The sequence below is a fragment of the Haliotis rufescens genome, unplaced genomic scaffold (assembly GCF_023055435.1).
Source record: "Haliotis rufescens isolate VD_foot unplaced genomic scaffold, xgHalRufe1.0.p SCAF_12, whole genome shotgun sequence".
In the NCBI taxonomy this organism is placed as follows: domain Eukaryota; kingdom Metazoa; phylum Mollusca; class Gastropoda; order Lepetellida; family Haliotidae; genus Haliotis; species Haliotis rufescens.
In genome coordinates, this window is record NW_025963802.1 from 5,256,683 (window position 1) to 5,310,633 (window position 53,951).

Sequence of the window (53,951 nt, forward strand, 5' to 3'; positions counted from 1 at the left end):
AATCAGTCAACATTTTATTGCATTGATTAGTTATGCATTGATACATATGTACGAACCGCATTCAGGTTTGACGTTTCTGTGCAACATTCCTGTATCTGATTTTGAAATAGCGTGAAATATATGTATGTGTCACCACTGACTGCATGTGGTTGACGGTGTATCAAGTTTCGCTGTTAAAATATCATTTGAATGATAATAGAGATATTTCACAGGTGCCTCCTGAGACACATCACCATCATTCATCATCACACGGCTGTTCTCAGACGTCGGTTTCGCGAGGACAGAATCCATGGCGAAGGTGTCTCTCGGACCCACTGACTATATCGTCGTATGTGGACTCTTATCTCTGTCTGTGGGGATAGGACTATATTACGCCATCAGGGGGAGGAGGAGGAACACCAGAGAGGAGTACCTGATGGGAGGACGGCGTCTCCACGTCATCCCGGTGACGTTGTCTCTGTATGTGACGTACATATCATCGACGGCCTTTATAGGGATGCCTGCAGAAACCTTCACTACTGGTTTTACATTTGCCCTGTTCGCTCTTGGCAGTATTGTTGCGATGTCCATCTCCATCTTCACAGTAGTACCGATGATGCATGCACTGCAGGTGACAAGTGTTTATGAGGTATGTCATGGATTTCATGGAAACAATGCGGTAAGCCACGATGGGCGATAGTGTTATCTATTGTTTCTTGTTTAAAGTTTAACTGCGTACTCAAAAATATGCCAGATGTATGCCAGCGGTCTGTAAAAAATCGAGTCTGGACCAGACAATCCAGTTATTGACATCGTGAACAACGATCTACGCAATTGGGATACAACGACCCGCATCAACTTAGTCGGCGAGCCTGACCACCCAATCCCGTTAGTCGCATTCTGACATTGGTTGCTGAAGACAAATTCTAATCCGGATCTATGTTACATCTCATGCACTTTCAATAATCTATACATGTTTTCACGAACACCTGGTGTCATAACTATTTTATAGTGATGCATTAACACGTGCTCATGATATAGTCGGAATCGAACAATCGACAATTAAGACTTCTTGTGAATATGGAACGTGATTTGTCGCAGTTAGTTCCTAAAGTGCACGTAAATAAAGCTGAGGAAATGCGTCTTCCATGTAAAGGGTATATTTGTCTCAGCCAGTTTTATAAGCAAGAGCCCTGTAAGATTGAGTGAGTGAGTGAGTATGGTTTTACGCCGCTTTTAGCAATATTCCAGCAATATCACGGCGGGGGACACCAGAAATGGGCTTCACAAAATGTACCCATATGGGAATACGAACCCGGGTCTTTGGCGCGACGAGCGAACGCTTTAACCACAAGGCTACCAAACCGCCCCAAGCCCTGTAAGATGTACGCTGTGGACATTGTACAATCATAGGTAACATTAATTTCATATTCAGACGTTGCTCAACGACTTTGCCAAAGGATTTTTTTTTCATACGTCTTGCCTGGGAGACAACCTATAACTTAAGAAATTAATAACTAATTGAAAATGAATGTCAGGTATATGAATTTGAGACAGAAAACTCAATTTGTAACTTATACTATTTGTCCTTTCAGTATTTCCATCTGCGATTCGGGTCGGTGGCATTCAGACGTTGTATCAGTGTTGTGGGAATGTTGCAGAACGTAAGTTACCGTGTGCGACGTAATAAGCGCCCGGGGCGTTCTCAAAATTAGAAATACGGGGCTATCATTAGAATATAATTTTGGTGAGTTGAAAGATCGTAAATTTCGTTGTTTATGCTGACAGCCTGAAATGATACAAAAGAAAATGATGTGCGTATCATACACGACAGATTCTTTTCCAGAATTTAATTGCCCATAATTAAGGATGCATATAACACACGAGTGCGTATCATACACGAATAAATAAGTCTTGTATACATTGATCAATCGGAAGGAGTGTTAATTGGGATTGTTCACCAGCTAATATATTAGTAAATATCTCAGTGGGCGCTTATTACGTCGAATACGGTATTGTTGTATTTATATAATTACGAACGAGGGAGGGATGGCTGAAGAGTTCTGAGTCTTACTGCGAAAGATGTATGTTAACTCTTAACTATTTACAATACTGTCAATGCTTATAGGCAGCATTTGAACCAAACAAACAATTGGGTAGCATATTTCTGCAGGCATCGAAGTGACTAGGTCTTCTCTGTTGATGAAAATAGACAAAACTGGCTACAGTGCTGTCATCAGTTATGATAATGGCGCTAAACTTAGAATACCGACACTTTCGTCGATGGCTAGGTAGTACAGACCTTTGGGATTAACTGAATTTAGATGCTGAGGTAGAGACAATCAACTCTAGTTGAATGTTATTCAATTTGGTGACACTGTGTTTAGAAATAAGAACAGCGTAACACTTCCAATGCAATGTATACGTTTTTGAAACCGCGACGTCATCACAGCGAAGCACTGAGCGGTGTGCAAAGCCAGCTGACGGCCAGGCGCCATGAGGGAGAAGCCAGGGTGTTGGTGATGCCTACTATTTGTACCAGAAAGTATACAAAAGCTATATCGACTGCCTCTTCCCAACTGTCACTTTGAATAAATTTCACACAGCTTTGGTAACATTCCAGCAGTATCACCGCGAGGTCACCGGGACTTGTCTTCACACATTATCCCTATATGGAGAATCGAACCCGGACCTTCGTCATGACGAGCAGTTTTCACCACTCCCTACCCCACCGGCACGATACGGTCAACCTTTACGCGAACATCCGTTATCCTCACTAATCGATAGTGATTAATAAACACATGGTAATGATATGGATGGAATCTTTCAATGAAATCCGCTTTCAGTAGATATTTGTGATAATCATGGACATGTGTTTTGTCGCTTTTATTTACCAAGTCGACCCCCAGACATATCACTATCTTGGTAGCATTACAAAAAAGAAACTGTGTGGGCCAAGACATTAAAACTGTCCCCAACTATGCGTCAGACGGGACTGCTGCAACATATGATTTAGATTTAGTCCTCGAGTGGTCCTTCGGGATATCTACCAATGTGCAACATGAAGGCAACCTCAAATTAAAAAAATGAAGATTCTTTTTCATCATTTCGTCATGTGGCACACACAGTTGCAAAACTGCGAACGAGACCTCCATCCATGTTGATTCATCACTGAATCATCAATTAATGGACCGCCTCCGTGGTCTAGTGGCAGAGCGTCCGCCTGCAGAGCGGAAGGTCCGGGATTCGATTCCCGGCCGCGTCATACGAAAAGACGTTAAAAGATGGTACTTTTTGTTACCCTGTCTGGCGCTCGGCATTTAGAGGCTGAAACAAGTACTGGTCGGCTCGGAGTCAGTAGGGGTATTCATGTTAAACTGCGGCTTGGTATCACAGTGAACTAGCACTTTAAATCGGCATCAGTACAAGCAGCCACACACACACACACACGTGCATGCACGTCGCTACATAAGTGCAATAATCTTGGACGCAACGTTAAACCCAATTTCACCTTACCTATAACAATTTACACTCTAACGACATGTATTAAAGGGTGCCTGCTCTATTATATATATCGGATACATATTCAAAGGAAAACCATTCTAAATTGAAAAAAGTAACTGCTTTGCCAAAGACAGGTAATAGCCATAGCATATGTTTCGACAGAAATAAAAGTACAAGGTAGATTTCAACTCACCTGCGATTAGTATACTGTCGAGTTGGGGTTGTTTTCGCGAGTGAAGAATATTGATGAAATTCATATTGTTTCGATTACTTCAATGTTGTTCTTTTCCAGATCTTTTTCATCGCTGTGGTTTTATTATCACCAGCAGTAGCGATAGAAACAGGTAAATATAACCATTCACGTTGTATTCCTTAAGAGAAAAGTTAATATAGTCTACCCATATTCATCTCCATGTATTTAGTGGGCACATGTTGCCTAATCGAATGAGTAGAGTTTAGTCCCTTGTAAGAAACCTATAATTGGAGTTCGAATCCCAGATTCGCTGTGATTATGCTTCTAGGTTTGTCAGCATCATCCCAGTGCTAGTTGTTTTCCCACGCCAAGCAGGCAAGTCGTGATGTAACACAATACTGATCCAAGTGACGTTTAACAAACACACCGTCTGTAGTTTAAGAATACACTGTGATTTCCATCTGGCTTGCAACAAATTCTGACGTTTGTGTCCTCACAGTTGCTGGTCTCCCATTGTGGGTGTCGGTGCTGCTTGTAGGAGCTATTGCAACACTCTACACGGCCATTGTGAGTTGATCATACATTGTCATTGATCATTTAAGATTGTTCATTCTGTTATCTTTCATAATACATCAAGACGAGAAAATGAAATACCGTCTTTTGAACTTCCCTATGCCATATTTTCAATCACTTTTGTGTCACAGGGTGGAATACGAGGGGTGGTTGTGGTGGATATGTTTCAGGCCCTTGTCATGGCTGCTGGAGTTTATGCAACTGTCTCTAAGGTAATAAATTTCACTACATTAAATGTACATGTATGTAATCATATTTTTTACGACCAAAAGGGGCACACAAAACGCAACTATTTACATAAGTATTTGATCAATACAGTGTTTATCTAAATGCAACCATACATGTTAAAATATAATCTGTGCTCCACGACTTTGTTCCCACCTCTTGTGTATCCAGATCCAGATATAGTACTAAGTATCAATGTCAGATTAACCTGTGCTGGAAAGAACAAGAGCAAAGCATATCGGCGTTAGCGAATGAGTTCATTGTTGTTGCTGAAAGGACTTCATTGTGACCTGAAACACATGGTTTAGATTGCAGTCCTCGAGTGGTCCTTCGGGATATCTACCAATGTGCAACATGAAGGCAACCTCTAAATAAAAAAATAAAGATTCGTTTTCTAACGTCAATGCATTATTTCGTCATGTGGCACTCACGGTTGCAAAACTGTGAAAGAGACCTTCATCCATGTCCATGAAAGGGTTACTACAGTTACCTCATTAAGAGACTCAGATCATGTTACTGGTTATGCCATTCCAGAATTGTTTGATGATTTCAAGGATTCATTAATATACTTTTCATCAGGAATTTACCTTTCGGGCTCTTTAGAATATGTTTCAGCAGGCATTCGAGACTGATTATTCACTGGCGTTGACGTTTTGGATAAATGTGTTTGTTTCAGGGAGTGTATGACATCGGTGGGATTGGACTAACCTGGGATCTGGCAGTCCAGGGAGGGCGAGTCCCGCCTGTAGAGTAAGATTTCTATATCACATGGACATTCCTCAAAGGAGTTTTGAATCGAACATTGGCTTACAAATCCTATTCGAGTTCATCTGTAAATTGTCTTTTATTCTGCAAGGAAGCAAAGCAAATACCATGAAGGCATTTATGGACATATGTTCTACGTTTTATATCCTTTATTCCTTAAGGTTCAGTGTAGATCCACGTGTACGCCACTCGTTCTGGGCTCTGGTGGTGGGAGGCGGCAGCATGTACATGGGGTATGTCTTCGACCAGTCAGCTATACAGAGAATATGTGCTCTTCCTACTGTCAGGCAGGCCAAACTGTAAGTTATAAACACATTTACTGGATCCGTCATTAGTTTGTGTGATAGTGTTGTTGGTGAATGTATCGGCACATTATCAGTCATGACCATTGTTGACATTCGACAAGTGCACATGGGTAGTTGCAGGGTTTTCTCCAAAGGCAATTCAATTTCAACAAATATGGTGAGCATTTACCAGGTCTGTTCTCATGATATTAAATGACCATTAAAATCTTTACAGATGTCAAAGATAGCTGAAAAAAATTAAATTGGAAAGCTTCACATCACACTAATGCTATATACATGTATCTCCAGTCGGGGTTATTAAGCAGCCCCTTTGATGTGTTTGCTAAAATTTGAACACGGCCGCCGCCACCACAATTACAATTTTCTCAACCACAGGCTCATGACATGTGTTAGAGATTGCATATCTGATATACACCCAACGTACCCCTGAGCTATTTATCGGACATACTATTGGATGACCTCGAAGGGCAAAGTCACGCGGTATGAACAAGGCGTCAAACATGTACAGATAACCTGAGCAATTATGCTTAGAATTTGATGACACTCTGTACTTAGAACACAATTGATATATAAAGTGAATAACTTAAACCCTACAAGTGTATGCTTCTCCATTTACATATGTCCTTGTTTATTGTGATCCCATTGCTAATGCTTACTTGCGACTGCCTTCGTGGCTAAGTGGTAGAGCACCTGCCCGGAGAGCGAAAGGTCGCGTCATACCAAAAGACGTTAAAAGATGGTATCCTTCTTTGCGCTCGGCATTAAGGGTATAAACAAGGACTGGTCGGCTCGAAGTCAGTATACTGTGTCTGAGTGGGGTATTCATGTCCGACCGCCCCTGATGCCTTTAAAGCAGAAGTAAATATAACTTGTGTTTAGGGTACTTACCTTGAGGGCGCATGACAACATACGGGATACACAAGTATAAATATAGATGTTAAAGTGGTCAGCTGTCACCTGATTTGGTAAAATCAAAATGGTTCCTGATGTTTCTGGTGAGAAGGTTAAACACCTTTTTGGTTGAGGTATTGGGTGGACAGAAGGATGTGACAGTGTGGATAGTTGCTCTTTCTACCACTCACTTGGTGTTCCTGCTCCAGTTAATTACTTACAGAGAGTCGTGATTTGGGTGTGATATTGCCCTCTATGCCAATTGCTGCATATAATCAATCACTCACTGTTACAGCACCTACGCCCTCACCACAGTCGTGACAAGCATATCCTTTGTGACCTTAAGTTTCCTTGGACTCGTGGCCTACAGCTACTACACAGTTCGAGGATGTGACCCGTTCAAGGCTGGATACCTCAAGAACAGAAATCAGGTAACACATATATATTAGATAATGCCATTGGTTTGAATAAGATTTGTGAAATGTCTTTATATCACTCACGTCAGTTTATGTGGTTACTCTTGGAAGCACCTTCACATATATTTGTTGATCTAAGCATTAGCCATGATACCAGCGTGTCTGCAACTTCTTGCTGCTGCGCCTTCAGCTTTACCCGCTATGCCAACATGCCTACAGTATTACTGTATATGCCTTCATGTCTACCGATTTACCCTCAATGCCAACATGCCTACAGCATTACTGTATATGTCTTCATGTCTACCGATTTACCCGCTACGCCAACATGCCTACAGTATTACTGTATATGTATTCATGTCTATCGATTTACCCGCTATGCCAACATGCCTACAGCATTACTGTATATATCTTCATGTCTACCGATTTACCCTCAATGCCAACATGCCTACAGCATTACTGTATGTGTCTTCATGTCTACCGATTTACCCTAAATGACAATATGCCTACAGCATTACCGTATGTGTCTTCATGTCTACCGATTTACCCTCTATGCCAACATGTCGGTATTAAAGTTTTTGTAAATATTGGAAAGAAGATATTAGAAAGCATCATTAAGAAGAAAAAATCAATTAAATAATTAAAACAAATCTTAATGTGATCAACCATTTCATTGTTTAGTACAACGTAACCATTCTTTTCAATATCGATTGTATACATTCTTAAAAAAAGAACATTTATGTAAAGGTGCCTGTCTCAAGTGTTCAACTGATCCTTACTTTCGCAGCTCGTCCCCTATTTCGTGATGGAAATATTCCATGGTTTCCCAGGCATGTCTGGTCTTTTCTTAGCAACAATATTCAGTGCAGCACTCAGGTGAATATAATGCTTATTTTGTTCTTTCAGTGAAATTTAATTTCAATCAGTTCTCGTGTCTGGCATGGCCAGGGGAGGTATTTAGATTATTAAAAGATGAAGAGTGGAGGATAAGAGGATGGAGTTAGTGGGTTAGAGAGTTCAACAATTTGTTTTATTCCAGTTGCGAATCTGACATTCAGTAGTGTCATACTATTACCAACAATGCATATCTAAATTCGCCGTTCCATTAATCATCATTTACACGTATGCAATAGATGAGTCATTTGCATTTACTTTTAAATACCACTTTCACTTGTACCCAATCCTTCCCAGGTAATGTAAATAACATATGTTTAAATGAAAACGTATGTATTTCTAAGTTCTGTGTCTTCCGTCATAAACGGCCTCGCCGCCAACACCATCGAGGATCTACTACGACCAGCGTTTGACCGGTACAACACAACCGAGAAAGGAAAAATCTTCATCGCCAAAATATCAGGTATATAAAAGCGACAAAACCCTTTCCATCTTCATAAGAAATATGTACCGAAAGCATAATCAATTATACGATTCCGACAATATCATGAGCATGTGTATATCACTGTCACATACTAGTACTTATGAACCAGTTGTTCGCGACCCTACCCCACCGGTGGCACCCATCACAAACACATGCAAAGGCAAATCAAATGTTCCCTGATCAAACACGAGAACATATGGAACAAGTCAAAACAGAGAATTGCATCGGACACCATTCATTGATGCATCACATTTGGAAATGTCTTTCAAATGTCTACCATAAAGCTGTTTGAAAACTTTACTAAGGCATACATTGAATGTTGTAACCTTGATAACCATGTTACTTAAAGTGGAAAAAGCAAATTGTATAGACATGATATCATGTGGCACTGTTTCCACAACATTGCATAATCAACTAAAAACTACACCTACAACTACAACTACAACCTATTGCCATAACAATAGAGCAATAAACATTAAGATAAGCCTGTATATTACGTTCATATGGTAAACCACCATTTCAGTGTTCTTCTTTGGAGGACTTTGCGTGAGCTTGTCTTTTGTTGCGCGGACTCTGCCAGGAACTGTGGTCCAGGTCAGTGCCATGTCTCTTATATTGACACAATTCCTGCAATAAAGGCTAATGTCAGGTTATTGGTAATCGTGTTTCTTATGCAACATGAACAGCAACATAACTTAACGTTTATGGTTTTAGAGTGATATTTTGAAAATGCCTTTTAAGTTCGTTTTGAAATTTTAAACTGCAACGTACTTAGACAAACAGGTCGATGTTCGCTTAGTTAATGCTGCACTTTGCAGGCCGCAATCGGATTTGTTGGAGCTTGTGCAGGTCCTGTCTTCGGGATTTTCCTCTTAGGAGCTTCAACTCCGTGGGGAAACATAGCGGTAAGTACTGGAGGGACAGCATACTTTTGTGAGGACTGAAGGGAGAATATACTATACGGAGTACTGAAAGGGTAATATACTATTGGGTGTACTAAAAGGATACCATACCATAGTCTCCTATTTAAAACAGATTTCTATAACTTGCCCATAATATATACCAGACCTTGGGAAAACAATCTATAACTGAGGAGTGATAAGTTCTTTGGGGAACTTTGAATCATCCTATCATAAAAAGATCAGGGGATCTTGCAGGCTAGGGTAACACCCATTAACATTGTTCAGAGTCGAATATTGGTGCACAACTCTAGCAACTTGTGGTCTGGCGTTATAGGAGGTCCTCGATTAAAGCATTCAATCATTTCGACATTTTATCATTTCAGAAACCTAATCAGGGCATTCAAAAGCGTTGTTTATCTCTGCTTCTCCGGAAAGTGCAGGAGTGGCAATTGTTAGGGATTGAATATCTGGCCTTATTTTAGGGAACATTCAATGCAATTACTGCTGACGTTCTGTGGTATAGAAAATTAAGTGATACTTGAATCAGACACCTCTGTGGCTTTATATATACGTTCAAACAGTATTTAGCATATTATATTGTCCCGTGAGTATACCCATAGCAAACTGACAAACAATTCATATCCATGTGCATATTGCATTGTCAGCTGTTATGTCTGATGTGTTACATGTGCCCGTCCAAAAGGGGGCTGCGTCTGGCTTGGTGGTGTCTCTGGTGCTGAACGCGTGGATCACTCTCGGCGGCATCATGTACGGACGTAGACCTGTACCACTACCACCAGCACCAGGTAACTTCTGTCACGTTCAGGAAGTGGCCAACATAACAGGCCTGTACCTCCCTGACCCCTTCAACAACAGTACAGGCTACATTGATTTCAGCACAAGGTAAGACGTCCATCTAACAACATCCCTTAATGATAAGACACTCTTTGAGAAATCACTTAACTGTGCTTTTAGTGAAATGATGTTGAGTTTATTTTAGACAAAGGGACGAAATGTTTAATTCCATTTGTCGATGCTTTTATGTCATATCAAATCTTAATTCAATCAATTTCCTTTATCCTCAACATTTGCTATTAATATCAATATATTCTCCAGATATCTTTATCCATGAACATATCTAATTAGTACCAACATATATTTGTATTGACATACTCTTTATGCAGGAACACAATATCATACTAGTATCAATATATTCTCTAAAATCCGCATCCATAAACAATGTATGATATCAGTATTAACATTGTCTCTGGATATATATATATATATCTTTATCCATGAACATAGTATCATATTGGTATATATACTGCATCGTGAGGGGACACGGACGGTCAGGTAAACTAAGGCACTGCAATTAGCTGTGCAGAACTGCGTGCCTTGGGCTCGCCAGAAACCTATGATTGTGGGTTCGAATCCCGGTTTTCCCCGATTATGATTCTAGGTTTGTCAGCACCATACTCATGCACCAAAGTGGTAAACGTCTGAGGCTTGCATCACATCTGGCCTTCCTCCACATTTAGCTGACACTGGACTACAGTTCAAAGGGGCTTCAAACTCATTCACAATCACACTATCGTGATCTTTATTATTAATAATGAATATAATATCATATTAGTATAAACTAGAAGGAACATTCGTGATTATCCAACTGTGTTGTATATAGAGGGATCACTGTGATAGAGGGTAACACGCTTATATGCAACAATGGCGACTGACAAATAGTTTATGCTGTAGTTCACCTATCCCTGTGGCCGGTATTGACTCAGGAGGTAACCCCCTCTACAACATCTCATACATGAACTATGCCCTGACGGGATGGCTGATCGCGTTCTTGGTTGGGTTGGCTGTCAGTCTGGCGACCAGTGAGTTCTTTTCATTAGCATAAATCATATTCAAGTTCTATGTAACTATTCAAAATATGTAACCCACCGGGAAAAAAAGGACCTTATCGGTGCTGGGATACAATTGTGCTATGACGTCAACTGTACGGACTGTACAAACATATTTTACTTTTCTCTCGTTAGTTCGCAATGTAATGAAAACATTATTTCAAAACCTTTCAGCATACATGTCTACTTTCAATTAATCAAACATAATATCTAAAACCTGCAATTATAACATAAACAGTTATAAGTCGGAATATGGGTCCAAACGTCTGATGCCATGTATCTCTGCAATAAATATGAATTGAAGCTTTTGAATAGTATATTTGTGTTCCTAAGATACTGTAGTTTTAAAATATAATAAGAAGTAAAATGTTATTTTAGACTTATCTGATGTTCGGTCACATATGATCAATTAATGGCTATGCTCTGGTCGGATGACTGATTGTGTTCTGTGAGGGGATGATGGTCTGCCCACTGAGTACTCAGTCCTCAGTTCATAAATACACTTTCCGAGTCGATTTCTGTGCTTGTCTGTCTGTTTGTTTGTTTGTTTGTTTGTTTGTTGTTTAACGCTGCACTCAGCAATATTCAAGCTTTATGAAGGCTGTCTGTAAATGATCGAGTCTGGACCACACAATCCAGTGATTGATATCCTGAGCATCGATCCACGCGACTGGGATATGATGACATGCATCAAAAAAGTCTGACCACCAGATCCCGCTAGTCGCCTTTTACGGCAAGCATGGGTTGCTGAAGACCTATTCTAACCGGGATTTTGACGGGTGTGATTTCATTTCATGGACATATGTCATAAAACATCATAACACGGACATGATCCTGGTACCGTTGTACAAAACAACCTTAGCACTACGTCTGTCGTTAGTATAATATGTTAAGGTATGGGAGGTACGATCACCTCAGTTCTAAGATAGCTTTGGACAAGGACACCAGGCTCGATTTCTGTGCATTGACTTTTGCCATAAAACATCATGAAACTGACAATATCCGGGTACAACACCAAAGCCAATTATTTGCATTCATTAAATTTAAGATTTAGATAAACATGTTTTCGCTTTCTTCATCACAGGGATGGGTACTTATCGATTACAGAAAACACAAGATAACCGCACAGCTGTATTTCGCGTAACTATCCTTTTCAAAATTCTGACTGGGAGAATTCTTTAACTCAATAATATATTCCTAAGCGAATATATTTCACGCATGAAACAATAATATATTATGTATCTAGCAACATTTGACCATCTGTATCTGATTTCTTAATGTTTATGGTATCATTTCTTATATCTTATCTGATTCTGGTTGTAATTCATTTACAATCAATTTATTCACCAGTTTCTGGTCAAGTAATTTATAGTTGAGAACATGTAGAATAATATGTATTCTATGTACAATAAATAATGTATTTACTTAAACGATGAAAAACGTGTGAATACTAATGGGTGCACATTACTGTGCCTGGGTTCTTTTTAAAACTATAGAAATTCGAACAAAATAGATATTTCTGTCCGCAAACGACGTTGTCATGTATTATTTATATCAGAGTATAATTATAGTTTAATCTAATCGTCATTTCAAGTCACTCTTTCTTTCAAGGATCTACTTATAACAATGTACGACCGCCTCCGTGGTCTAGTGGTAGAGCGTCCGCCCGGAGAGCGGAAGGTCCGGGGTTCGATCCCCGGCCGCGTCACACCAAAAGACGTTAAAAGATGGTACTTGTTGTTACCCTGTCTGGTGCTCGGCATTAAGGGGCTAAAGCAAGGACAGGTCGGCTCGGAGTCAGTGTACTGTGTCTGAGTGGTGTATTAATGTTAAACTGCGGCATGGTATCTCAGTGGGCTAGCACTATAAATCGGCATCAGTCCGGACTAGTACGTCAAATGCGTCAAATGAAACTCATCTGATTATGTTGTCAGAACACTGGCATGAGCCAACGAGGGATGAGAGGCTCCTTCTGCCCTTTGTGAGGCGATTCTGGAGACTGAACCAGGCAGATGAACTACAGCAGGTGAGGAATCGTAACAGTGACATACACAACGTTCGTAGCGCTTGTGATGATGTAAATAAACCCACTTAGCCTTACTATGATGCGTATGTAGAATCCATGCGTGGAATTAAGCCTTGTGTTTGAACTTCATGATGTGGTATTGGAGGAGAGTCAAGAAGGTCTTACTACTTTCATGAACTATCAACAGCATGCGGAAAATAACAGAAAAAAACCCTCAAACATTGCATCTGTGCCGATAGATTTCATAGCAAAATGCTTCAACATGTAAATGTTCGATTAATCATCTGTCTAAATACATATATGACGCTATTAAACTTAAATGTCGCTCCATACGTAAAGTTTATTAGGTTATATGTATATTATCTAAAAAAGGCAAATATCATGTCTTTGTATGTCTATGGGCCTGTGGCCTTAGAACTTTTGAATAAAATCATCATTATTCTGTCAATATGTACTACGCCACCCTCGGCCCCTGTTCTGGATGAGAAAATGTGTTGACAATATATCATCAATGTGTAGTTTAAAAGTATTACTATTCATTTGACATCAGGCATATGTACATGGAGAAGCAGTGTGAAACATGAACATATGGCACAAAACGGAAGCGATGCAGTCCGAAGACCCAGTCAGTTGTTAGGGAAATATGTGAGCTTGTCCAGTCAAACAATAAGTCTATTCATTCGTCAAGGATGAGGGTACTATAAATAATATACACACCATTTCTATTTCATTATATTATTGTCTTGCCTTCAGCATGTGTGCAGACAACATACTGAAATATTTAAGACACATCCATTGTTTCAGGCGGTGAAACTGAGGCATTCTGGGGAGCATTCTGTGGAAGGACCACAAACTCAAAAGCGGTTGATCAGTTTTGGAAATCAAACTTCTGATATGATATGATCTGCATTCATAAAAATATGACTTTACTGTCAGGAATTGTAGGCGTTTATATTACCATCCTCCCTCACTATACTATGTTCGAAGTGTAATTCAAATTGATAATACGGTTTCATACAAAAAGATGAATATATACGTTTAACATCTTTGATGATTCGCTTAGAGGATGCTTATTTTGAGCAATGAAAATTATGGAATGTGTGTGTCACAAAGAGTTTTATTGACGGAGTTGGAACTTCGTGGTTGCTTCATAACACTTCACTGGGTGTCCTTCACGCAAGGATCCCAAGGTGCATACGATATCCATTAGAGTATATTATGTTATGTAAGAGTAAATATAACTAAAAGAGACCAAACCCTTTCAGTTATCATTGGACACCTCTGCTTACGGCAGACTCTATTGTACGATTCCGACTACATCATAACCTCGTGTTTATGGATCATTATCAACTGGTGTATGTACCAGGATACATACAAATATAACCTCTAAGGCATTACGGTGTTATTTCCGTGTTTGGTTTGAATTATTTTTTGTCATCCTTATCAATGACACCCTGGCCACTCGTACTCTTCCGTAAAGCTAGTCACGGAAAGAGGCGAGTTGTTACGAAGTGCAAGTAGTGAAAACGTGAGACTGTGAACGGAACAAACCTATTGAATGTCTTAAATTTATCACTAGAGCTTACTGTTTGGTACCTGTTCTTATTCACTTCACCCTCACTTTCTATTGGCCTTGACCGAAGATTAACATTATTTCAATTTCCTGCGGCTGTTAGTACTAAAAGATCTTTACAAAATGTAATGCATTGTACATCTAATAAGTTCAAAAATAACATAATAATGGGCTGAATGATTTGGCACTTCGCATGGTTGACACTCAAATCTGTACCGTCCAGCAGTACAGAACCATCAACAAAATCAACACTGACATTGAGATTATGTCCCACATCCTTGGCTCGTTTACGAAAACTGAAGTCTTGACATGCTTCACAAGAGAATCATGAGACAAATAAATGTGTGCAAAAGTGCACAAAACAGTTCTATCATGAAGAGCTCCAACGTTATTCAAACCATGTCCTCTCATAATGATTGGTAAATATAAGCGATTGAGGGAATAGCGAGGGTGGTGGGATCTATTGTCTGACATGATTCTTCGCGTGAGGTGTCAATATCCTGCATTTCTTGTTTTGTCCAATCAGCAACACCAAACGAATATGAAATGACGGGTACAGCATAAGTTATTGTGGCTTTAACTTTATTGCGAGCGTACAGCTCTGAACTTCAGATTTGTACTCTGTCCGAAGTTCTACTTCTTCTTCTTCTTCTTCTTCTAGATTTTTAAATGTTTTGCCGTTTTCCCTTTACATTCACGTTGCAGGCCACGCTCAGGGTTTGGTGTTTACCATACCCTTTCTGTTTCATTTCTAAAACGATATCTCAGTCCTTGCACGGACGTCACAATATATCTAATACACAGTGTGCTTTCCTTAAATATTCATATCAGAAAACATTTCCATAATCATAAGCATTTCCATTTTCATAAGCAATGTTCAAAAGGAATGAAATGTGTTTGTCGCTTTCATTAATAAACCGTTAAATACATGACAAATAATTGCACTGAATAACTTACACGAAAACAATGCAAACAGTTGGTTAACGTTACGTGACGATTCTTTCAACCAAACGGGTGACAACGTTTGTTATATATCATTAAGCTACAAAGATGAAAAAGATACTTTTCACAGCCATTTCAGCGGTGTTAATGAGCGAACTATATGGGTGGCTCTTTCAACAAGAACACAAACCTTGGACGATTCGAGTATTTTTGTTCTTGCTTTATGCTACCAACTGAGCATAATCAGTGATCACCGTGTCACTTCTTAACCCTCATGGTGCCTGGACGTCAGTCAGCCTGCATACCGCTCAGTGCCGCACTGTGATGACGTCGCGGTTTCAAAAACAGATACATTGTATCAAAAGTGTTACAAGGTTCTTATTTCTTCACACAGTGTAACCAAATTGTATAACATGCAACTGGAGTTGATTGTCGTTCCATCAGTATCTAAACTCACCAAATCCAAAAGATCTATGCAATGCCTAGCCATCGATAAGAGTGCTGGTATTGTAAGTTTCCTACTTTTCTGCATTGATCCTAATATGGAAGCACCCGAATATGGCAAGTAAAGTCAAGTAAGCGCCCTTGCGTGAAATCCAAATGTCCATTAATTCATATCATTGGCAAGTACATATCCTAACGGTGACAGACACATGACATTTATGTCGAAGTACACATTAATTGAGAATTTTCCGTGGGTTATATTTGCCGATAAAAAATCCCGACGAAATTGTCCGTGTTTTGGACGTCAAAACAAAATTGACGGAAGTGGTCGTGATTGGTTCATACGCAGACTGTTTCAAATATTATTACAGCATTGCTACGTTGTGCAATCACACATACCGCTTATTCATACTTCGGGTGTTATGATGTGTTGTTAATGGTTTAAACCTAACTGATAAAAAACTTGAAACGAGATGTAATTGGACAATTTTAACACTTCAAGAAGCGTTGAGTGTATATTTAATACGGATATAACGAACTGTTGTTTTTTTTTGTCCAGGCAATTTGCTGTATATATACTTATAACGAACAACGGTTATAACGAACTAAAATAATGGTCCCTTTGAGTTCGTTATAACTGTAGTTTACTGTACAAGGAACACAGGTGAAAGAAGGCAATATTTTTGTTTTTACGGCACAATTAGGAGTACTGTCTGGATTAAGTAAGAGAGACAATTACAAATATATGAATTACTTCGAAAGAAGTGTTCAATGTGTATTCAGCGATAGAAATTGGCACTAGTCCTGTAGTCCTTGCCAAACTGCTCAATAGTTAAGATATCATATGGACTAGTAGAAATTTGCCATTTTTAATGGATTTGCCATATGTTATCATCAAAGGACTAGTAGACTAAAACTGTTAGTTTCTACCGCTGCTATATACAGTTCGTGTTCTCAAAACTCAATTTGCTTCACTATGACCACTAGAAAACATACATCCTTGTCTCAGCTTGTATTTCGCACTTGGCTTCCCACCTTAGACCTTGAATATACTTGTATGGCCACTTGATGAAATGCGACTTTTTCTTCATATTGTTTTATAAATACGACGTTAGAAGTGTATCTACACCGAGGTATGCGCATGTACATTCAAGGACATATGTGATAGTTTATTTCTAGTACAGATTCCCATTCTACAAAGGGAAAAGTTTGAAATAGATAATGATTGTAGGTAAATGAAAGTAATGCAATTATTTGTCATGAAAGGAAAAATATATTCTTGGTATCGAACTTCGAAAATAAAACTAGCAAAATTTTTAATATAAATGGTTTTCAGTTATAATGTCTTTCCTTTTTTCTTTTGGCCGAGCTTAACTGCAGCTACAATTTAAAATTGTGAAAAGAGAACCACAAGAATGCATTCATTTTGCTCTTAGACAAGATGTTTTTTTACAAATTCTATTTCTTACTAAGGATACAAAACAAAGTAATCATTACTATTACGTATGTCACTGATCGAAGTGTTTGATAATTTAGATAATGCACAGTGAAAACCCCATAATAAAATCTTTTAAAACATCAAAAATATAAAAAATCACATTTACACTGAAAACTTTTTGTCTTTCAGAAATCGATTATCTATATGTATTGTGTGTGGATCTAATTACTGTTATAAATTGAACACTGCGAGATTCTAACATATATGGCTTAAATATTAGAAAGGTTGTATATTGCAACATACCAAAATCAGAAACGTGCGCCAAAATTCTGACAGTGTTAGTCAAGTGATAAAGCCCTCATTCACTCGTCAGTCGCCGTGGAAATCTTCCCAAACGTGATTTTTCTTGTTCAGTCAAAGAGACTATTATTATTTGGAAACTGAAAACACGTGTATCGATCAGACAACCACAACATTAGATCAGCTGTTTGACATGATTTTCAAATTGGATGTTTGATTTTATAATAGTTACGTGTATATGGCAAAGGTGCATGATAACAAAATCACCGTCATTCGCATGAAATTAAACATGGCAGAAAAAGGTCGAGAAGAGCGGTAACCACTTTACTAATCTCACTATATATCGCAATCCGTAGCACTATATAAAATATGAGTTACATGATGTTAATGCTAAGATGATTAGGGTGATGATGGTTATAATTTTGATTGTGCGCACTCAGTGTTTGACATCTTAATTCACAGTTGAAAAGGGACATTTTCGCGGGATCATATATGGTCCCGTGACAGTAAGAGGGTGTGAAAAGCGAGGGACAATATGTGGTCCCGCGGCACCAAGAGGGTTAAATACACAATTGGTGGAATTCTGGAATTAAGTGGAAATACTGAAGGCGCATATCTTAATCCACTTTCTGATATAGGTACACTCACGCATGGAAATTCTTTCATAAATATGTAGTTAAACGTTTTTCAAAATAATAATTACTTAAACTATACGTTTACACAGCCATGTTGACACGTTATTTCCTTATATTCATGTATGCCTCTATAGTACAGTGGGTTTGCCCGAAGTTTATTAAGAGCGCTTAGAAACAGTTATCTACTCTGTTTATTTAAATGAAATAGTATTGCATTATCATGATGTGAAAGGCATATGCGCGATTACATACCGGGGCATATCTCATTACCCACTGGATACGTTCTGTTTAAAGACTATAAAATCTACAAACATTGTTTTTTCCAAAGCCTCGTCAAGCCAGATATAAACAACAAACACACAACGTGGCTTCCCCGCACTCGCCGAGGTATTTACTCTGCTTTGAAATCTTCTTTACAAATCCAATCGCGTAACTAGCCTTGATCCATATAATTTCAGAACCACGCCAGTCCCCGACACTGAATAACTAAGTATATCTTACTGTAAGGTACATGTATGTACCAGGGACCATCCATGCTTTGTGGTTCAATAGAAAATAAGCATAGTGAGTGAGTGAGTATGGCTCTACGCCGCTGTTAGCAATATTCAAGCAATATCACGGTTGAGGACACCAGAAATGGGCTTCACACATTGTACCAATGTCGGGAAACGAACCCGGGTCTTCGGCGTGACGAGCGAACGCTTTAACCCACTAGGCTACCCGACCGCCCCGAAAATGAGCATTACCATAATGCACAGGACATACACATAAAACAGACTGCAATGTAACGGCGACACAACAGGAGAGATTAACCACCCGGGCTTTACCCATATACCCCTTCCGGTAGCGCCCTCTTCCTTGAATAACCTCCCATTATATCTGGCTTTACCTTCAAGAGAAATCAGTTTCCTTCTAATTCACCCTGTTCAACCGAATGAAATATCATTGGTCACGCGTGGGAATTGTCATCACACGGGACTCAAGCAAGCCCTCACTTGATATGTCATAGATAATAAATGACGCAAACTGCACATCAAATTCGGATCTCACGGTGTAAATGTTATTAGTATTGCATTGATAGTTCTGATTACATAACCAGACGTTTGTAAATGATATAGAATTTTAGTCCCATTGATCAAACATTGATAGTTTACTATAAGACGAAGAATTGCATTAGATCGCGAAATACGATTCACGAAAATACTGCCAAAATGAGTTTATGGTTACGAAAGAGATAACAGCATAACACGACAAAGCATACATCGATGCAGAGTATAAGGGATTCAGTTCAAAATGTTTCGACCAGAATATCGCCAATATATATTGAAATTACGAATACGTACTAGAAATAGTAGTTAGGCGATGGTACGGTACGGTCTGCGCCCAACACATCAAATGGATATAGTCAGGCAAAAAAGTGTAAAGATTTACCACTCTAGATGAACGACTCTTCATCACTCTAGTTATCTTTGTTCGGTGCTTCATTCTGTTTATGTCCTTACAAGTTATGGATAAACAGGGTCCTTATAAGCTATTTTATATTTTCTGTGGGTCTAGTACACTGTACAAGGATGGCCATTGCCCCTGTTTTTTTCAGGTGATCAATTGACTAGCCTTTGCATGTGTTTTGCGACGGGTGTCAAAGGTGGGGCAGAATATGCTCGCAGTGATCCAACTTGTCTTTGTAGTTCAATTACTGACTCATTGAGAAAGTTTCTAAATTCTAAATGTAAAATATATTTACTTTTTTTTCCATGCTCGATGTACTTTGCTTTTGATGAGCAGTCCTTGAGTCGAATTTTACCTCATTAATATTTTAATATTTATGAGAATTTTTTGTTTGTTTCAATGCTGTCTTCTAAATGACGTTAATGTAGTGCCTTGTCAAAGAATGGTATGATTAGAATTTGAGAAATCTGTTTAATTGAGAAAACGTGTGCTGACATTGTTGTGTGTTTTCTTTGACCATAAAACAATAATTATAAGGAAGTTACCATGTGCTCATCTGCATATATGTTGTTATCAGCAAAGGTATAACCTTGCTAAATGGAAAAAAAGATAGCATTGCTCAAAGAACGCGCGCATGCGTAATGGTCGAAGTGGCCCCTTTATACCTAAGACCTGCAGGTTTGCATCAAACGTAATCAACTCCATAATAATGAACCATTGTATCCGCAGTTGTGGTATTTTACAATCTGAACACACCCCCCCCCCCCCCCCCCCCCCACCACCTCCACCCACCACCACCCCTGATAAAACGATGTGTGTTCGAGTTTTGTTCATTACATAATTCAATTGTCAATCTAATGGATGCATTTAATAGGAGTATCCAATTGAAAGGACAAACATTTTGCTTGCGGTAAGAACCTTTATTTTGTCTATGGAAGAGCAGCTTTCTATACGACAAAATTATTTAAAAAAAATTCATATAGACAAGGAAGCCGCAGACAAAATACATCTTTTAACTTAAAGGTACCACTCGGTCGTAATACCCTCATGACATTTAAAAAGCATAATTGTAATTATTTGAGTGGTTATACATTCTCTTTCTTGACATACAAACACAAAAACAATGTTTTCTAGTCGCATCACCGTCCATATATTATATTGTTTATCTTCAAATGTTGAGTCCCATGAACTTGCCTCTACAACTTGGTCAGAGTATATGTGGGACAGAAAGAAACAGATCGCGACTGCTGTTATGCTGTGGGGAATGATGAGAGGTGCCCGATGAAGCGAACGTAAAATATTGCTATTCCTTTGTGTTCAATTGCGTCTCTGCGTAATTTTTTCTGCATACAAGTGTGTCCGACTCTGTGGTACGTTCATGGTACCTCTAAACAATTTCAATTTTAAAGGCTTTAATGGATAGCTTTTATAATTACGACAGTCCATACGTAAAACTTAAGTCTTTTATCTCTCATAGAGGACACACACAAAAATCATGCACATATTTTACGTACTCTTTATTCTTGCTTATACCTCCTGAACGGTGATCCACCATGTGGTCCCTTTACCGGTTTGTTATGGTATGTTACCCCATATGTTATCATTATATTGACGAAGGACATTGTATGTGTGGAGCACAGGCGGGCAAAAAAGAAAAGGCGAACAAGCCTTCACGTTTGCGAATTTGCTGTTTCAAACCTTCTCGCCCTTCAAAGGGAGGCCCGGAGAATGAATATTCACGAATTTCGCTCAAACGTCCTGTGCATGATTGTACATGTTAGCAGAAAGGGAATTTCTCGACTGTAATTACTTTAAATTTGTGTTCGCCGACATTCAGTAGTGGTGAAAGTAGTTCGCTTTGGGGGGCGTGGCTTAATTTATTTGTTACATTCATCGGGAAATGAATGCAATAACACATTCACCTAATCAGAATTCAGGAATTACAATGAACACAACTGATTTTAGTGTAATAGTCATAGCCACTTGAAACCATATCCCGAAATATCGCGATAATTGATAAATGTGCATGTGTGCTGCTACTTGTAAAGTGAAAACAAGCCGACAAGGAGTGTTTCTTAAAGTAATAACAACATAACAAAGTGCGTTTTTCAAGAATATCCATTTTACTTGAGATAAACTACATCATTGAGACTTGATCATGTGTTTACAATCAAGTTACGATTCGGCTGTCAGGTGACTGCAAGCGGTTATATTTAGCAGTGAACCTGGTCAGTAGCGTTTAAAATACTACATCTGGACATTGTTTTCTTTCAGTTCGTGATGGTAATGTACATACACCGCACCCGCTGCTACATATAGCATAAATATAGCAACCTGACTTCTAAAGCACGTAAATTGACAAGTCTGGTAATATAAGTCAGGAAATGTAACGAAAGATTTAGCTTCCTGGAACGCCTAAGAAATACCACCAATTTGACATCAAAGGTGCTTCCAAAGCTCTCCTCAAATGAATGACGTTAACTTAATTTAATGTGATGCCATTCATAAAGGATTCTAGATCCATGCATCAAGGATGACATTCGTGGTACAGGTTTATAGCTGTTTCGCTTAAAGACATGGCGTTACAGTTCGCTAGTTGGCCACGCCGTACCATATTTAACATACTCACGTGCTATCCTGTCGTTATGGCGCAGTCCACTACAGTGGTTGTGGTACATGTGCAATATAAAGCAAGGATTTGTAACTCGATATTTCAAAATTTCCCTGTAGACGGTGATTACTATATTTTCGATACCATAATCATCAAATTTAACTGAAAGATACTCTTTGATCTTAGGAGGCAATTCTTTTCTATCGGGAATGAATATATAAGAATCATGAGCCATATAAATATGATATGTCTTGGGGTCACATGTGTACCCAGTAACCAGGCACCGTCTCTCCCTCCGACTCTGTCTGGATGGGACGTAGAACGCACGATTTGCCTTCATGTGATCATAGTCCAACTTCTCGAACCCGTCTGCTGGATATATGTCGCCGTTTGTGATCATCACAAGTTTGTCTGTATAATTTTTATGCGCGATATCAAATAAACTTAGGTAGGAGTAAGCGTTCGGTACTTTGTCGAAATTCAACTTTGGTTGTTTACCTAAGACTGAATTGATGTATTTTGGCATACCGTCTTGATCGTAAAATAAGTGCACTTCGTTGACACACTGATGTTGGAGGGTATAGTTCAAACTTTCCGTAAAGTCTTTCATTCGATCTGCAATCTTCAGTGGTTGGTTTAAGTTTGACTTTTTATACTTGGGGTCTGTCATCAGAGGGAATGATGTGAAAACTATCAGGTGACTTTTGTTAAACGTAGTAGTGCCTGTTAGTCGGGATTCGGTAGTGAGTTTTTCAGTGTCTTTTAATGCCAAAGAGTTGAAGGTCAAGGCATATTTAACAACATACACGGCGCATGCTATAGTCAACAATACTTGTGTATTTCGGAAGTACTTTCGCGATACCATGTTGTATAAACGGAACCCTGTCTACAGGCGAGGTTTGGAGGTAAATTAGTCTACAGATGTCTTTGTGCTTGAAGAACAGAGTTACAAAACTGTAAAGTTAGGGTGTATGTTTGATGCAAGTCTGTCACCACTTCCAATTTAAACTAGAAGACGCACACAACCTCTCTTGGGCATGCCCAGCGCTTTAGCTGTTGGAAGTGTCACCAACAACGTCCTGTATAAACAGCGAGTAATGAACGTCAGTTGTGACGGTCAAATGCCTCCAACAAGCAAGGATGTTGACTGTTCCACTGAGACAGCACTGATGCAGACTTTTGCTTTCACACAGCACGGATGCAGGTCGTTGCGTTCAGACAACACGATGGAGATCGTTGCACTCAGACTGATTCCCTCATTTATAGTAATGTTTCCTTTCTGAAACGCAAAAAGAAAGCCCAATAATATTGGCCACCATACGCGGATCTATAGCCATGCAAGTTAGAAGAATGCATTGATACAACATCATTGATTAGAAATGTATCATCGGCAACGATCTACATTAGCTATGGGGCGAGGATGGCCCATTCGTCTCGCTGTACAGAATTGCATCCCATGGTGTCTCTTAGAACCTATCTGATCGTGGGTTCGAATCCCGATTCGCCCCAATTATGTTTCCAGGTTTGGCAATATCATACTCGTTCTCATTGGCTTCACTACAGGCTTTCCTACCATATTAAGCTGGCACGCTGTGATACAACTGGAATACTGTTCAAAGATGCGTTAAACCCAACTCATTCACTCAATACATTCACTACAATGCATAGTTCACTGCTGAAAGGATCACTCTAAGTCAGGTCATAGGTGGCTGATCACAATGAGAGTAAGAGTTTCACTGGTCAGGATTCAACTGGAAAATGCTTCACTGTAATGTTCCTCTTCTTCCTAATTGTATGTTAAAACGACAAGACCTAACCATAATCATAAGAAATCGAGTCCAATGTTCAAATCCGACTGTGCGTTTTTTATTATAGGACCTTTTTATAATCGAGAAATTAGTTGAGACAAGTGGAATTCATATTATGTGGATTCCACTTCTTGCTGATTTGTGTCGGAACGTCTGCCCCGATCGGCTTCAGGGACATCGATATTCTGATATTGTTCTACAATGGTGAAATAGGCAACCCTCCTTCCCTTGAAATACTCACCTGAACTAAACATAAAAGAGACTAGTGACACTGCCTCGCCTGTGTCAGATTTATACAATGCATACGGATTGAGAGTGACAGAAAACCCTCCACAAGACTGTCTGACAAGGGGGTTGGGGGATTTCAATTTCCCAATGTTCTCTGTTATGTCGGGCAATATTCTATTGAGGTGCAATCGAAAGGTGCTCTTTCTGGAGAGATTTCAAAGACCATTATACGACTCCTGCCCTTTATAACATTTTTGTGTATTGTACAAGTATACACATATATCCCTCAGGTAATAGTTGGCGAAGGTAATGAAAGTTCTCCAAAAACATCTCTAGATGAAATCTCCCACTGGACTGTTAACAGTGGACCCTTGATCATGGATGTCAGGGCTGTGTGAATTATGTGCATAAGATGATGATGATGATTAAGTAAGAACAGAGTTCCATTTGTTCGATCACTTTACTTGAGAGAACCAGCATGAAATGACAATAACAAAATAATAATTGAACAGGTTGAAAGACGGGCGTGTTTATAATATTATCTGGTTCCGGATCTGATTGCGCATGAGCACCGGTACAAGGGACCGCCTTTTATAGTGGAGCGCCGTATAGTACAATGTTCTCTAATGATGATGATGATGTTGGAGATTTAACGAGCGCTTCCGGTGTTGCATAAGGAGGATCCCATCTTGCATGTTGGAATGCTAACAGTAGTGTCACCCTGGGTCCAAATGCCTTGGCTTTGCTAAATACGCCAGTGCTTCCTGCAGGACGTTGCCACTGGACATTGTTTTCATAATCTTGTTGACTGTGTCTTGATTTGGAAAATCCGTGTCTTAGATGTAACTCTGATAACGTGCGACCTAGCACTAGATGCCAAGGTTCACGTAGGCCTCATATGATATTTGGTCATGAAACACCAGCTACTACAATAGCTAAATACACATGTATATGTTTTACGATGTCACCACTGTCATGAGTACTGGAGCATGATGATGATGTTGACTGGTCCAACATGAGTTAGTACTTGGTATTGGGTCAAAGGCTGTGACACTAGGTGTAAGATTACTTCTTTGTCCCAGGCGTAAGCGGAAGCCGCTTCACCTGAAGCACTACATGTAGAAACAGGTGATCTCCCGCTGTAAATACCTCTCTGGGTATTAACGTAAGAACAGCTGGTTATACATGTATAGAAGATAGTGTTAAACATAAATGTACAAAAAGCACAAATGAAACACCCTAAGCCAATACTAGTATAATGAAGCCAGTGAAGATGCAATCGATGCCTGCACTGTGCTTAAGTAATCTGCTGATATGTGAAAGGTTGCCAATGTAGGGTAGGGTGATTGTGATTGGGGTTGATTCTGGCCTGGCTGGTTTGGGTTTGGGCCTGAGTTAGGTGGAGATGGTTCTCTGGAGAATCTGCATCGAAACGTCGGAAAAAACAGAAGTTGTTATCCACAAAGTTGTACGTTTTCTTACTTATTCACAAACTTCAAGAATACCTATCAAACAGTCAAATAGAAAAGCTCTTTTTTCTTTGTTATTTGTTGGTTTCACACTGAATTCTTTACGTGTAGAATCCTGGGTTAACTTATTGTTTCAATTTGGAAATCGACGCGTAACTAAAATGTTCATTGCCGTCTGTCGTGGAGATAACTGATATTCAATCACCCGTATTACGTGTATAATTTGTCACTTACCACGCCCGTCTGTTTAATAAAAACGGCAGTTAATATCGGAATTTCAACTCCAGAGAGATTAAACAAATCAGTTGAGGTAATACTATGATAAATTATACATTGACTTTTTTAATGGACAGATGTGTGGTCCATCTAGAACAAGCTTTTCGATGTGACTATTTGATAGATTTTCTTGAAATTTGTGAATAAATAAGACGATTCGATGTAGACTCTCAAGAGGACCTTCTCCACCACACTCCAGCCCCAACCCAAACCAACCAGATCAGAAAACGCCCCCATCACAAGAACTCTACCCTACATTGGTTACCTTTCCTCAAATCAGCAGAGTACTTAAGCACCATGCAGGCATCGATATCATCTTCACAGGGCCCCCATCCATAAGAACCATCCTTTAAAGCTGTGGCCGCACATTCATATTCCCACGCCGAAGCCCCGGGTTCACCCGTCGTGGTGCAAGTCAAAATAGCGAATTGTATCGGACATATTTTTGGACACCAATGCAATAAAGTTGGAAATGTCATCCTTATGTCTTAAAAAACAACAACATTTGAAAGCTTTTTGCTGTCTTATTGTCAAAAGCTATATATAATTAGTCAGTTGGGGAATGAAGACTTCTAGCTCTGAACAACATATATATTGCCTCCTACTCTGACTCCTTAAATTGCTTGGATATATTTCGAATTTCTTCTATATCTGATTCCTAAGAGATGTAAAATTATCACATATATCAGGTACATTTCCATTAATGCGAAACGAATATCTTCTTTTACCAGCGACAAGCAACCCACTCAATATGTGTATGTTTCAATTTGTAAAAGAAAGAAGACACAACTTCAAATATGACTACATTATGTTACACCTGCATATCTTAACGATCTCACTCGAAGTCAAGTATCTGATAATAGAAAGTATAACTTTATGATAAGATAAGAAATAATCAAATATAGAACCCAGCCCTATGCCAAATCATTTCTTCTGGATACGATTAACCTGTGGAACAATCTACCCGGCGAAGTAACAAATTCTTGCTCAATAAAAGAATGTAAATCCTTAATTAATCGATCTGATATGATTAGAAATAATTTAGACTTAAAATATAGTTCAAGATTCTGCCAAATTGTCCACTGCTGCCTCAGACTCGGCTGCAGCGATGTAAACGCTGATTAGTTTATGTGTAATGTATCAGATATACCAGACTGCACTCGCGGGTATCATTTTGAAGGTGTAATCTAGCTTTTCTTTACCTTCCAAATATACGAGATTATCGGAAACACTATCTATTTCTACACGCATGGGCATGACCTAAAACAATATTACATCTCAATAGTTCAATCAGTAGTTCTTCAAAGACGGACACCCTTCATGGCCTTTATTGTCAAAAGCGAAAGATTCCAGTTACATTAATTGTATACATTATAGAATGGAAAGCTGCATTAATTTTTTCACAGACTGGCTTCAATACACTAGTAGTGGCTTCATGTATTCCAGAAAACAGTAATATATAGCCATTACATGCATAACATCATACATAATTTAAAACGCAAGCAGGCGGACTTGGAGCACACAGACCAGTTATTGATCAGATTTCAGATCAGATTTAAGCTTTGAAGTGTTATATCATGCAAACGTGTCGCGGGTAATTTACACTTGAGTGAAACTACCGAGCAACGTGTGGTGCTGACCAACAAAGGATCCTTGATTCAAACTGAACCTGGCACGGCTGAGGTACGAAACTCACAGCTACAGTATTTGTGGATGTGATTAAGCGAACGTATTGTCATGTTTTTTTTTCCAAATAGAACATATATGCAATTTCATCGATGTTTCGTTTGTTTTAGCTTGAATGTTCTCTATCGCCAGTCATCAATACATCAACTATATATCTATGTGGCAGTTGAGAAGAGGTCTTGTAAATTATGTCTGGCTTCATAAAGTTAAATCCATAAGTCAAGTGTTTTACATAAAAGAACCAGGCTGCGCGTGATCATGTCGGGATCAGGATAAATAGTGATTGACGCATGAACAACGAACAATCCATGGATACTTTTGAGCATTATGAGCGAATCAGCCAAGTCACAGAGCCTGAATACGGCTCTCACGACAATCACGATGTTCCTTGAGACCTGTTACCCTGGAATCCTAACAGGGGAGCTACACCAGTATGATTTATTATCTTAAACATTTGGAGATATAACAGTAAATTGAGGGTTTTAATCTGCGAAGCAAATCAGAATAAAAGTATAAGAAATTTATCAGAATGTCTAATGCTGATGCGACGTCAAATTTTAACTCATTCATCCATTAATGATCAAAGTAACGTCCAGCGAATTTCGGTAAATGTCTCCTTGATCTATACTCAACAACGAAAGTTCCTGGGACACAAATATTTCGGTGTATTTTTCAAACAAGTAAAGTTTGGTTTTCAATATTGTAGTACATGTATGAAATCAAGTCACAAAAACGCAACTGCTACACTACTTTGCTAGATGAGTACAAGTGCATTAGAATTAAGTATAATGCTACCCGTAGACAAAAGAGAGATGAAGTTTTAAACAAAAACATCAGTGTATAGAACATAGCATATATGATTCTAAACGATTCTGGTCTGTCTTCACAAATTTGAATGAAAGGCATGTATCTAGAAATAATCCTACCACCAATGACTGGCACCAACACTTTTTTTTATTATCCTCCAACATTGAAGACCAGTCTGACGAAGAGCCTACAGTACCAGATGGATTCGTTCGATATGAAACAAACCTAAATGTTACCGTGGCTATTCTTGATTCTCCAATAACGAGAGATGAGATTTGAGACAGCACATATAATCTTAAATGTAACAAGGCAGCTGGTATAGATGATACTATTCCCGAATTCTTTAAATTATTCATCAGATTTACGACTTCGATACTTTTCTAAATTCATGGTCGATTGGTATTATCGTCCCTATCCATGAACAAGGTGATATTAATAACGTAAATAATAACGTAAACCTTTTAATCTATTATCAACAAGGGATTGGTGTTCTATGGTAATACTATGGATTGAGAGTAGGTCATACATCTATTGATGATATGTTCATACTACTAAAAATCGTACAAAAATATGAAAGTACAAAAAGTGGAATGATCTTTGCTCCATTTGTTGACTTCGCAAAGACATTTGGCTCTGTACAACGAAATAAGTTCTGTTTTCCCATGGTCTTAGTTGTAAAATGAGCAAACGTCTATGTAATATTTATGAAAGTGTAATACAAGTTTGTGTCAGAATAACCGGAAATTTAATAACGAATGTAATAGACAAAGCTGCATACTAAGTCTTGTCCTCATGTGTTATTGATGAATTAGAAACACATATTCAAGAAAAGTGTACAAAGGGTATTCAACTACATCCGGACATAATGCAATTGTTATTACTACTTATTTGAGGACGATATGATATTATTCTCAAGTACTATTGGCGGTTTACAGTCACAAATTATAATCGAATTAGAACAAAGCTGTAATGAATGAAAATTAATTGTGAACAAAGATAAAACGAAGGTCTTTGTTTTACAAATGGTTGGAAACTTGCTCAAAAGGAAAAAATGTTCTACAAACTGGAACGGCTAGAAACTACCTCTCAATACAAGTACTAGGTGTATATTTTACAAATCATCTTACTTGGTCTATGCAAGCAAAGCAAGTATCGATGCAAGCGATGAAAAAGTACATTTATATGCCTGCAAGACATTCCTGGGTGTTAAGGTTAATACACCAGATGTTAATGTTTGTGGTGATTTTGGTTATTGTGACAGATATAGTTCCAACTGAAACCTATTTCTTATACAGTAGCGTGAGTACTTATAGGCAAAACAATTGCCTACACAAATTGTTTCTACATGCCTTCGCGGCAATCCATCAGAGTAACTGCCCTTTATCAAAGGAAAACTACTCTAACCCTTGTCTTTGAGACGTGACGTTTGTTAAGTGTGTGCCTGTCCTGTCATAACGTTACGAAGTGCAGTCAGATGTCCACACAGCAACACAGATTGACTGTTCGGCCATATTTAGGGCACATTCCGTTGCGTTAATTTGAGGAAAAAGATCCAAGAGGTCTACAAGCATATGGAAACTGATCCCGGGAAGCTAGCGTCCTCGCTAAAAATTCTTTCGCAATTTATATCTCCAAAGTTACCAAACTTGTAAAATGCCTGAGCTACGTCACAGTTAAACACTAATTTTCAGTATCTTAGGCTTGTTTTGATAATGAAAACAATTATCCCAGTACTTTCTCAGAATTATCGATGATTAATTCTGACTCGATCGCCGAATGGGCGACACCATGTTCGTTTGTAAGCACTAAAAGTAGTCCCTACTTGACCTTTTGATATTTGCATTTTTATCCCCATTATAACGCCAACGGATATCATTTTATCCGTTGGCTTTATCCTGCCGATACACCTACTCTTTGATGGAAATGTTAAAGACTTGCTAATTTCCGTTGGTTATGGCTACGCATTGAGTGAAAAAAATATACAATGTCATTCGTATTTCATTAGAGAATTGACACAAAAACTAAAGATATATATTTACAAAATTGGTCTCAATCTGTATCTGAATCAAACAAAAGCATTTAATACAAAATGGTAAAAAATGATTTATATCCAGAACAATATTCATCTTGTTTAAATGTTAAAATATTCCAGGCTTCCTTAGCAAGATTTAGATGTTGTTCACATGGGCGCTACATGGGTATTAAAAGAGAAGAACGCATTTGTCAATCGTACGCCCTGAATGACATTGAAGATGAACATTACTTTCTTTTAATATGTTCTAAGTATATACCTGCACATGCTATGTCAATGCCAATTTCTATAAATTCACATCTCTGCTAAACAACCCGAAGTTCTTACTTTTACAAAATTTGCCTATGTACATTTATCATGCAATGGGACTAAGGCAAAATATTTTGTTATAGACTCTACTGCTCTGAATGTACTAATTATAAATGTACTTCCTGCGGCCTCTTCAGTAAGGAAATATAGAAATCGATTCGAAGTATGATATTGGTTAATGTTGCATGGACGAAATGGTAGACCATCATTTAGTATTTTAAAAATATGATTTAACTTTTTATATCTTTTTAGGGAAGGATGGGACTTTATATTATCCGTCTAAACGTGTGTAAGATACCGCAATGAAGATAAAATTGTAAACAATGAAGAATAGGGTCAGACCTTACCTTAGCAAGATGGCTCTTGCCTTGTCGTCCTGTGATTGATTGTGTTCGTTTTGCCTACACCTGTCATCTGGATGACACTTATCGTGACGAAGAAGATATACTCAGCGTCATTATTGAAGGGTCACCTAGTTTTGATTCGATCTTCAGTCAATGACAATTTTCTTTCGATGGTTTATAGTTTCGTTTAACATATTACAATGTGTCAACTTGATGCGGAAGGAAAGCCCAATGTTGCAGGTCTTTGACCTATAGGCGTTTGCTGAGATCATGGAACACACACTGCAAACACGAAAACGTCGTTTTTTTCCGTATATGGTCATTGGACGGAAAAACGACTAAAAATTCATTAAAATTGATTAATTGGTCAGCGTCTAGAAAGTGTACAGAAAAGGGTCGAGTTTTTCAAGCGTAAAATGGACGGAAAAACGATGCTATTTGCTCCGCCTTGTACAACTGTTAACGGCCAATCAGATGGCTCTGGTCCCCCGACGCACGTGATGTCCAAGGCTTCCTTTCGGAAGCTTTAGGTTTTGTATTTCTGGCATGCCTTGCTCTAGTATCTGTCGCGCGCAGTGCAGCGAGATTTGCTGATAAGCTAGTTTTAGGATATGTTACATGTTAATGGAATTCAGACACGCGCCAAGAAGTCAAACCAAACAATGTTACTAAGTTTATTGTGGTAACGGCTATGTACAGTTACCCCTATCGGATAATGGGTTGTGTTTCATTTGGTTATAACAATAACTAATTTTTTAATGTGAAGTTTACAAGATATACGACTTGAACGCGAGGTCGGTCACATGACGTTCTTCACGTGACTGTATTCTTGAAAAGGCGTAAACACTGACTACTTCCACATTCCTGGGGAAAACCCTTGGAATTCCCTGGTACGAATTCATACAGAAGCGTGGTTGCAAGCCCATTTAAGGATACCCTCGCTGCAACCCATCCCAGAGAGAAAAAACACGAAAAAAAATCCAAACTGTCGCAGTGACAATTTACACAAATCTATGAATTTACCTTAGTATCTATTTGACACATCTTCACAATCACCTTTCAATGATCGGCCAATTGATCAGTGATGCCAAAGGCTTGAAATAGCCACAGGTTAATTAACAACTTCGAAAATATCTCCCGTCACTTTTATCGTGTCGGCCATTTTGACGTATTATACTTGATGTAAATGTATTACGACGCTCTGTCATTGTAATTGACTTACTGAGGTAATTCTGCAAAAGATCTTCTCATCTAATGAGGATATTGTTTGGAATATATTTCTTGTAAACATACTAAAACATATGTTCCTCGCTTTGGGGGGAACTATTTTATTCCGGGGTGGCCCATTAAATCTAGTAGTAAGTCAAGGCAACATGCGTGATCTGTTATTTTATGTGTTTAAATTACGATTTGGGGCGTTAATAAAATACACTGACGCAAGTATATTCTATTCAAATCAGTTGGATAATTGAATATGCTTTCTTTTACATATTACATAACATCACTGCACAAAATATGAACAGTTGCAGTAACACACTACGGTAATCGCATTAAACATCATTTTCAACTGTACAGTATTTCAGTATTTCAGTTATATCATGGTGTATCAGACTGATTTGGGATAAAAATCCGAAGTGGTTCAGGTCATCCAATGGGTGTTCGGGAAAAGGTGAGCGTATCCTGCCACACAAGTGGCACCCGTCACAAAACATGCACGGACAAGTCAATTGTTCACCTGAACAAAGCACGGAAACACACAATGATGCCCGTCCTCAGTTTTACCGAGCATGTAAATTATTTTGTCCGTCAAAAACATGGACGAGTATAAACAATATGTTCATTCACGTAATACATGTCATACATTTGACAAAATGTATTGACTCGGAGCATTATTGTTAATCACAGCGTATGCAGTTGAACTCATCACCCATCCCATTATTGATAACCCTTCTTGAAGATCTATGAATTCAAATCAGAAGCTGCAACACTCTATCTTTTAACTGGCATGTCAGACTTCTATTTCATTACTCAGTTTTATTTGCACGGATGACTATGGAAGGGACATTGTCTAGTTGTCGCATTGTCGCATTGACGCCTTACAAAAACAAGCAAAACGTGTCAAAATTAACAAAAGCGCGACAATTGGCCATTTGTCGCGTTGTCGCGTGTTCGCATTGTCGCTCTTTGATAATCCTTTTCTTTATTTTACAAAAGGGCGACGATGCCGTAACGCGACATTTTCAAGGTCAAAATATGTCTCGTTGTCGCATTGTCGCCCCATCACAAATGTGTATAAAAGGCGTAAAGTTCAGTTATTGTTACAGTTAGGAAGTTCAACCTGATAAATGTACGTCTTGAAATGAAAACACAAGTCCGTCCGCGAGTCCATAACGTTTTATTGTGAGCTCTTCTCTAAAAGTGCTTAGTGTTCAACTCCCAGTTCCAAACACATAGTTCCTCCTCAATAATCCACATACCTCCAGTGCAGTGGTCTTCCGGAAGATCTTACTCTGACCGTATTAGACAACTGACGAGTGCACGCCTGACCTGTGACCTCGTCGCAACCCTCGTGATGTGTTTGCCGAAGGGAGAGGTGTAGGAAATGTGTGCTCCAGCCCAGCGCAGAGCTCGCGACACACTGTATACTGAGGTATACAGTATATTGCAGTTGATATACTGTATACTGCATGTGATACTTATTTGCGGACATGTTACAACTTTCAAGATTCAAGATTCAATTTGCATATATTTCATATACAACAGACCGCCGTCATATATCGCTGGAATACTGCTGAGAGCAGCGTTAAAACAAATTGTTTTCATAATGGAGCGCTGCAGTCATTTAAAATAGAACCGTATACATATGTACATGTAGTACCAACTCACTCTATTTGTTTCGAATATTCAGCAGAAAATATATTATTAACCAGGTCTTTGGGAAAAGATATCAGATTTTTATAAGCAGCCACATTGGGATGCGAGGACCCCTGGCTGATTAGGTTCTTGTTTACTTAAGAGCAGAGTTGGCCATGTTAGATGATATAACCAAAATCCAGCCGCTCCGGCGGGGGGCAAGCTGGTCTTGTTAGTGTATGGTATGAGCTGTGACGTTGACCCAAGAGAATAATGTAAAACATGAGACCAACTCAAGTCTATAATGATTGGGAAAGTCTAGATTTCCACAGCTCTAGCCTGAAATTAAGAATTGTTCTATGCTCCATTTTAATTGTATTATTTCATTTTGTAGACATGGATGGACCAACCAGGAAAGAAATTGATGGAATATTAATATCACATGTTACCACTGATCCAGTTAAATTCATCACACAATAATACATTAGGATTTGACATTACGGCATTTGATTATTAGGGCATGATCATGTACATGTTCACTGTAGTAATGTACACACCAGTCAACTTGATTATAATTTTTATCAAAGTGTAGCGCGGCATCAACGATTACTTTATGATATCCTCACTTGTCATCGATGTATTGACATCGAACAATGGACGGCAATTCGTAATTGTTATGGATAGCTTCAATAGGGACAGCGCCGGTGTCAGTACAATTTTTTTCTTAGTTAAAATAAGTACCTACAAAATATAATCTGAAGCAGACAAGAACAATATTTTTTTATTAATGCTTACTTTCATGGATAGAATTAAGGCAATCTAGGCTTGCCAAATCGTTCTAGACTTGAGCTGGATTCCTTTTAAATTTATTCTGTATGGTCTGGGAGACGAACGGGCGTCAGTATCGCATGGAGAACTGGGACAGCCTTAATCAGTGTAATCGGATATGTTGTGGAGTTTCGGTTTGGGGCTGTTTGCTGAATATATAGAATTGCGAGTCATGTATACTCTGTATTCTCTCGTCATGGTAGCATATATATTTTCTATGTTGCTTTTTGAATTATCCACAAATAATGAGAACTACAATGTAAACCTCTCTCTGGAGATATGCAATAATGCTACTGAAGGGCATATCTGAAAAATGGGACTTCTCGACAAATATTTCTTTCTTAAATACTACCCGTTACAGGCATTCTGATCATTATATCATACTTTGTACAGTTTAAAAGTCAAATAATGGCAAATTGTGTATCTTTCTACATTTTGAATTAATTATATTTTCTGAAATAAAACCTTAGCATCAGATAGTGATATACACGAATATGATCTATACTATTATAAATGAATTATCAATTTCGTATTATGAATTAGATAAACAGAAATATGATAGTAAAACAAATTATTTTAATCTATTCTTGTGAGTAGGTAACGAGAGATCTAGGCAACGCACTAACGTAGCCATTTATGAAAAATGAAATATTAAAAGTTTAGGGGTTTGAACATGCACATTGAATGACAGGGAAGAAAGCAACGCAATAATTTAATTATGAATCAAATTATGTTATAAATATAACAGAATATTTAGAAAATATAAGTTTAATTTCTCATTGTTGGAAGGTGTTTAATAATTAAATAGATTTTGTTTGATTGTTTGTTGTTTAACGCCGCACTCAGCAATATACCAGCTATATGACGGTGGTTCGTAAATAATCCAGTCTGGACCAAACAATTTAGTCATTATCATCAAGAGCACCGATCTACGCATTTGGGATACGATGACATGCATCAACCAAGTCAGCGAGCCAAGTCGCCTTCGTAGAAGCATGGGTTGTTGAATGCCTATTCTAACCCGGATCTTCACGGGTATTCTTTTAAATAATAAGGTACAATGAAATTCTGTATATGTCCATAATAAGTGTGTATAAGTAGATGGATAATATGTCCATACACGCCAAGTAAATGGTATATGCATTAATTTAAATGCAAATGATTCAATGATGAGTTCTTTCACAAGTCCATATTTCAAGGCATGTATTTGATATTCATAATAACTCCACAAAAGCTACACAATGGCAACAAAACGGTACCAGCATCACAGATACCAATAATACATGAGATACATATAATTACTTTAAAGTTAAAACATGTATCTAAATAGAAAATTAGAAGGATACACTTCCGACATTTATCGTATTTTGTTTTCGTTTGGAGAGAGAAGTTGTGATTGGTATCTGATGGGTGCAAACAGGTGTTCCCTTCCGCCCAGGCCTTGCGGCAATGCTATAGCCCAAAATGAAACAAGCCTTGTTCAACAGGTTCAGACTCAAATTTCTATCCCACTTAGGCTCCTTTTAAATTTAAATATAATTTCTCGTGTCGATATGTGTCAGAAGAAATAAAATATTACAGCACAGAATAGGTTATATGCGCATGTCAGCGTCGATCCTATAATATCCTTTTTGCAAAATACATATATACTGATGAATTAAGGTAGTAATACTACGCAAATATATGTCCAGATGCATACATCTGTATCATCTCGTGATCTTAATTCGTGCTTTGAGCCCCTTTTCTACCGGAGATTCTGGGGTGTTACATCACACCAGAAAGCCAGGTCCAAATTCAAGTCATAATTTCATGGTCCGTCTTGTATGTTGGAAACCAATATCGCAATATGGCTAAATATTGCTGAACGTGGTATTAACCCGATTACTCACATAATTATTTTCTACAGTCATCTACGAACACTATCTTTAAGGGGGTATATCTGTATCATCCAAATGTCCATACATATATGTCCACATTTATATGTATAAAGCAAGTCGTCCTGCACTCTTCCTTAAAAGATAAATGTTAAGCATTTCCTCTGTATGGATTTATATAATGTAATATCGTTTTAATGTAATGCTGATGCAGTAAACGTACCACAGACCTAATGCTAGAATAACATCTAATTTCTGAAATGAACATATTTTACAGAAAAAACAGTTGTTTAAACAATACTTATAAAATATAAGAACAAGGAGCCAAGAGCCAAATATTGGGCTGTGTTGGACATATTTGTTTCGGGGTCGTATGATAGACAAACCTGATGCCTTTAAGTATAAAGATAAGTAAGTATAGATGTTGTACATATTCAAATATGTTCGTGATTAACCCAAACTTGAAAAATATTGAAAGATGAGTGGTAACTATTTGTGCCATTATTTCAAATTAGAATGAGAGCACATCAGGAAAGCATGGTACTTAAATATACATATCTTGTTAACCCAATATTCTTTTTTAAGTAAGAGCAGCATGTATATCGAGAGTATAGGTTTGGTGCGTGACTTATTACACAGTACTTTCAGAAAGTGTGCATATTCTGTTTATCGGCAATAAATAACATAAGACGATTCATACGGGTAAATACGATTTACTTCAGAACTAGTATAGATTATTTAAGGTTAGGGGGAAATGTATGTAATTAACAGAACTTTGGCCGGGTTTGAAGGATTTGGGTCCTGGCTTGGGCTTTGTGTTGGACGTGTAGACGGCATTTCCAGGTTTGACGTATCAATGACAAAAATGATGTCAGATACAATTCTCTGCCTTTTCGGGTGAACGATTGGCTTGCCTATGGATGTGTTTGTGGCGGGTGCAACTAGTGGATCGGAATGAGCTCGCGTTTTTGCGAGCATCCAATGTCATCATTTATTATGATGAATCATGAAACATGCTCCTGATGTTGTCGCAATGGTGCAGTTGGCGCTACTTTTGGCAAGGGTTTCTCATGATAATGGAAATGCTTATGTCGCTTTTGTTGACCGATAAACATGAAAAGATATAATGTTAGTGTATATGGTCATGTTATTAAGAAACAAACGACGAGTGGGAGTTGTTTATTGTACGATAAACAACGACCGAGACTCGTTTATTTCTATATGAGATATCAACATTACGTACAGCCTCTTTTAGGGTGTTAAATTAGGAAAAAATACACGCTTTACAATATTTACCCGTACTTAAATAATGATGATTCCTTGAATAGAATCCGACAGCGGCCATGCTAGATAAATCCATTTTAGGATTTGAGTTTGGTCCCGCATATTCTCACAATTTTCTCGTCAATCATCTGTACCTTTTCTCCCAATACCGATTGTTATATCACTCTCATTTTCGGATTCTCCAGCAAAATTTATTAGGAACAACTCACTAGACACATACCTCTCAAAAATAAGGTCAAATTTACAAATTTTACTTTTCAAGTTGCGAGTGCATGTTCGAATCTCAATAAATGACGTCATGATAGAACAATGTTTTATCGTGAAATAAATATCGCTTCCTTCTTTGTTCTTTGTGATTTATCGCGTAGCTATCTTATATCATCAAATGCCAATTTCTAATTGCTTTATCATGACGTATCCGTGTCATGTAGCAATAACATACACAAATATCGTTGACTTCGACGTTGAATAGTGTCATGAAATATGATTATCCTCTTGTGTGCAATATTTCTGGTTGATAAATCTAACATATTCTTACTTTAAGAATAGCGACTATACATTATTATATATCCCTTATCAGGTCCCTGTAACATTTGCAAAATGATACAAATATAAAAATACAACTGAACCTAAATGTAATAATAATGACAATACTATCATAATTATCATCATTATTTATGTTACTTATCCTCAAGTGAAGTAGTCCTTCACACTATACATTTAGTGAAGAAGCCCATGAACATATGAACTATGTAACATACATTCATGGAAATTAGATGAACAGTTGAAGTTAGCAAATGATATTATTCGGTCGAACGTCTATCAGCCATCTATTCTATTCATGAAGAACATTTCACGTGGGACCAACAGAGGGAATTATGACTATCGACTTGCTTATTATTTTTTATATTCATGCCAGCTCAAACGATCTATTGGCTTGATTTATTGTTATGGTATCCACAAAATAAGTAGTATCCGATTTTTTTCCGTTTTTGTTGAAATAAAACTGAATAATATTTGCTGTTTACATATCAAAGTTTGCCAAATTGTTACAAAATGTTTGCCCACAGCAAGGCTACGTATCCCCAACATATTGTGCTAGGCACAGTATCACTGGACTGGGGGAGGGCGGTATTCCTCCTTGTGGGTCACCTGCTTGGCAATATGGGACGGGAAAACTGCAGGGGGTGAGGGCAGTTAAGTTGATGGTACAGAGAGATAAGAGAGATCATTTTACAAATGTGAAACCTCAGTCCACAAAGGAAGAGGCGAAAGCTGAAACTTAGTGAGGTTTACAGAATTATTTCTAGTTTCTGACTGACTCTCGAAGATACATTTGACCTTTGAGTCACTACAGTTGCAGTCATTAAAATGCGTAAAACAGTATTTGAGTGAAAGAAAACACTATAACTGAGTGAAACAAAAGACCTCAGTACAGGCACACCCAGTCCCCCAACCCCAAGTCTGCATGTATCAATACTCGTACCTGCCACATCCTCAACCACTTAACTTACTCACACAATCATCTGACAACATGTTCGCCAACCCTCGTATCACAACGCATGCACGCATGCACGCACGCGCACACACACACACACACACACACACACACACACACACACACACACACACACACACACACACACACACACACACACACACACACTCACACATCACATTCTTCTTTCCCCACCATTATGTCTACGTCAGCCATCATGGATCCATGCGCATGCTTTCATACATAATCCATCCTCCCACCATTCCCCAACATCCATCGAACTTTAACTATATCCGCCCTCATGTATCGGTATTCGTGCTTTCATACATACATACACCCCCCTACCATTCCCCTACATCCATCGCAGTATAACTATGACTATAACCGCCTTCGTGCATCCGCACTTATGTTCACATTGCATTGCATATGCATCGAATTACACGTTTAAAATATCGTAAATATTTTACAACATGTACATATTATATATCAGCAAACAGAGATTATTATAACGCAATAGATTTCATCCGTCAAAACATCACAGAAAGAGGGGCAGCCTGGAATTTTACAATGGCATCTGAATGCACTAAGACGTTCAACTGGTCAGAAGGTGAGAGTTGCCGAAGATTACGGTAAACTTCAGTTACAGATCTCCATTACGAATATCTAAAGTATGAATAAAGATCACAGCTTGCTATGACGTGTACTTCATGCCTGCAGAATTAGCAATGTCCTTATCTCTAAATTGTATGTCTAAATGCTTATGTAGACAAAGACCCAAATGTATATAGGCATGACCATATTATATTCTACGCAAATATTACCACATTTAAAAACAAAGCTAGATTGAGTCTTTGAAGGGCATTAAGAACTGATACACACAAGGAAAAATATTAATGGATGTCAACGGAGGAACACTGCGTTTCGGAATATATACTTTCTCCTTCATCAGGTACATATTATTAAATGCTATGAGGCAGAGAACATATATTTGTACCTGTAAGAACAACAAAAGTAAAAAGATAGCAAAGAAGGGAATGCAACAAGGGAAGCCAACAGATAACTGGCATGGCGCTGATTACCCCGCCTCGCGTTTGCCCATTGTCCATTTCCCATTACCAATCATTCATAAGTTAAGTTTCGGCTTTAATTTGTCCATTGATAATCAACCATCAACGTCTATTATCTCCACCCTAAAAATATGTAGTTTACTGAGAAGGTGGTATCCAAATATAATGTGTGTTACTGTTGACCACTTTCTTAAAGGCATTGTTGGTTCAAAGCTTTCGGTCATAGAAGCCGTGCCATTTTTCTCTTGTCAGAGGAGTACAGAAAGTATACGTCATCTGGACTAACATTTTTGGTTCGGTGGCTGGGTTAGATCGCCAACTTTGTGTTCTGGCGATTGGGTGCCTCACTCACAGTGTGGGTTCAAATCCCGGACGGGGCTCAACCCAAGAAAATACGAGAATCTGTACTTTACTCAGAAAGTGTTATCCCAATTATAACATTTGTTGTCAAGAAAACACAATAAATGTATATTCGGCTTCGGATGAGTAATGATATCACAGACATATACGGATATTGATGATGACTTGGAGGAGCTTCGTAACGCACGTCTTCTCAATTCAGGGATTGGTAAATCCAAATATGTGTGTGCGCGTGCGTGCGTGCGTGCGTGCGTGCGTGCGTGCGTGCGTGCGTAAATATGGGCCTGTTGGATGTTACATAAAACATTCATCTTGAGCGGGATGGTAGTTCGAGTTGGATTAGCATGTTAACTATATGATCTTCTTTAGGCAGAGAATGCCGCGCATGAATGTATTGATGAAATTCCTAGGTACATGGGGCCTTTTCGTCCCCAGGAATACCCACAGTGGAGACTTCAATGGGGATAGGGTGTACACAATGTGCTACCTGGTAGATTGTGTGTCATCAGACCGGACAACGTTGGTCTTTGACTGATTGTGGCGTAAAACACACTTATTCATTTACTTATATCGGAAATTGAATGTTCATCTTAATTGTTATTGTTGAACATGTAATATATTTTTAAAGAAATAAAACAGTGACATAATAACTACAACTTTATGTGAGCGCGAGTAGCTTTTTTGGAATGAGATGAATAAGTCTTATAAAGTTGTAAGCTTCTTCACAACCGTGTAACTATGAATTGACTTTATTGGGTAATAAAAAAAGAGATAGGACCTAAAATAGCCCAATTTCATGTCAACCATCTTGGATGCAAGGCGAAAACATTTCAGCGCGTTTGAAGCCACGGAGAATGCCCCCTGCAGAGTTGGACGAACATTCTGCGGTGGCGCGGCTGAGTTGACCAGAGGCTATCAGCAGTATTTCCTGTCCAGGTTATTTAGGTCAGTTGTGTGTGTGTGTGTGTGTGTGTGTGTGTGTGTGTGTGTGTGTGTGTGTGTGTGTGTGTGTGTGTGTGTGTGTGTGTGTGTGTGTGTGTGTGTGTGTGTGTGTGTGTGTGTGTGCGCGCGTGCGTGCGTGCGTGCGTGCGTGTGTGTGTGCGTGTGTGCGTGTTTGCTTGCATGCGTGCGTGCGTGTGGGGGTGGGGGCGGGTGAGATTAGGGCGATAGATGATAGATTTAGCAACAAGTAAGGTCATCTTGAGTGGGAGGGTATTCGCAGATGGATTAACATATGAACTATGATTCTCTTTAGGCAGAAAATGAGGATCCACGATGTTCGACCTGGTAGAAGTGTGTTGTCAAACCTCACAACATTGGTTTTTTGACTGACTGTAGCGTCAAAACAAACTCATTCATTTACTTGAACTGAATGTTCATCTTAATTGTTATGGATAGTCACGCAGCCATGATCCAGAGAACAGGGTGTCATTAGATAGAAATAAACTAAGTAATAATAGGATTACCAGAAAAACGGGGTTTTACACACAAGCCAATAAACTTCGCTCATTAACACCAGAGTAAGTCAGTACAAGAATGAAAACTGCCCCATAATTATGTATGACATGCTTGTCGGGTATTGCTACATATATATGTGAAAACAAAGTTATTAAAATGAAGAGCAAAACTGATGAAAGTTAACAATAAACGTGTATACGTGTTATATCGTCACTGCAAAATTAATGATTGTTTGTCTTTAGTATTAACATTCAAATACGTTATATCTGTATTAGCGATATTGTCTACGTACCACCGGTGAGTCAGCGTTAGCCGTACTATCTCGTAGTATAATTGAATTTCTGAAGACATCACGATACAGTTTTTACGATGCATCACGTCTGCACTAGCACTTAATAACAGCCTTGTGGTTGGGTGTTTCAGTGGTTTAAATCGCTGCTCTTGATATTGTTGATTAAACTTTGATACTATGAACAATATAATGTTATGTGAGAGGTTGACTTTAGAACGGTAACATACTAATAGTATATAGGATGACATAAACAGAACAATGAGAAGTTCGTCCAGATTAGTGTATAGGCAACATTTAATAATTAAAATAATTACATTCAACAACTCCCCTTTTAAGTCCATTTTCCTGACTTATAAGTAAATGCAAGAACAATCGGCCGGAATACAATGTATAGTTCTTGTCCACTTCCATATGACTATATAGCATACAATAAGCTATCGGGTCCCGTTTAGATCGGTTTGGGTGGCAGCCTAGATAGCCATAGAATAGTTTCATCTTGGAATCTCCCATATCACTGGGAATCCTCTTCAATTTAAATGGAGTTACTCGTTACGATTCCATACCTTCACGTGACTGTGTTTATGAACCATTGTCAAATAGTGGTGACATTAAATCTAGGAAACAATACGCGAAATCGCGCATGCACAGAACGGAAAATTTGGTCAAGGCATTAAGTAATCCGCATGCGCAGAACGATTGATTTCAGTACTTCCGCTAAGCGCTTCGAGTGCAGCGTCAAACGCGGGCCTGTAATCTAACACGCGGGGACTGACAATGAAATCTGAGAAGTAGAAATACCGGTAGACGCTGTTGTTTGATTGACAATGTCAATCAAGAAAGGGAGGAGCTTAACGCTATCGTTCTCTCCCAGTAAATTCCGATGTCAAATAACGACGTTATTTGGACGGAAAAACGATGGTTTGAAAACGTCCAAATAACGTCGTTTTTCCGTCCAATGACCATATACGGAAAAAACCGACGTTTTCGTGTTTGCAGTGACATGTGTCTCAGTTATTGTGTGGATGTGTGTAAGCTGTTAATAATACGAATCTATAGAAACAACAACAACGAACATATGGGCAGTAATGTCTACTCCTGTGTATATACGCCGAAGTATAGCAGCAGAAACTGATACCTACATTACTGTACTGACAGAGACATTTATGTACCGACAACACATTGGTGTTTTGAGACCCACATTGATACCCACATAAACGTACTGATACACACATTGGTTTATTGATACCAACGTTGATGTTTTCATACCCACATTGATGTTGTGATACCCACATTGATGTACTGATACCCACATAAATGTACTGATACACATATTAATGTACAAATAACACACTGATATACGGATACCCACTTTAATGTACTGAAACCATATTGGTGTATTGATACCCACATTGATGTTCTCATACCAACATTGATGTATTGATACCCACTTTGATGTATTGATACTCACTTTGCACTGATACCCACAGTAATGCACTGATAGCCACTTTGATGCACTGATAGCCACTTTGATGCAATTATAACCACTTTGATGCACTTATAACCACTTTGATGCACTGATACCCACTTTGATGCACTGATACCCACTTTGATGCACTTATAACTTAAATTAAAGGTGCTTCCAAAGCTCTCCTCAAATAAATGACGTTAACTTAATTTAACATGATGCCATTCATAAAGGATTCTAGTTCCATGCATCAAGGATGACATTCGTGTACAGGTTAATAGCTGTTTCGCTTGAAGACATGGCGTTACAGTTCGCTAGTTGGACTCGCCGAAACTGCCATAACATACTTACGTCTTATCCAGTCGTTATGGCGTAGTCCACTACAGTGGTTGTGGTACATGTGCAATATAAAGCAAGGGTTTGTAACTCGATATTTCAAAATTTCCGGCAACGATCTAATTTAGCTATGGGGCGAGGATGGCCCATTCGTCTCGCTGTGCAGAGTTGCATCCCATGGTGTCTCTTAAAACCCATCTCATCGTGGGTTGGAATCCCGAATCGCCCCGATTATGTTTCCAGGTTTGGCAATATTATACCCGTTCTCATTGGCATCACTTCAGGCTTTCCTACCATATTAAGCTGACACGCTGTGATACAACTGGAATACTGTTCAAAGTGGCGTTAAACCCAACTCATTCGCTCACTACATTCACTACAATGCATAATTCACTGCTGAAAGGATCACTCTAAGTAAGGTAATAGGTGGCTGATCACAATGGTGAAATAGGCAACCCTCCTTCCCTTGATATACTCACCTGAACTAAAATAAAAGAGACTAGTAACACCGCCTCGTCTGTTTCAGATGTATATCAATGCATACGGATTGAGAGTGACAGAAAACTGTCCACAAGACTGTCCGACAAGGGTGGGTGGGTGGGGGGTGGGGGATTTCAATGTCCCAATGTTCTCTGTTATGCCGGGCAGTTTTCTATTGAGGTGCAATCGAAAGGTGCTCTTTCTGGAGAGATTTCAAAGACCATTATACCACTCCTGCCCTTTGTGACATTTCTGTGTATTGTACAAGTATATACAGATGTCCCTCAGGTAATAGTTCGCGAAGGTAATGAAAGTTCTCCAAAAACATCTCTTGATGAAATCTCCCACTGAACTGTTAACAGTGGACCCTTAATCGTGGATGCCAGGGCTGTGTGAATTATGTGCATAAGATGATGATTAAGTAAGAACAGAGTTCCATTTGTTCGATCACTTTACTTGAGAGAACCAGCATGAAATGACAATAACGAAATAAGTTTTGAAAGGTTGAAAGACGGGCGTGTTTATAATATTATCTGGTTCCGGATCTGATTGCGCATGTGCACCGGTACAAGGGACCGTCTATCATACTGGATCGCGTATAGCACAATGTTCTCTAATGATGATGATGATGTTGGAGATTTAACGAGCGCTTCCGGTGTTGCATAAGGAGGATCCCATCTTGCATGTTGGAATGCTAACAGTAGTGTCACCCCGGGTCCAAATGCCTTGGCTTTGCTAAATACGCCAGTGCTTCCTGCACGACGTTGCCACTGGACTTTGTTTTCATAATCTTGTTGACTGTGTCTTGATTTGGAAAATCCGTGTCTTAGATGTAACTCTGATAAAGTGCGACAGGGTACCAGATGCCAAGGTTCACATATGCCTCATATGATATTTGGTCATGAAACACCAGCTACTACAATAGCTAAATATAAGTTTTACGATGTCACCGCTGTAATGAGTACTGGAGCATGATGATGATGTTGACTAGTCCAACATGAGTTAGTACTTGGTATTGGGTCAAAGTCTGTGACACTAGATGTAAGATTATTTCTTTGTCCCAGGCGTGTGCGGCAGCCATTTCACTTGGAGCACTACATTTCGAAACAGGTGAACTCCCGCTGTAAATACCTCTCAGGGTTTAAGTTAAGAACAGCTGGTTAAACATGTATATAAGATAGCGCTTAACATAAATGTACAAAAAGCACAAATGAAATACACTAAGCCAATACTAGTATATTGAAGCCAGTGGAGATGCTATCGATGCCTGCATTGTGCTTAGGTTCTGCTGATTTGTGAAAGGTTGCCAATGTAGGGTAGGGTGATTGTGATGGGAGCGGATTCTAGTCTGGTTGGTTTGGGTTTGGGCCTGAGTTAGGTGGAGATGGTGCTCTTGAGAATCTGCATCGAAACGTCGCCAAAAAAACCAGAAGTTGATATCCACAAAGTTGTACGTTTTCTTACTTATTCACAAACTTCAAGAATACCTATCAAACAATCAAACGGAAAAGCATATTTCTTTGTTATTTGTTGGTTTCACACTGAATCCTTTACGTGTAGAATTCTGGGTTAACTTATTGTTTCAATTTGGAAATCGACGCGTAACTAAATCGGTCATTGCCGTCTGTTGTGGAGATTACTGTTTTACGAGTATAATTTGTCACTTACCACGCCCGTCTGTTTTATGATAACGGCAGTTAATATCGGAATTTCAACTCCAGAGAGATTAAACAAATCAGTTGAGGTAATACTATAATAAATTATACATTGACTTGATGGACAGATGTGTGGTCCATCTAGAACAAGCTTTTCGATGTGACTGTTTGATAGATATTCTTGAAATTTGTGAATAAGCTAGACGATTCGATATAGACTCTAAAGAGGACCATCTCCACGCCACTCCAGCCCCAACCCAAACCAACCAGATCAGAATACGCCCCAATGACAAGAACCCTACCTTACATTGGTTACCTTTCATCAAATCAGCAGCGTACTTAAGCACCATGCAGGCATCGATATCATCTTCCCAGGGTCCCCATCCATAAGAACCATCCTTTAAAGCTGTGGCCGCACATTCATATTCCCACGCCGAAGCCCCGGGTTCACCCGTCTTGGTGCAAGTCAAAATAGCGAATTGTATCGGACATCTTTTTGGACACCGATGCATAAAAGTTGGAAATGTCATCCTAATGTCTTAATAAAGAAAACATTTGAAAGCTACTTATTGTCAAAAGCTATATATAATTAGTCAATTGGGAAATGAAGATTTCTAGCTCTGAACAACATATATATTGCCTCCTACTCTTACTCCTTAAATTGCTTGGATATATTTCCACTTTCTTTTATATCTGATTCATAAGAGATGTAAAGGTATCACATATACCTGATAATTTCCATTAATGCGAAACGAATATCTTCTTTTACCAGCGACAAACAATCCACTTGATATGTGTTTGTTTCAATCTGTAAAAGAAAGAAGACACCACTTCAAATATGACTACATTATATTACACCTGTATATCTTAACGGTCTCACTCGAAGTCAAGTCTCTGATAATAGAAAGTATAACTTTATAATAAGATAAGAAATAATCAAATATAGAACCCAGCCCTATGCCAAATGATTTCTTCCTGATGTGATTAACCTGTGTAACAAATTCTTGCTCAATAAAAGAATGTAAATCCTTAATTAATCGTTTTGACATGATTAGCAAAAAATTAGACTGAAAATATAGTTCAAGATTCTGCCAAATTGTCCACTGCTGACTCAGGCTCGGCTGCAGCGATGTAAACGCTGATTAATTTATGTGTAATGTATCAGATATACCAGACTGCACTCGCGGATATCATTTTGAAGATGCAATCTAGCTTTTCTTTGCCTGCCAAATTATACGAGATTATCTGAAACACTATTTCTACACGCATGGGTATGATCTTAAACAATATTACATCTCAATAGTTCAATCAGTAGTTCTTCAAACACGGACATTCTTCATGGACTTCATTGTCAAAAGCGAAAGATTCCAGTTACTTTAATTGTATACATTATAGAATGGAAAGCTGCATTATTTTATTTCACAGACTGGCTTCAATACACTAGTATTGGCATTTCATTTCTATTGTCCTAATTTGGTTACGGGTTAATGACGCTTCGAAAGTCGTATATGTGACTTAAGGTAGAGACATATATCTTATTCATCTGTATTTTCGTAAGGGAAACATAACTGTGTACATGTATAACGTATAATTCTTTGGACATTGCAAACAATACAAACAGTGGGTGATATGATAAACTAACAATTATTTGTCAATATATGATCTCTTTTTTTATCAGTTTTAAGACTGATGGAGGAATGGCGGAGGTGGGGGAGGGCGGTGGGGGAAGTATGGTGAACAAAATGAAATGAATACACGTGTATATATACAAACTAAACGAGACAAAAGTATGTATGTATTTGTAACATTGTTAATCTATTACAAGATATTAAAAAATCTAATTATAAGAGGCAAAATAGCGGTGGGAATTACAGGAATGGATCACCAAATATCAGCAAAAACCGTTTTAATGTACGGCATTAAGGGAAATATCGCTTTCTCGCACTATTGCTTTCTCGCTCTATCGCTTTCTCTAATGACTAACCTTAGTCATATGAAATAATCGGGTATTCTTTAACTTCTTTTGAATAGTATGTACTTTAAATCTTAAAATTAACGTTAGAGTTAATTATAAATGCAAACAATGAGAGTAGACTTAATTAATTAAACTTTGCATTTATGTCTCAGAAATGACTGTTGATAAGATGGCCTCACTGCACACTTTGAATAAGTGAAATACCAACTTGAATATAAAACCAATCAACTATCTATTTCCACATTATGGTTACTGAGAACGATATGTCATAAAAAACCTAGAAATTACATAATGGACATCTGGTAGTATTACCATTGCTGGGGTGAGGACTTCCACTTTGATGACATCTACTTCGCAAACAGAATAAACATTGATGTAACCTGAGTGTTGTTTTAAGGTAAACACTATTGTTTTTTAGGAAGTTCGTGCTACTCAGCGCTAATGAGCGGTGTTTTTTGCTGTTTGTTTTGATAACCTGACCTGGGGGAGGGGGAATCCAATAAAACTCCTAAATAGGGCCATAAACAAATCAATTTTTTTTTTTACCCAGAAATCCGTGGATTGTTATAAAAGCACCTACGTCTGTACTGTTAAATCATGTGAGAAAATTACAACATTCCCTCCATATGTATAATTTGATATGTGACAATGTGAAAAATCTCAGCTCTCTTTTATGATTAAAACCCGCCTCAGCCTCCGCCCACTGAGGTCAGGTTTAACAATTTGTTAACGTTGTTTTACGTATATACTTTTTATCGTATAGAAACACATAACACATGCGACCCATATAGTGGCCAAGAGCGAATATTGCTATACCGCGATAAAGCGATAAAGCGAGAAAGCGATAGCGAGAAAGCGATAAAGCAAGAAAGCGATAGAGCGAGAAAGTGATGTCCCCTCTCGGCTGCAATATTTCTATGGCGTCTCTGTGCAAATTTTGCTGCAAACAAGTGTGTCCGACTCTTCGGTACGTTCATGGTACCTCTAAACAATTTCAATTTTTAAGGCTTTAATGGACAGCTTTTATAATTACGACAGTCCATGCGTAACAATTAAGTCTTTTTTTCTCATAGAGGACACACACAAAAATCATGCACATATTTTACGTACTCTTTATTTTTGCTTATACCTTCTAAACGGTGATCGACTATGTTTTCCCTTTACCGGTATGTTATGGTATGTTACCCCATATGTTATCATTATATTGACGATGGACATTGCATGTGCGAAATTGCTGTTTCAAACCTTCTCGGCCTTCAAAGAGAGGCCCTGCAATGAATATGCATGGGTTTCGGTTAAACGTCCCGTGCATGATGGTACATGTTAGCAGAAAGGGAATTCCTCGACTGTAATTATTTTAATTTGTGTTCCCCGACATTCAGTAGTGGTGAAAGTAGTCCGCTTTGGGGGGCGTGGCTTAATTTATTTGTTACATTCATTGGGAAATGAATGCAATAACACATTCACCTAATCAGAGTTTAGGAATTACATTGAACACAACTAGTTTAATTGTAATAGTCATCGCCACTTGAAACAGAATCACGAAATATCGCGATAATTGATAAACAAAAATAGCTGCATGTGTGCTGCTACTTGTAAAGGGAAAACAAGCCATTCCAACGATAAGGAATATTACTTACAGTAATAACAACATTACAAAGTGCGCTTTTCAAGAAATATTCATTTTGCTGGAGATAAACATCATCATTGAGTCTTGACCAAGTGTTAACAATCCGGGTAAGAATCGGCAGCCAAGTGACTGCAAGCGGTTATATTTAGCAGTGAACATAGTCAGTACCGCTTTAAATACAACATCTGCACGTTGTTTTCTTTTAGTTCGTGCTGGTAATGTACACACCCCGCACCTGCTGTTAAATATAGCCTAAATATAGCCACCTGGCTGCCGAAGCACGTAAATTGACAAGTCTGGTAACATAAACAGGAATTGTAACCAAAGATTGTAGCTTCCTGGAACGCCTAAGAAATACCACCAACTTGACATCAAAGGTGCTTCCAAAGCTCTCCTCAAATTATTGACGTTAACTTAGTTTAATGTGACGCCATTCATAAAGGATTCTAGTTCCATGCAACATGGATGACATTCGTGTACAGGTTAATAGCTGTTTCGCTTGAAGACATGGCGTTACAGTTCGCTGGTTGGACTCGCCAAACCTGCTTTAAACATACTTACGTGTTATCCTGTCGTTATGGCGCAGTCCACTACAGTGGTTGTGGTACATGTGCAATATTAAGCAAGGGTTTGTAACTCGATATTTCCTATATTTTCTATACCATAATCATCAATTTTTTGTGAAAGATACTCTTTCGTTTTAGGAGGGCAATTCACTCACTCACTGTAATCACATCCATGAGTCCGATGTCCAGGGTAACGCCATTACTCTTCGTCTGTCTATTGTTGTCCAATAGTGTATATACATGTTTACATCTTTACTGTTAGTTAGTCTGGTATTCCAACAGCACCTGTATGTAGAGCCGCGAGTAGGATACGTCTGCTTGCTGGACTTGATTTGTAGTAGTTCAGTTGGTATCTCCGTTCGACATATTACTATTAGTAATTGTATTTGTTTGTTTTATTGCTAAAAGACTAAAGAAGTTTTCGACTCAACGTATTCTTCGTCTTCAATCTGAGCTAATGTCCCCGTTGACCATAGTAGACTTTGATTCTCATTCTTACCGTCAATTTCCTTTTGATCGTTGTGAGTCGAAATTGCTGAGGAAGATTATGTAAGGATAAAACGTGTTCTGTTTACCTTCATCCTTCTGTTTACTAAAGTTGAGGACGTGATGCTGGTCAATAATACAATAGTTTGATGATTTTACGAGCGCTTTAGCCTCTGGCTATTTCACACTCGGGGCAGACGAGTCGTATACAACAATATAATAGTGGAAATAATAATAAACGTCTAGCCAAAAAAATTAAATGAATGGGGATAAAGTAGGAGAGGGGAGAGGTTGGGGGTTGTAGAGGCAGAGGTTGCCTAAGGAGAGATATAAAGGGCTACTCTACCCTGGTTTTAATGCTAATATAGTGTGTGAAAAAATATAAGTATAGTAAAATGGAAGAGAGAGTAGTCAGTTAAGCTGATATGCTACATATAGAGAGGTATAACGGGTGTGTGTGTGTGTGTGTGTGTGGGGGGGGGGGGGGGGGGGGGGGGGGGGGGTGATGTATATAGTTGTTGGAGGGTGGTGTATGGTTGATATGTTCTAGTTTGTGAATTTTGATTAGGTGGTATAGGTGAGTAACGAAGGGGGGCCTTGTGTTTGTTATTTTGAGGGCTTTATACTGTATTGAATTTAGGTTTTTTTCTAGGTTGTCTGTTATGGAGTGGAGGGACCGGGGGCGGCGTAGTCAATTTTGGCTTGAATAAGTGTTTTATAGATGTTAACAAGTTTGTGTTTGTCAGCTCCCCAGTGAGAGCCGCTGATGGCTCTCATGAGGTTGATATCCTTTTGACATGAATTGACCACGTTAGCAATGTGGGGAGCCCATGTGAGGTGTTGGTCAAATGTAACAACAAGGAATTTGGCTTCTTTTTGAAATTTGATGGTTTCGTCGTTGAGTGTAAGTTTGGGTGTTAAATTTGGCATGAATGTTTTTTTGAAAAGTAAGCCTATGGTTTTTTTAGTGTTAATTTTGAATCCCCACTGGGAAGCCCAGTATTCTAGGTTCGAGAGGATGGGTTTGATTCTTTTTTCTATTTCTTTAAGTGATGTTGATGACGTCCAGAAGGAGATGTCGTCGGCAAATTTGGCCGTTGTGGTTTTATTGGGGAGTTTTGGAAAGATGTCATCAATCATAAAGTTGAAGAGGGTTGGGGAGATGATGCTTCCCTGTGGGGTGCCGTTCTCAAGTGTGTGGGGGGTCGGATAGAGTGGTGTTGGATTTTACTGTTATATTTCTGTCTTTTAGAAATGAGTGAATGAAATTTAGAATTCTTCCATCAATGGCTTTGTCTAGTAATTTTTGGATGAGGCCATTGAGCCAAACCATGTCGAACGCTTTTGAAAAATCAATAAATATGGCCACAGTGTATTGTTTTTGTGCTTGTGCTGTTTTGACGTCATGTTCTAAATTTAGTATGTGATCTAAAGTTTGTCTATTTGCCCTAAAGCCGCTTTGGTCCTCCTTTAGTAGGCTATTGCTATTAATTAGAAATTTTAGTCTGTTGTTAATTATAGTTTCCATTATTTTACATATATGAGATGTTAGTGAGATGGGACGATATGAGTCTGTTTCGTTGGGGGGTTTCCCTGGTTTCAGGATTGGCACCACTAATGCAGATTTCCATTTCCACAAATTAATCCTATTTGATCAATTAACCAAGAACAGCTTTGACGCATTCGAGTTGGACAATTAGCAGCCTCGGATTGGTGTGCTCTTGGCAATTATATTCTATGGATGGGAAGCAGATTACCTCGTGTTAATCTCCACCCACATAAGATGCCCGGACACGCCGTTTGTGTGTGTGTGTGTGTGGTGTTGGTGGTGGTGGTGGTTGTGGGGTGTGTGGTGGGTGGGGTGGGGTGGGGTGGGGTGGGGTGGGGGATAGGTGGGGGTGGGGGTGGGGTGGGGGTGTGAGTTTGGGGGGGGGGGGGGGGTAAAGTCCTCGACTGTCACTTGGGACGACAGTGCAACTTTCAAACAATGACGATGTCTGTAAGACCGTCTTTCATACACTTAAGGTTGTTGTTTTAAGCGTTTAAGGGATCGCCTTCTGCCTAAGCAATTTCAGATTACCAGTCCGTAATCTAAACTGATCAGAATGCGCGTATGACTATAACTACTTCAGTTAGCAATACATTTCGCTATGCCCGTTTGCGCAAAGATGGTACCAGGTTGAGAGAGATATTAAATTGCCATTAACTTTTTGTCCTTTCTCAATGTGAAATTCGAAATATCGAATATCTCGGATCCTTCTCTTCTAACACAGGACCATACTATACATAGTTTAAACATCAATGCGAATGCGTTCACTGAATCAATGGTCCGGTCATGTATATCTCACTGTTTTATGTTAATGAGTTTTGAATATACAGTGGTGCCTGATCTGGAGCAGTATCACTGAACCGTATTGTATTCACCGTTTGTA

At 38.7% G+C, this 53,951-nt stretch overlaps 1 protein-coding gene and 1 long non-coding RNA gene across 2 annotated transcripts; both read left to right on the forward strand.

Annotated features, from left to right (window-relative positions):
* Positions 1 to 598: 598 nt before the first annotated feature.
* Positions 599 to 4,462, forward strand: LOC125378340. Its single transcript, XR_007220207.1, has 5 exons — positions 599 to 628; positions 1,575 to 1,643; positions 3,776 to 3,827; positions 4,176 to 4,243; positions 4,381 to 4,462. It is a non-coding gene; the product is annotated as an uncharacterized LOC125378340 (long non-coding RNA).
* A 366-nt stretch (positions 4,463 to 4,828) lies between these two features.
* LOC124138116 (sodium-coupled monocarboxylate transporter 2-like) lies at positions 4,829 to 14,220 on the forward strand. Its single transcript, XM_048393845.1, has 12 exons — positions 4,829 to 4,834; positions 5,151 to 5,224; positions 5,401 to 5,538; positions 6,731 to 6,866; positions 7,636 to 7,724; positions 8,087 to 8,205; positions 8,750 to 8,820; positions 9,045 to 9,131; positions 9,832 to 10,031; positions 10,881 to 11,008; positions 12,970 to 13,061; positions 13,866 to 14,220. Exons 1-12 carry the CDS (start codon positions 4,829 to 4,831, stop codon positions 13,962 to 13,964), a joined length of 1,239 nt encoding a protein of 412 aa, XP_048249802.1. The 3' UTR covers positions 13,965 to 14,220.
* Positions 14,221 to 53,951: the final 39,731 nt, after the last annotated feature.

What these genes read in the sequence shown, in the direction of transcription:
- LOC124138116 (XM_048393845.1), top strand. An exon ending in GGGCGAGTCCCGCCTGTAGA is followed by an intron (nt 5,225 to 5,400) that starts GTAAGATTTCTA and finishes TTATTCCTTAAG; the next exon opens with GTTCAGTGTAGATCCACGTG. An exon ending in TACATTGATTTCAGCACAAG is followed by an intron (nt 10,032 to 10,880) that starts GTAAGACGTCCA and finishes TTTATGCTGTAG; the next exon opens with TTCACCTATCCCTGTGGCCG.